This window comes from Pseudophryne corroboree, chromosome 1 (assembly GCF_028390025.1).
Source record: "Pseudophryne corroboree isolate aPseCor3 chromosome 1, aPseCor3.hap2, whole genome shotgun sequence".
In the NCBI taxonomy this organism is placed as follows: domain Eukaryota; kingdom Metazoa; phylum Chordata; class Amphibia; order Anura; family Myobatrachidae; genus Pseudophryne; species Pseudophryne corroboree.
The window spans coordinates 723897541-723969629 of NC_086444.1; the positions used below are offsets into that span (position 1 = coordinate 723897541).

At 43.2% G+C, this 72089-nt stretch overlaps 1 protein-coding gene across 1 annotated transcript; it reads left to right on the top strand.

Annotated features, from left to right (window-relative positions):
• Window positions 1-3066: 3066 nt before the first annotated feature.
• Window positions 3067-34778, top strand: ONECUT3 (one cut homeobox 3). The gene is made up of 2 exons (XM_063955397.1): window positions 3067-4096; window positions 34633-34778. Exons 1-2 carry the CDS (start codon window positions 3067-3069, stop codon window positions 34776-34778), a joined length of 1176 nt encoding a protein of 391 aa, XP_063811467.1.
• The last annotated feature ends 37311 nt before the right edge of the window (window positions 34779-72089 follow it).

A 72089-nucleotide genomic window follows, 5' to 3' on the forward strand; every position in this document is an offset into this window, starting at 1 on the left:
GAGATGTTTTATGAACAATTCAGTAATATTATGTGGACAGACCCATCAAGAATCGGGCTTTTAGATAATAACACTCTGTACCTTCGAGGATATGCACTTTTTAAATGTTTTTCAATACCAATCAAGCTTTCCTGATAAATACAGCAAACCCAAGGCAAGAGGACAGGGGGTGGTGTATGTTTATAGACAATGCATTAAAAAGGAAACAGATTATTTTATGGTGTACAGTAGGTATACAAAGTCGGACATTCTGTCCTAAAATAAACTCATATATTTATGTGTAATGTACTGTACTTTTTACACTGGTAAGTGGTGGGGACAGGAGCCTTTTGGTCGCAGCAATAAGTCTTACCTCCTTGCCGCAATATGGAAGTGCACTACTATAACAAAGCTTAAAATTAAGATTCATGCAAAATAATGGATCATGCTATAAACTCCAGAAAAAAATTATGGAAAATGCTATAAACTCCAGAAAAAAAGATCATAAGAAGGCATAGGAGAAGGAGGTCTTGTTCGGCAGTGGATTTATTTTGGCATTCGTATGAAATGTAAAAGTGTAAATATGTGCAGTTTTTGTTTTGTTTTGTTTTGTTTTTTTAATGTGATGCATCAGCGCATACTTGTTATAGATTACGTGTGTGACACACACACACACACACACACACACACACACACACACACACACACACACACACACACACACACACACACACACACAGTGGTACATCTGACTGTGACTGTAGACAAGTGGAGTCTATAGTTCGTGTTAATACATGGTTTTCATATTCATAACCAGCGGAGACAAAGGAGTCTTGTGAGAGCTGTCTGTTGCATTATACATTCAGTTTGTATTAGATCTCGTCTCTTCCATCTACTTTACCTAATACTGTTTAGGCAGAGATTGACCATATCAAATGTTGCAAAAATCCATTTCATTGTGGAAAATCAAATGTTTCCCTTTCCATTATAAATTACATTTTGTAATAGGAGAGACAGACTCAACTAATTCGATAACAATTTCAAATAATTCAAGCTTTCCACCTCCTCCCTCTTCGCATTGGAAAATTGCAATTATTTGATATAAATAAACTCTATGGATAGATTTAGTGGTATTTTGGGTATCCCAGTGATAGAGCCTTGTGGTATCGATGTATTCTTTACAGCTGGAGCTTCTGATGCTGTAAAATGGCGAGTTATAGATTTTAGTCTGCTCAATGTTACTCTTTAGCCTGCTTTCTATTGACCTTAAAGGAGTTAGGGGGAAAACACAAATTATTGGAACTTTTTCAATATCAATTTGAATATTAGTTGTAGTCTCAGAAGGAGGCAGATTGAGTTACAAAATATTATACAAATCCTGCTGCTGGGTAGGGAGAGAAAAGGAGGTTTGAATTGATTGTGCATACATCTTCCTGGCCGATGGAAGCATACTGTATTACAAGCCAATAATACCCTATACAGACATTTGTTATGGGCGGACTATAATTATTTGTTGAATTTTTACAGTTAAGTCACAGGTGGTTAAATAATTGGCCAAAATTGCTAAAGGATAGTTCATAGGATAAAGACTGAGATTTTTCTTTCTATGCATAGGTATTACCAGGAAATGCAAATTGCATATTGCTAAAGCTGCAATATAGATATATACATGCTAAACAGAGCTGACGGGGATAAAACAGTAGGGAGCACAGGAGCAGAAGGCCCTGCTTACAGGAACAGTGTGTCATATGATCGAGCTACAGTATAACTATAAGTGACAACCGCACACTACACAAATGTAACCCCGCATGCAGCCAATGAATCCGGCTATTGGATTATTGGGTTTCATGCAATAACAAAAGTGATCACTAATATGATCATAGAAAGATTAGGGTACTAGGTTAGGGAAATATACACCTGACACTTTAGCCGTGCTGTAATAATACTGAGGCAGTATGCAGGGTCACTTTTATATACCTCTCACACAAATACAGTGACAGATCTATTTATTTTCAAAAATTAGCCCCATCATATCGTCTGAAACCTGACACCCAGATGCACAACAGTTCTACAGAGGGACAAATGTCTGGCATGACAGCAGTCCGTTGAAAAGTTGCAGCTATGGGATAGTTTTCACCGCAGTCCATTAATATGGTGGTCTGGAGTCCTACAGCCCCTACGTTTAAAAATAAATAAATAAATAATAATAATAATAATAATAATAATAATAATATATTTTAATAACATGACGCTGTTAATATGCATGTGTAATATATATGTAAATCCTCATGTATGTGTAATATATATGTATATCCTAACAGAGTGTGTGTGTGTGTGTGTGTGTGTGTGTGTGTGTGTGTGTGTGTGTGTGTGTAGATATATAGCTATATACTGAAATCAGTTACGTTGCATATGTTTATGCGTCTAACATTTTATAAAATACTCCACGTGTCTTTCCAAGTATCTCGGTAGAGAATTAATTTGTGATAATGGTAATGGTGTGACTGGGTCAAGGCAATCAGCCAAGTGGAGATGCTATTATCATTCTCTGTTCCTAATTCTAGGAATGAAAGTTAGTCCCCAGTCATTGCACAACCACAGCACTTGTCTGGTACGTTGGTGCCCTGTCCTAGGTCCCTACACTGTGTGATGACCAGGAGTTGAAAAGAGAAAGGTACTTATCGATGTGCAGAGGGATGCTGACGTCAGGCTGTGCTGCTGTGAGACTGAGGCTGGCAGGAGGTCTGAGCCTGAGCTCCAATATTATCTGCAGCTTTTCAGCACTAGACACACCACAAAGCCAGGACCAGCACCATCAATTGGAGAGTGAGAGAGGACCTCCAGCCAGCAATCACACAGTCATTGTGTCCACAGGAAGGAGGGGAGAGGGAAAGAGAGAGAGAGAGAGAGAGAGAGAGAGAGAGAGAGAGAGAGGAGCAGGAGAGCTCATCAAGTCATGCAGGATTGACTGCAAAGGGGAAGGTAATCGATGGCAAAGCTTTGAATCTGAATTAGCCTGGAAAGCAAAAGGAGAAGAAAGGAGAGGAGGAGGAGGAGGGGGTAAATACGAGAAAACCTGCGAGGAAGATGGAACTTACAATGGAGAATTTAGGGAACATTCACAGTATGTCCCATTCCCAGGCTGGAGAGTTAATGAGCTCCACACACAGCAGACAGGTTTCCCACAGGAATCTGGTTTCTCACGGGCGACCTGCTATGGTGACTAGCATGGCTTCCATCCTGGACGGAGGGGAATATAGAGCAGAACACACCTTGGCTGGCCCGCTGCACCCTGCTATGAATATGTCATGTGAGTCCCCTTCGGGCATGAGCCTGAGCAGCACCTACACTACCCTTACCCCCCTTCAGCACCTGCCACCCATCTCCACGGTATCTGACAAGTTCCACCACCCGCACCACCACCACCACCATCATCACCACCATCAGAGATTGACTGGGAACGTGAGTGGTAGCTTTACCTTGATGAGGGACGAAAGGGGTTTAACATCAATGGGCAATATCTACAGCCACTATCCCAAAGACATGGCGACCATGGGCCAGTCGCTATCACCCCTGTCCAATGGCCTGGGCACTTTGCACAACTCACAGCAGTCACTGGGCCCATATGGCCCGGGTGGACATTTAAGCAACGACAAAATGTTACCACCAAACGGATTCGACTCCCATGCTGCCATGTTATCTAGGAGTGATGACCACCTGACAAGGAGCCTGGGTGCTCCGGGAGCTGGCATGATGCCCCCTCTGAATGGAATGCATCAACATGGGCACCACCACACTTCATCCAATGGCTCAATCCTTAGTGAAAGGGATAGACAAGCATCCACGTCTGGCTCTCAGGCTGGTGGCAATGGTCAAGTGGAGGAGATTAACACGAAAGAGGTTGCTCAAAGGATCACTGCAGAGCTGAAAAGATACAGCATACCCCAAGCCATCTTTGCTCAAAGGATCTTGTGCAGGTCTCAGGGAACCCTGTCTGACCTCCTCAGGAATCCCAAACCTTGGAGTAAGCTTAAGTCTGGACGAGAGACCTTCCGGAGGATGTGGAAGTGGCTACAAGAACCTGAGTTCCAGAGAATGTCTGCTCTGAGGCTGGCAGGTAAGAGCATACTGTAGTTACTACTTTGCACATAACAGCACAACTTCCTGCAGAAACAGTGTGTGTACACTATTCGGGGATAGGGTTCGCATTACTGCAAACGATACTGTTTGGCTGCAAATGTGTAGATCAGGTTTTAAATAGGGACCACATATATGCAGTGAAACTACAGCGCTACACATTCTTGATATCGCTTAAAATCATTTCAAGCGAATCTTTTCTGTAAATCGGGATTCGCGATCATACTATAAAATAATATTTTCACACCGTGTATACAAAGAGGTCTTTGCAAATACCATATACCCAGCATGACCAATGACATGATTCTCACACAATTCAATTCAGAGTTTTATACAAAATGGGATGCTACACCTGCCCAATGTGACCTGTTCATTTGATTATAAAACATTTCTGTACACAGCATACTACTACACTCAATACCCAACATAGTATCCATCTCATTGCACACGATCATAACACAATAACCTGACCAACATTACCTGGTCATAACAGAATTCTTCTACAGTATGTACAGACATAGGACATTACACTTACTCAGTATGGTCTTACCACTGGACATTCAAAATTCCATTTTATTATACCATTTACAGTCACAATGCACAAGTTAAATGCTATTACGCCCCAAAGAGATATTTTACTACAACTATGCAGGAATTTTACAGACTAGTAAAGCAGTACATATTTCTCCACATTAGCGAATCTGGATTTGCTTCCAATGTCCAACTAAAAAAAAATCGCCTTCCTTCGACATAGGCAGTGAATAAAGTTCTGCTAAACAGCCTTAAAGTTGGTATCTTTATCAAATCATCTACTATTTAAAGAAAACATAAATTACATTTTAGACCTTAACTGATAATAACACATATCAAGAACTTTGTGCAGGAGCCAACACAATACTGGAGAGCTGGTAAAAAACAAAACCCTGGGACTGATTCTGGACAATATGGTAATGGTAATTAATTTCCTGGTAACTCTGTAAACATTAGATAACACCTTGCTCATACTCATAAAATAAACACTTATCAAACTTGTTTTTGTCGGTAAGGACCTGGAAGTTGCATAGCTGCACAATATTGCAGTCTGCGTGTGATCCAGTGCTGTAGCTCGGCAAGGGTTAAATGATCAATTATCGTTTTATTATCATTCTGTTCACATCATTTCCCGAGCTGTCCACTCGCTTTGTTCTGTCAGCCTGGATGCAGCATCCAGGGTCACACTGCTATCCACTAAGCCTAACACGCGCAACATGCTTATTCTGTAACGGAAACTACAGGGCAGGACAGGACTCCTGGAGGGACACCACAGCAGGGAAGAGAACACATGCGGTTAGTTTGCAAAGAAAACAGACATCTTAAGATCTGCAACTGCTTATTACAATGCAGCATAAAGGGCAGCAATAAGGTGACGGTACAGTGCAAGGACCGGTGTATGAGCTGGGAAATAGAACGTTTCCAAACGTTAGTCTAATGTGGGGGAGCAGGCTATGGGGTCTCGAGTTTTTATAGAAAGTGGATTAGATCAGAGATGTAAGAATGTACCAGCTGATAAGTGTGAGAGTCTATGGACTCCTTTGTGGCGGGAGAATAGCCCTATTTTGAATTATTCAGTATATAAATGGGGTGACACACTAAATAGATTAATACTAAAATATGTAGGTTGGACAAGTAAAATCGAGGTGGGCAGTGAGTGACATACGGTGCCCTGGGCATACGGGTATAAAGCACGTGTGATACCCGAAAAAGAAAAGCTTTCACTGAGAAATAGCGGCCTGCTTGGGGAAACTGAGAGCAGTCAATGACATGGTCGGCAAATCCCTGTATATACCGGCATGGATGGTGTTGATAGAAGAGAATATACAGAGGTAATGTTAGAAAATTTTAGCATTTTAGAAAAAAAATGTCCTGGTGGGGTGTTACATAGGAAGAAATAAAAGTGGGGGTATCAGGAAAACAAAATCTCCTTCATAGATTCTCTTTCAGCTGCTCGCAGGCCTATCGATCCGTGCTAGGCCTCTTCATCTCACAAATGGCAGATCCAATCAATTATCTATAGCACACAGACAAGGCCACTAGGGATTCGTCCTCCTGTCCCACCGACTCTATCTCATCACAGCACTAGTCACAGTCCTGATCATTCCATCTCTCTCTCTCTCTCTCTCTCTCTCTCTCTCTCTCTCTCTCTCTCTCTCTCTCTCTCATATTTATTCACGTCTTGGTTTAACTATATATATATTTATATATATCTAGCTATCTGTCAGATAGATAGATATCACTACATGGATATCTATCTATCTATCTATCTATCTATCTATCTATCTATCTATCTATCTATCTATCTATCTATCTATCTATCTATCTATCTATCTATCTAATCTCACTGTCTCTTTTATACCCCTCCCTCTGACTTTCTATTGTATTACACATAATTTTGGGAAGATGAATTTACATACATGTATAACAGTGTGTGTTCTCAGCTATTTGTATGTAATGTCGCTATTGCGATGAATGCCACAGGTGAAACTTAAACGCAGGCCACAGAGAATAGCCGCATAAAAAATATAAATTTATAAAAATCTGCATCTATTTTACAAAACTAAACAAATATTTTCGATTTTCAAGAAGGTTGGTTCTCAGTGTATACAGTATATACTTATATGTTACAGTGTAAATAGCAAGTACGCGCATTTGCAGTTGCGTGACATAACTGCTTTCCCCAAGCTACTAGTATTGTTTACAAATAAAGAAGATTCTATCCCATGTGTTTACTTGTTGTTTTTTTGCTGTTTTTTTTTTTTTTTTTTTTTACATTTTTTGCATAACTGCATAAATAAAACAAGATACATATTATATTTTCATTTTATACACCCCAGACAAAATGTTATGTGTCCCATATGGAGGCCCAGAATGTCAAAGCAATGCTACTTACAATATATGGTTATTATATATGGTCGTTATTTGATATTAGGCAGCACAAATCCCTTACCTCAGAAGCAGCACAATGTAGTATTAAGCGATTTGGCAGTTTTCTGCTTTTCTCATTTTTCCTCTGACGTGACACTTTGCACAGATTTTCTTGTCGGTTAGTCCATCTTGTGTCCTATCTTTTTCTTCGTAGCTCCAGATTATGATCCGATTGCTCTTCATCTTTTAAATTGAGGCAACGTGTGTATTCTGTATTCATATGCATTTAGTGTAATTCAGATGGCTGTAATTAGGGCAGGATAGTGGCATCCTTTAGTTCCAGTCAATGCCCTATTGAAAAGCAGTTAATAGAATGCAAATTGTTCTGGCTTTACAAGGTTCTGGTAAATAAAGATTTAAACACTGCCACAATTGGCTGTTTAAGTACCTCTCTTGTTCAATCTAATTGAGCAGTTTTAGTTTTATATCTTGTTTACAAATATAAATAATAATCACCTGGAGACCACAGAAGTGATATCTGTACTCTATATTTAAATCTACACAACTACACGAAGCCATATCTATACTAAACATACCTAGAGGTACTTATATATTTTATACGCACGCACAATATGTAATGACATATGTACAGTGTAGTACACATACACACATCATTTGCTGGGATATTGAATGTGTGTAATCAGCTCTGGGGTTGCTGCCACAGAATTGACCAACATTTCCCTATGTACGTTTAATATGCCTTGCTAATATATTAATCAATGCTTCATAGAAACAAATGTATAAACCGCATATTAATAATTAACTATGGTTGTACGAGATTGCCTACGCTGCTCACAGTTGTGGACTCTGCCGTTTGGAAATATAAATCTGCAGCGTGAGCTGTGTAATCTGGTTATAGACAGACATCTGTTGCAATATTTTGTAACACTGTCGCTAATATTACTCCTTCCCCTCTACAAAATAACAGGACTCACCCGAAATGGATGAAAGTTTAGAAAATAGCACTTCTAAGTATCAGTTTTACAGAACCTACATACATGAAACTGAATATGTTATTTATGATTATATGCAATTGAAATAGTTTCTTTTACAGCGTAAAATGTGAGACTTTTGCGAGAATTTGAACAAATGTGGCATTAATTACGTTCACTAAATCCATTAACAACGCCATGCTAGAGAAAGCAATATAATACAGAGGCGGGTACTGTAAAAATGTTTTAATATGTGTTTATGCCGACATATTACAGATGGGATACGGTCGTTAGGGCGACACAGCTTAGGTTGACAGTCAGGTCGACCACTGAAGGTTGACATGCATTAGGTCGACATGGTCAATAGGTCGACAGGTCAAAAGGTTGCCTTACAGACCTATATTGCTACACACAAACATATATAGTTCTTATAAGTGTTTATTTTATAGTGGAATATTATTAAAACTGCACTATTGGGAAGGTATGGGGGAAAATCTGCATACTCTCTTGCATATACAATTCGCTGATCACATTTAAACTGGTAATTATATGGAAAGAGGAATTGGTTTGAGGTGGGAGAGGCATGCAACAAGAAGTGGATCAATAAATTCGAATTACTATCCTTAATTCATCACAGTCAAGAGAATCGATTTAATCTTTGGCTTCTTCAAATATTGTTTAGATTGCAAGTCTAAAGCGAAACTATATCCTAGGATACACACAAGCTTTTCATAGGTTCTATTTACATATTCACAAACAGACATGCTTACAGTATATATGAATAGCACATATTTATGTCTATATCTGTGTGTGTACATATGCCTCACTGTATCATGTGTATGTACACACACACACACACACACACACACACACACACACACACACACACACACACACACACACACACATATCTGTATAGTAACAATAAGTGTACTACAAGGGTGATCTTAATTACATCTCGTTAAAAGAACTCTGACACAGTCACAGCAGATAAAAGAGAAAAGAGACCGGGGAATTAGTTAAGGTTGTCAAATATAGATGCTCCATATCTCCTATTACTATAATTGTCTATTTTATTTATGGTTACAGATACTGTTCTCATTACATATACAAATATAACCTCATTCACTCCTACATATAATGCTTTTGTGTTTATCCCAAAATGACTAGGACAGGACAGGAAACTTGCTGACGTCACATGGTGTAATACAACCTTCGGGTAAGAACCTGTGGTGTGTGTTTGGGATTGCTTAACCTCTTCAACGTGAGTGACTGTCACAATAAATCCAGCCCATTCTAAGTAAACCTATATGTATACACTATTGATTGGAATTATTCCCCATTCGCCTTAATCTGTCAAAGCAGATCTGCATCTGAAAGCTTTTAGTTTTTAACAGGTGAGTCTGCCATTTTCGCTGTGGGGGATGGGCCGAGATCGCATAAACACAGTGTAACTTAACTTAAGCATGGATTTATTACATGGAATCCTGATATTATTGTATCATATTTTGTATCATATTTTTATACTGAGGTGTCAGTTATTTGTGTCGTAAAAATGCCACTGTTCATACATTTGGATTGGTTTTCTTTTATCACGCAGATCCCCTGGTTGTCACTATTGGTATTATGCATAAATACTGTCAAAGGTTATTTATTAGCATACTGAGAAATACATCAGCTCTGCAAGTCACACTGTGCAGAATACAGTACTGTACGTATTTTATATATTTACATGGCAGGTAGCATGCTTCTTACATGTGCATGATAAATCTATTTGCTCTAAGATAAACTAAGAATAACATGAATGGAATAGTGATAACTAAGACATGGTGACCTCTAGACTATGGACACATATTGTACACTTAAAAGCTGAGATCTCTTATATAATGTGTTTGTAGGAGAATTTGTAAATTAATTCAGAGTCAGGCCTTTTAGTCTGATATTCTCCTATCTTTTATTGTTAATCATTTTAATTTTTAGACAGTATCGAAGAATTTTGAAGACATTCTGGCCCTTGTACCATATCAAATTCAACAGCAATTGCTTATTTAACTGTGATATTGACATTATCAAAAATGTCATACAGTGTTTGAAATGCATAAAGATTTAATCAGCATTTCCAAAAACAATAGAAGAATGAGAATGATTAAGTCCTATGTGTTTATTGCAATATATGCACCGTCTGTGACAGTTATATCGTCATTATGTTTCTAGTACATTTTATTATGTACAGTGTATATGAAACTGCACCAAAGAGGGAAACAAAGCTTCATGCATGTAATCAATTAATTAAACATCAGTGAATAAGGATTTACCTGCAACATATTTAAACCTTGGTCTACAATACATTATGAGACTGATTGTGATTGTTGACTATATAGTTGTACTGCAGTACAGATCCCAGTAATGCTTTATTATGCCACCACTACATGTGTGTTTGTAGTGTTATGCCTGGATGTGCACCAAGATGGCATCTCTGCATCTATTTGTGAATCTGAGTTTTAAGGGTAACTGATAAGCAACTGTGAAGACATGACATATATGTACACAGGGCCACAGAAAATTTGCCAGAACACATATGTGCTTACATTTTATAGATGGCCCTAGTACTGTAGCTCAGAATGAGATTGCTCTTAAGAGGATTGGAAATGCTTGGCCCTTTCACAGTAATAATCACCATAATTGGCCAAAGAGGGCAACAGTATTGGTTGTGAGCTTCACATGATTAGTCATGCAAGACCATTCCCTTTAACATTCATGTTCAGTGTATGTGCATGTACCAAGATACAGACAGAGCACTTGGGGGCAGATGTATTAACCTGGAGAAGGCATAAGGAAGTGATAAAGCAGTGATATGTGCAAGGTGATAAAGGAACCAGCCAATCAGCTCCAATATGTAAATTAACAGTTAGGATCTGATTGGCTGGTACCTTTATCACCATGCACATATCACTGGTTTATCACTTCCTTATGCCTTCTCTAGGTTAATACATCTGCCCCTTGGTTCTCTACTGGGCGCACAGAAAAGCAAAGTCGTCTAAAACTGAGAAGCTGGATCAGTAATGTGACCCAGCTTTTTCTTCTCCTGTAAACCATTTGTCTATATTAGGGCATTATAGTGACACCAATAGTAAAAACATGAATACTTTGGAAAAGATTGTTTAATGATTAGGGCTGCCATGTACATTATACTAACTGTACCTTTCTACTTACAGTCTATGCATAGTACACAGGATCACATAGATATTTCAGCATGGTTAATACCAGGGGAAATACCTGTTTAGCTATATTAAACCAGTTTCTTTGCATCAGACATACAGGTTAGCATATAATCAGATGACAGTTCTCTCTCAGGTTAGCATTCTGTGGGAAAAATATTTTAACTATGGATGTCCACATTTTTTGGCTCCAAAATAATGGGAGCCAAGACACTGGCCAACTAGGATAGCATACAATTATATTACTATTTACAGCCAAGCAAGCTGATTAAGACTTATGAGGTTTGATGGTCACAGTTGTTCTTTGAGCTATCAAGGTGATATTACATGGAAGCACTTTGTGATGCCATAGATATCTGACATATACTGTACATGCTCTATTTGCATGCTAGGTCAGGTCATGAAATTTGGGTGAGATCTAGAAAACTCTGCTCACCGGTAAAGTGTGCAATGGTGCAGAGGTGTGTGTGTGTGTGTGTGTGTGTGTGTGTGTGTGTGTGTGTGGGGGGGGGGGGGGGGGGGGAGGGGGTACTAATTACCCAGGTCTGATGGAGGGGCTTATTGAGGGCCCAGCTCCATTCCCCCCTTACCTCACAGCAGCAACTGCAACCCTTCTCCTCAGCCTAGCACATGCTAAGGTGTGCTGGGCTGCAGTGTGGCCATGGAGGCACTTAAAGTGTATCAAAGAGAATGGGCCATGTCTATAGGTCTATAGAAAATCACAAGTAGATTTCTGTATGAGGAAAAGACAACTAATGAGCTGGGTTGCAGGACAGAACAGAGCATTTTTTTTATTTTTTTTTACCATGCACATTTTATTACTACTGGCTTTCAGGTGTTATTATTTAGCAACTTATTGTGGAACTGTAATACTCTTTACAAAATAGTTATTTTTTATTTTTTTTAATGAAATATGAGCACTAACTTGGACTCTAACAATTCCGGAAGTTACGGAACCCTGTATAGTTATACACATGTATAAGTGGCATAACAAGTATCTATCGCAACATCTTATCAAAGAAAAACATATTCCTGATTGCAAAATATAAAAAAAAATATACTCAAGTAAAATCATTTAAAAATAAATCTTACATAAGCAAATAACTTAGAACTGTTATTTCCCATTCATTTAGTATTCAGTATTTAATATCAAATCAGAGGCCTAAATTCATTAATTCCAATCAATTAGTAACATAGTAACATAGTTTCTGAGGTTGAAAAAAAGATAATTTGTCCATCGAGTTTAATCTATTTGTAGTCTCCTACGCTGTATTTTTTTAGCACTAATTTTATCTGATGTTAATGCATTTATTCCTCTATTTTTAATAACTATAGTGCCTGACTACGCACCATAACCCTGTATATCCTCATCCATTAGGAATTTACCTAGCCCATTCTTAAAAGTGCTGACTGAGTTCGCCATTGTTACTCTCTCAGGCAGGGAATTCCAAACATGTGTTGTCCTTACTGTGAAAAAACCTTTTCGCCTCTGTGTGCGAAATCTCCTCTCCTCCAACCTAAATGGGTGTCCATGTGTCCTCTGTGTTGATCTTACCAAAAACAGATCCCCAACAAGCTCTGCGTATTGTCCCCTTATATATTTGTAGATGTTGATCATGTCCCCTCTTAGTCTCCTCTTTTCCAATGTAAACATGCCTAGTCTTGCAAGCATTTCCTCGTATTCCAGGATCTCCATCCTCTTAATTAGTTTGGTCGCCCGCCTCTGAACCTTATCTAGTTCCAGGATATCCTTTTTGTAGTATGGTGCACAAAATTGTGCACAGTATTCAAGATGTGGCCTCACTAATGATTTATATAATGGGAGTATAACACTCTCATCACTTGCATCAATTCCCCGCTTTATGCATGCTAATACCTTGTTAGTCTTCTTTGCTGCAATCCTACTTTGGGTACGGCTACTCAGTTTGCTATCTATGTGGACTCCTAAGTCTTTTTCCAGTACAGAATCCCCTATTTTTATCCCATGTAGTATGTAGGTGATATTTTTGTTCTTGCTATCAAAGTGCATTACCTTACACTTGTCTTTATTGAAGCCTATTCTCTATTTTGCTGCCCATGCTTCCAGTTTAACTAAGTTGTTCTGAAGAGACTCAGCCCCCCCCCCCCCCCCTCAGTATTTATAATCTTACACAATTTGGTATCTTCTGCAAAAATTGACACCATGCTCTCTAGATCTACTGCTAAATCATTAATGAAAATGTTGAACAATAGTGGTCAAAGTACAGACTCTTGTGGCACACCACTCAGTACTTCAGTCCAATTTGAAAAAGTTCCATTTACCACAATGCGCTGCTCCCTATTATCTAACCAATTTCTGACCCTAGTGCATATTGTGCTCCCTAGCCATAGTTCTTGTAACGTATAGCTAAGTCTCATGTGCGGTATTGTGTCAAGAGCTTTAGCAAAGTCTAAAAAGATTACATCCACCTCCTTACCCTGATCAAGGTTTGCACTAACTGTTTCATAAAAGCCTAGTAAGTTTGTTTGACATAATCTATCCTTCACAAATCCATGTTGGTTCCTATTAATAACCTTATTGGTTCCAAGAAACTTGTGTATACTATCCCTTAGAATACCTTCCAGTACTTTCCTCACTATAGATGTAAGACTAACTGGTCTATAATTACACGGTTCAGCTTTACTTCCCTTTTTGAATATCAGCACTATTTCTGCTATAAGCCAGTCTCTGGGAACCATATTTGAATATAAAGAGAGCGTTACCAAATTTAAATATATACATTTAATAAATACAAATTACCACAATTGGTTCATAGACACATTTAAAAATTACAAACAGTTATATAGATAAAAGTCCCATATAAAAGTCACTTTGGGAACCATACATGATGTAAGTGAGTCATTGAAGATCAAAAATAGCGGTCTTGCTAGTTCAGAGTGAAGCTCCATGAGAACCCTTGGGTGAATTCCGTCGGGACCAGGTAACTTATTAATCTTAGTTGTTTCATAAGAATAATTGAATCACTAGGAACTGTCCTCATGATGGCATAGTCTGTTTTGTTGAAAGTGTTGTTTTTTAATGTGCTTAAAAGTAGAGATGTGCACCGGAAATTTTTCGGGTTTTGTGTTTTGGTTTTGGATTCGGTTCCGCGACCGTGTTTTGGATTCGGACGCGTTTTGGCAAAACCTCCCTGAAAATTTTTTGTCGGATTCGGGTGTGTTTTGGATTCAGGTGTTTTTTTTTCAAAAACCCCTCAAAAACAGCTTAAATCATAGAATTTGGGGGTAATTTTGATCCTATGGTATTATTAACCTCAATAACAATAATTTCCACTCATTTCCAGTCTATTCTGAACACCTCCCAATATTATTTTTAGTCCTAAAATTTGCACCAAGGTCGCTGGATGACTAAGCTAAGCAACCCAAGTGGGCGGCACAAATACCTGGCCCATCTAGGAGTGGCACTGCAGTGTCAGACAGGATGGCACTTAAAGAAATTGGCCCCAAACAGCACATGATGCAAAGAAAAGAGAAAAAGAGGTGCACTGTGGTCGCTGGACGGCTAAGCTAAGCGACACAAACACCTCAATATCACAGGAATTATTTGTTCTAATCAATGGTATTATTGGTCCAAATCACTGGAAGAAAATGACAAAATCACTGGAATTAAATGGCAGTAATGTCGGGAATTATATCAAATGGCAGTACCACTGGACATATACGGAAATGTCAGACAGGATGGCACTTAAAAAAATAGTCCCCATACAGCACATGATGCAAAGAAAAGAGAAAAAGAGGTGCACTGTGGTCGCTGGACGGCTAAGCTAAGCGACACAAATACCTCAATATCACAGGAATTATTCATTCTAAATAATGGTATTATTGGTCCAAATTACTGGAAGAAAATGACAAAATCACAGCAATTATTCATTCTAATCAATGGTATTATTGGTCCAAATCACTGGAAGAAAAAGACAAAAACACAGGTATTATTCATTCTAATCAATGGTATTATTGGTCCAAATCACTGGAAGAAAATGACAAAATCACTGGAATTATTCGTTCTAATCAATGGTATTATTGGTCCAAATCACTGGAAGAAAATGACAAAATCACTGGAATTAAATGGCAGTAATGTCGGGAATTATATCAAATGGCAGTACCACTGGACATATACGGAAATGTCAGACAGGATGGCACTTAAAAAAATAGTCCCCAAACAGCACATGATGCAAAGAAAAGAGAAAAAGAGGTGCACTGCGGTCGCTGGATGGCTAAGCTAAGCGACACAAACACCTCAATATCACAGGAATTATTCGTTCTAAATAATCAATGGTATTATTGGTCCAAATCACTGGAAGAAAATGACAAAATTACAGGAATTATTCGTTCTAATCAATGGTATTATTGGTCCAAATCACTGGAAGAAAATGACAAAATCACAGGAATTATGGAGACATAATGTTTTTGAATATAAATCCTAAAGCAGGTGGTGTATTAGAGCAAAAGAGTGCAAGAGACCAGCCATGCAGTTTCTGAAATATTATGACAAAATGTTACTGTATTTCATAAGCACTCATTCCTAACTCTGCTAAGTACTGTTTGGTATACTGTATCTGGCTTCCATGAGGTAGTTGTCCATTATTTCAGCTTCCATTGACGTTTTTGAAAGCGGTAGAAGTTATCGATTCTTTTTTTAAATTTTTATTTTCCCCTATTTTTAATTTTCTCCTGCATAGCCCAGTAAAATGTTGCAATGTTAAGTATTGACTTGTGCCTTCTGGGGGTACACTTCTTCACCAAACCCAGCCAAATCTCATCCTGATTCCTAACCCTTTGTTCCACGTTCTCTATGTACCCCATCTGTGTCACCCATGTCTGTCTACCCCTCCCCTTTAGATTGTAAGCTCTCACGAGCAGGGCCCTCTTCCCTCATGTGCTTATATACTGTTGGTCACCAAAATGCTGCACTGTAATACTATATATACTGCTCACAAAAATGCCGCACAGATATGGAATGGATACTTGCAGTGACACAGAGCTGCAAGATACAGCAATGGCCTACTGTACTGTACTGTACTATAATTATTATATACTGGTGGTCCCCAGTCCCCACAATGCAGCACACTGATCAGATATTTGCAGCACACTGAGCAGAGATATGGAGCGTTTTCAGGCAGAGAACGTAGATATTTTCAGCACACTGAGCACAGATATTTGCAGCACACTGAGCACAGATATTTGCATCACACTGAGCACAGATTATGGAGCTTTTCAGGGAGAGAACGCTGCCACGTCCTCTCCGATCAATCTCCAATGCACAAGTGAAAATGGCGGCGACGCGCGGCTCCTTATATAGAATACGAATCTCACGAGAATCCGACAGCGGGGTGATGACGTTCGGGCGCGTTCTGGTTAACCGAGCAAGGCGGGAAGATCCGAGGCTGCCTCGGAACCGTGTAAAATAGGTGAAGTTCGGGGGGGTTCGGATCCCGAGGAACCAATTCAACCAAACCCGCTCATTTCTACTTAAAAGTGCTACCAAAAATGTAGTTAGTTGTGTTATTTCACATATTGTCACTGGCGCTGTTCTCTGCTCAGCCCTCACCTTGACCCTGCACACTGTTTTGTTTAATTGTAGAAATACAGGTTGAGTATCCCCTATCCAAAATTAAAAATACCACATTTTTGAGTCCCCTACTGAGATAATGACATATATATTATATATTATGTGTATATATAGATATATAATATAACATATATGTATATGTGTCATTATCTCAGTAGGGGAACCAAAAATGTGTGATTTAGGATTTTGGATAAGGGATACACAACCTGTATATATATTTTTGGCTGCTGAATTGTTTCTTTTTTTTCTCTTCGGAGTTTGTATATCAGTAGTAGCAATGTTTACTTGCTGCTGCTGTGTACTTAGTAGTTATAACGAGCTCTCAAGACCCACTTCTTCACCAAACCCAGCCAACTCTCACCTTATCCTTCTGTCCCACACTTTGTCTGCCCCACTCCTTTATAATGTAAGCTCTCACGAGCAGGGCCCTCTTCCCTCATGTGCCTTTCCTTCCCTTACTTAACCCATCTTCTACTCCAAGCTCCCTTCCCTCGGTTTTCTGCCACCCTGATACTTGTTTCAGCATCGTCTACTGATACAGCTATGTTTATATACCCTGTACTTTTCCTATATTGTCTTGAATTGTAAGTCATTGTTTTGCTTATTTATTTATGTATACTAATTTGGGTGCTGTGGATCCCTTGTGAAGCCATATAAATAAAGGATAATAATAATAATAATAATAATAATAATAATAATAATAACCACTGTCATCTATTTTTTTTATTCCTTCTTCATAATTGCTCCATTTTCTCTTTATTTAGCCCCAGTTTTGCAAAACTTTTAAGTGGCCCACAGTTTTTAAATTCGTACAAAAATCTTGGGACTTACTGAAGCATTTTATTCATCTCTACATATTACTTTGATTCCTGCCTCTTATAAATTGATCTAAATGCTGTATGATTTCTGCACAGATGATGGGCCAAGGGGATAATTCAGAGATGTATGCAAACCCAATGGTTTACATACATATCCAGTATTTGTCGATCTGAGCATGTGAGCATGTGCCCCTTAACCTGTAGCATGATTGTCCATGTAGGGGCAGGGAAGGGACGGCCAGTGTTACTTGAAAGGGAATTACACGGACATCCTCGGTAACCAGAAGATTACTCAGATGTCTGATCGTCGGATGCAGTAGCAGATCACAGAAGCCGACAGGAGGTGTCATTTTACACAAAACAACTCCTGCAGAATTGGCATATTTTCGCATAGCAGTTGCTTCCAAAGACACAGCTGCTGTCTGAACTTTCTCCAACTCTGAATCAGGCCCCAAGTTTGTACAAATGAAGAATGCATGTGAGCACAAACTGTGTCTGATTCATCCACATGGCATGTTGAAAAGGCAAATTGTCTGAAATAGAGAGGTTTATGGACTAACTCATAACTATTTATAAACTTACTGTACCCACTCATTAAATGAAAATATAAAATTGGTCTTAGTAAGTAATGCCTTTGGTTAAGGAAAGCTATAGAAATCTAGTGTATATTTTAAGTCATGAAAATGTAATGCAGAACTTTCCACAAGCTTACTAACAGAAACTCTGTTGTGTATATGTGGTGGGGTATGTAATGCCGACAGTTGGAATATTGACATGATCAAAATGTCAATAGTATGTGTGTCGACAGTTGGCATGTTGATAAAGTGTTTTTCCAGTGTGTGACAGTCGACAGTGTTAGACAGATGGAATATCAACATAATAACTACATACCGTCTATAGGAAGTAAGCTATACATCAAGGTCTGATCCTTTTCTAAAAAATCATGTGCTCCTGAAACTGAACACACACACACACACACACACACACACACACACACACACACACACACACACACACACACACACACACACACACACTTCAATGCTTTTAGCAAGTGTTTAGACAGAATCATTTCAATTTTAGGTTTATTTGTTTTAAGTAAGCAATCAATTCTCAAATTTGCCAATGCAACCTCTTTACATAGTGAATTCAATATTTTAAGTGGTGCTTATTATAAAGGGTAAATTCTTTTACTGAAGAGAAAATCTCCTCTTTCACTAATATCAATGGATGACCATGTGTCCTTTGTATATACCCAAATCCCAATAGACTTATTTGTATTGATTGTGAATATATTTGTATATAGTTAAGCATTACAGCCTCTTATCATTGTATATACATCCAATCTAAATCTTCTATCCTCTTAAAATATTTTTTGTATAGTACATTGGACATTTGAACACTTTTTCTCATGTTATTCAATTTTAATGTCTATGCCCAAAAATGTGTGTATATTTTTTTAATTTCACCATCTATAATAGGCACATAAAATTCTGAGTTATCAATATTGAAATATAAAATATATTTTTTATGAAATGCTTTGGATACTGTAGAAAAACATTGCTACTAATTTAAGGTTTTGAGTGACAGCTTCTCTGCTATTATTCTAAGTTAAAATTTGGAGTGATAAGATGTTGCGCTTTAAATGTAGAGTAAAAGGCGCCTGTATGGCACCATCCTGCACCAAGTGTATGTGACCTGTCATCATTAACGGCATTAAAACTACATTGGTAGATATTATCCAGATGGTTAAAGAACACAATAAAACAAAACGGTATAATGGTTTTAAAAAAATATATATTTTTTTTAATAACTAAAAGTCAGTGTAAATATACTAAAATACAGGATATTATTTTCTCACACACATAGACTAATGTTCTGACTTTCTGCCGCAAGAACATCGTTATGCCGGGTGTACATAGTACCAGTCTCCATCCCCCACGCTTCCACCACTTTTTCTTTTTTTTAGTAACCTTCAGCTGTCTTTTATAGCTATTCCCTGGGCAGAAAGTTCTACAGTATTTCCAGAAAGCATATTCACCTTAGAGCATAACTTCCATACCACTCTTCCCCCTGCGGGATTCTATTCCCATCATTTCATTTGCATTTTCCATGCAAGACGCTAAATGTATCACTCAGTCTCTGCACACATGAAATGATCTAGCCTTTCTTTTTCTTTGTGGTTTCGTGTAAATTGTATCTTGTATATGCCCTCTACTGCATCTCTGAAAGGTATTTCTACAATGCAGGGAATTCTAAATATTGTATGATAAACAGAGCAAATTTATATATTTTACATACAATCATTTTATATTTGTTAGATTTCTTTTTCATCCTCCATTCTCTTCTGTACAATTTACATACGTAAGGATGAAAAAGAAATCTAACAATGTTAGATTAACGTATGTATATTGTACAGAAGAGAATGGAAGATGCATATAAGAATGTCATGTACAGCTAAGTATTTATTTAGCAATGAAGCACTTGTACAGCAGTATTTAGCAAAATGTCGGTCATTTTTAATTTCTTATGACGCAGACTTTTGGCGCACCTTACAAGTAAATGATAATGACTTCCCACCAGTGATGAAAAAATAAATAAAACAAATACAGATGACATAGGAGCCTCATATAAGGATAGGGGAAGAACTCAGAACAATGGGGGTAATTCCAAGTTGATCGCAGCAGGATTTTTTTTAGCAGTTGGGCAAACCATGTGCACTGCAGTGGAGGCAAATATAACATGTGCAGAAAGAGTTAGATTTGGGTGTGGTGTGTTCAATCTGAAATCTAATTTGCAGTGTAAAAATAAAGCAGCCAGTATTTACCCTGCACAGAAATAAAATAACCCACCCAAATCTAACTCTATCTGCACATGTTATATCTGCCTCCCCTGCAGTGCACATGGTTTTGCCCAACTGCTAAAAAAATCCTGCTGCGATCAACTTGGAATTACCCCCGCTATTGCTGTATTTCATAGTCACAATTACAAGCTCAGGGTTTGAAAGTTTATCATTTGAATACATAGAATAGTGCGTACATGCATCTTTCCTAAACTAACACCACATGGCAACTCACTAAAACAGTGATAGATAACCTGATACACTTCATGCGCCACATTAGATTGCCCTCTAACATTTAAAATGTCTGTACATAAGTTAAATCAATTAATTTAATAAATGAGACACCTATCTGTAATGTCAAGCGTTACAACAAACTATACCAAACAAATATAACAAAATATCGCGAAGGAGCTTGAGGCAGCAAGGAAAGGCTCGTAGAGCATTGTGTGACCCTTGGGCCTCTAGTTGCCCATCAGTTGCCCATCAGTGTAGCTGTCATGTGCACCTGTGGCAACGGGGCTTGGTCTTGGGGCACTGCCAGTCCCGGTCTCTATGTAAGCCGTGCAGCCAAACCGGCCCATAAGGCCATCGGCCCCTCTGGCATTAGCAGTCCGGGCCTGGTCACTTGAAATAAAGGCAACCCAGACCTCCACTTACTATCAGAAGTTACTTAACACATATATGAAGATGAAAGAATCAGAATATTAAAAGAAAAATGAAAAGTAAAAGCAAGCCAAACAAAAACAGTGAAACAGTATGCCATGCATTTTGGAGGTGTTTTTACTTTTTTCAGGATGCATAGATTGGTTGAGCATATTGGCTCTGATTCTGATTCGCACACAAGTTACATGCAGCCGCAACTAGCAATGTATTTTCAGCATACTGAACATGTATTGTGGGCTACTGCATGCAAGAGAAGGTTTTGTTGGTGTGGCAGGGTGTGTTATGGGCATGTGACTACTCTCACAGACAGAAGAGTGAGGCAGATGCATAGGCAGCTTCTGCTTTCTTAGCAGTGTGCTGCTGCAGGCACATCTGCTGTCCCAGCTGGCTCTTTCTCTCCTCACTGATGCTAAGTGGAGGAGTGGTCGTGCTATGCCTGCTGGGACATCCACGTACCTAGGTCATACCTCCTGGATACCCCCTGCCCCCCTTCTCAACACATAGGGGGAGATGTATTAAGCTGTGAATAGAGTGGAGATGTGAGCCATTGGAGAAGTTGCCCATGGCAACCAATCAGCATTGAAGTAACATTTATAATTTGCACACTATAAAATTATACAGAGCAGATGATTGGTTGCCAGGGCAACTTCTCCACTGGCTCACTTCTCCACTCTTTTCACTGCTTAGTACATCCCATTCATATCACTTTTTGAAAAATTAAATTGGGTAGAGAGTGTGGGCCCCTCAAACTTATCATGTTTCTTGTTGGAAACTTAAGCCACTTAAGAGTTACATGTGATTAAGAGTAAGCTACATGGAAGACTTTTAGTGGTTGATACAGAGTTGGAAACAAATCAAAGGAAAAATTTGAACCTCAACAAAACCATGTTGCACTGCAGATGGGACAGATTTAAAATGTGCAGAGAGATCCGAATTGAGAAGGGCATATCCAAACCCTGATTTATTCAGTTGCCTGGCATTGTTGCATCATATGTGACCAGGGGTGTATTAAGAGAGGGGGACCTGTGTGCCTTTCTAGGGGCCAGTGCTGGTTTGTAGACTTTAGCACTGTTCCAGAGTCTACTGCGCATGCGCAGGCATCCAGGAACTCAGCAGCTGTGGTTGTGATCCTCAAAGGATTTTCAGCCCTACCTCCCACTGCTCTTTTCCAGCCAGCAGCACCCTCTGCTGCTGGCTGCTCCTCTTGCATTAATGGCAAGTCCTGGAAAGTCAAAAAGTTTTATACAGTTAAAAAAAGGACTTTACAGTGTGCAATATAAATTATTTTACAATGTAAAGCTTTTTTTTCAACTGCATAAAACTAATTTTTACACAAATGTCACCAAAATTATGGATTTTTAAAAAGATCAAATTACGGAAATTACAGATATATAATCTTGATACAAAATACTTTTATTAATAAATCTGCATATTTGTTAAATAATTATACTGAATGGGGCTTAAAAAAACTATTATTAATTATGTAATGTGATAATAAATCAAATGAAAATTTTGGGAACATTGTGGAACAAATATTAGCCAGTTTATTGGTTAAATCACAGTGTAAAAATAAAGCTTTTCAATGTTTGTGTGCTACAAGCAAAGGCAGCCTGCATAGTGTGCTCCTTACATGCAACAAAAGAGAAATTAATTATGGTTTGACCAGGAGCAAAGTTGGTCCTTTTCTTTTTATATATGCTCCTTTATTTAACTTTGTGGCTGACTTTTCGTTATAATCTTAGTCGCTAAACACCAATTTCCTGTTTGGATCACTCCTCAGTGAGCCACACAAGAGATTTTTGCAATGCGCGTATAGTCCCACAATTGTGTTGCATAAAGAAAATTCTTGCCACAGCAATTAATCACAGTGTATCATTAGAAAATACATGATTGCTGATATTTTTAGCTACGTAGGTTTTCCACAGGAAGTTGTAACAGACCAAAGGATCCCGTTTCAGAGGGAGGTACTTCAAAATATGTGGGACAAGCTTTAGGGTACACCCCTTTCACGCCACTCCATACCATCCCCAGACCAACAGACTGTGGGGGTGATTCAGACCTGATCGTAGATGTGCTAAATTTAGCACATCTACAATCAGTTTCTCAGACATGTGGGGGGACGTCCAGCACAGGGCTAGTGCACCACGCATGTCACGCCCTAACTCCCCGCACGGATGCGAAAGTATTGCATGGTGGCGATGCTTTCGCACCCGCCAAGTAGCTCTCTACCTGCGCAGCCTAGCTGCACTGGCAGGCAGCTTACCCACCACTTTCTGGGTCGCAGCAGCTGAGTGTGACATCACGTAGCCGCTATGGACCGCCCCCGCAATGGTTTGGACATGCCTGCGTTGTCCAGACAGCACCCCACCAATGGCATTTTGATGCTGTTGGCACGCCTTCTCCTTCCCCACGACCTCAGAGGCTATCGCAGCAGTGAGATGCTTTCTCATCTCACTGGGTCTTACTGGGTGCGCACGCGCAGTGCAGCTGCTGCTCATGCGAGCTCCAGAAAGGGCTTCAGGCTGAGATCGCTGTTGTTCCAGCGATCGGCTCTGAATGTGTGAGAGATTTAATGGGACCCTTATGTGATTGCTGCAAACTTTTTTTCTTCAGTAATGTGTATATATAGCATTGCTATAATAGGGACTTATAAAAGGGAAACCACCTAAGAGATATTGGTCCTGTTTCAGAGAAGTATGCAATATTAATGTTTATGCAGTTGAGCATATATCGTCTGACTGCGTATATGAGGAGTGGCGCCAAAAATGCAGGTGTGTCATGATCATTTTTTGAGTAGTATCTTAGCTTACATCTCATATGCACACATGGTGCCAGTATCTCAGTTCCCGCTGCCATTCTGAGTGGCCACAGGGCTATTCATTTGATTGCTTTTCAGAGTATCTGTGACCACCACTGCGGGTGTGTACACAGATGCTGATATCTGCAAGGCCGACGATGGGAATCTCAATCTACTGCCACGTGGATACAGCTTTAGCATATTTTTGCACATCCACTGCATACAAAATCGCAGCTGCAAATGCCCATTCTGAATCAGGCCCATTCCGAAGATTTAGCAAACATCACATTCTGTGAACCAAAAATATTCAAGAAGCAAAGTCAAGCAACGTCTGTGAACAATAGAAATCAGCAATAGACAAGGAAATTGCAACCTTAAATGACAACAGTACATGGACTGTCGTATATAGAACAAGTCACAGAAAAACAGTCAATAACAAAAGTATCTTCTGTAAATACATAGCTGAATGCACACCAGGGCCGGACTGGCCATCTGGCACTTCTAGCACATGCCAGAAGGGCCGATGGGCAGGTTGACCGGTACGGTCCCACAGAGAGCCGGGAAGTCTCTTTTCTTTTTCAACAAAGTAATTCTGCAGTATTTGCTTGTCACTTTTGTATGACAGCAGTTGATTTCAAGATTATCTATCCAAAAAAATAGCACTCTGCTGTGTGATGGTGTGTAAAAAGCACAACCAGTCTTCTTTTATAATTGAATTAAAATATGTGTGTATTTTACAGTGACAGAGACTCTGGGGGTCATTCAGACCTGATCGCATGCTAGCTTTTTGTGCAGCGCTGCGATCAGGTCAGAACTGCGCATGCACCACAATGCGCAGGCGCGTCGTTCCACGGCGAAGGGGATCGCCGGACAGCGTAGGAGCGAACAAAGAACAAAGAAAGAAGATTGACAGGAAGAGGCCGTTTGTGTGTGTCACCTGACCATTTCCAGGGAGTGTCCGGAAAAATGCAGGCGTGTCTAGCCGTTTGAAGGGAGGGTTCCTGACGTTAGCTCCTGACCGGATCATCACACTCGAAGAGTAAGACCTGAGCTGTGCAGAGACTACACATGAGATCGCACCCCTGCACAGCGACTACCCCCTCCCCCTGTAGGCGATGACTACCTGATTGCAGGGATGCCTAGCAATCAGGTCTGTATTAGGCCCTTGTGCAGTCGTAATCCTCCCATAATTTGCATCCCAAAACAATTACTGCAAGTAGACCTTTCTGTTCCTGCAATGTAAAGAAAAATAAGATTTTACTTACCGATAAATCTATTTCTCGTAGTCCGTAGTGGATGCTGGGACTCCGTAAGGACCATGGGGAATAGCGGCTCCGCAGGAGACAGGGCACAATAATAAAAGCTTAAGGATCAGGTGGTGTGCACTGGCTCCTCCCCCTATGACCCTCCTCCAAGCCTCAGTTAGGATACTGTGCCCGGACGAGCGTACATAATAAGGAAGGATATTGAATCCCGGGTAAGACTCATACCAGCCACACCAATCACACCGTACAACTCGTGATCTGAACCCAGTTAACAGTATGATAAACGCAAAGGAGCCTCTGAAAAGATGGCTCACAACAATAATAACCCGAATTTTTGTAACAATAACTATATACAAGTATTGCAGACAATCCGCACTAGGGATGGGCGCCCAGCATCCACTACGGACTACGAGAAATAGATTTATCGGTAAGTAAAATCTTATTTTCTCTGACGTCCTAGTGGATGCTGGGACTCCGTAAGGACCATGGGGATTATACCAAAGCTCCCAAACGGGCGGGAGAGTGCGGATGACTCTGCAGCACCGAATGAGAGAACTCCAGATCCTCCTCAGCCAGGGTATCAAATTTGTAGAATTTAGCAAACGTGTTTGCCCCTGACCAAGTAGCTGCTCGGCAAAGTTGTAAAGCCGAGACCCCTCGGGCAGCCGCCCAAGATGAGCCCACTTTCCTTGTGGAATGGGCTTTTACTGATTTTGGCTGTGGCAATCCTGCCACAGAATGTGCAAGCTGAATTGTACTACAAATCCAACGAGCAATAGTCTGCTTAGAAGCAGGAGCACCCAGCTTGTTGGGTGCATACAGGATAAACAGCGAGTCAGATTTTCTGACTCCAGCCGTCCTGGAAACATATATTTTCAAGGCCCTGACAACGTCAAGCAACTTAGAGTCCTCTAAGTCCCTAGTAGCCGCAGGTACCACAATAGGTTGGTTCATGTGAAATGCAGAAACCACCTTAGGTAGAAATTGAGGACGAGTCCTCAATTCCGCCCTGTCAGAATGAAAAATTAAGTAAGGGCTTTTATATGATAAAGCCGCCAATTCTGACACATGCCTGGCTGAAGCCAAGGCTAACAGCATCGACACCTTCCATGTGAGATATTTTAAGTCCACAGTGGAAAGTGGTTCAAACCAATGTGACTTTAGAAAACTCAACACAACATTGAGATCCCAAGGTGCCACTGGAGGCACAAAAGGAGGCTGTATGTGCAGCACCCCTTTTACAAATGTCTGAACTTCAGGTACTGAAGCCAGTTCTTTCTGGAAGAAAATCGACAGGGCCGAAATTTGAACCTTAATGGATCCTAATTTTAGGCCCATAGACAGTCCTGTTTGCAGGAAATGAAGGAAACGACCCAGTTGAAATTCCTCTGTAGGGGCCTTCTTGGCCTCACACCACGCAACATATTTACGCCAAATGCGGTGATAATGTTTTGCGGTTACGTCCTTCCTGGCTTTGACCAGAGTAGGGATGACTTCTTCTGGAATGCCTTTTTCCTTCAGGATCCGGCGTTCAACCGCCATGCCGTCAAACGCAGCCGCGGTAAGTCTTGGAACAGACAAGGCCCCTGCAGTAGCAGGTCCTTTCTTAGAGGTAGAGGCCACGGTTCGTCCGTGAGCATCTCTTGAAGTTCCGGGTACCAAGTCCTTCTTGGCCAATCCGGAACCACGAGTATAGTTCTTACTCCTCTCCTTCTTATGATTCTCAGTACTTTTGGTATGAGAGGCAGAGGAGGGAACACATACACTGACTGGTACACCCACGGCGTTACCAGAGCGTCCACCGCTATTGCCTGAGGGTCCCTTGACCTGGCGCAATATCTGTCCAGTTTTTTGTTTAGACGTGACGCCATCATGTCCACCTTTGGTTTTTCCCAACGGTTTACAATCAGGTGGAAGACTTCTGGGTGAAGTCCCCACTCTCCCGGGTGAAGGTCGTGTCTGCTGAGGAAGTCTGCTTCCCAGTTGTCCACTCCCGGAATGAACACTGCTGACAGTGCTATCACATGATTTTCCGCCCAGCGAAGAATCCTTGCAGCTTCTGCCATTGCCCTCCTGCTTCTCGTGCCGCCCTGTCTGTTTACGTGGGCGACTGACGTGATGTTGTCCGATTGGATCAACACCGCCTGACCCTGAAGCAGAGGTTTTGCTTGACTTAGGGCATTGTAAATGGCCCTTAGTTCCAGAATGTTTATATGAAGGGATGTTTCCATGCTTGACCACAAGCCCTGGAAATTCCTTCCCTGTGTGACTGCTCCCCAGCCTCTCAGGCTGGCATCCGTGGTTACCAGGATCCAATCCTGAATGCCAAATCTGCGGCCCTCTAGTAGATGAGCACTCTGCAGCCACCACAGGAGAGACACCCTTGTCCTTGGCGACAGGGTTATCCGCTGATGCATCTGAAGATGCGATCCGGACCATTTGTCCAGTAGATCCCACTGAAACGTTCTTGCATGGAATCTTCCGAATGGAATCGCTTCGTAAGAAGCCACCATTTTTCCCAGGACCCTCGTGCACTGATGCACTGAGACCTGGCCCGGTTTTAGGAGGTTCCTGACTAGCTCGGATAACTCCCTGGCCTTCTCCTCCGGGAGAAACACCTTCTTCTGGACTGTGTCCAGAATCATTCCTAGGAACAGTAGACGTGTCGTTGGAATCAGCTGCGATTTTGGAATATTTAGAATCCACCCGTGCTGACGTAACACTACCTGAGATAGTGCCACTCCGACTTCTAACTGTTCCCTGGACCTTGCCCTTATCAGGAGATCGTCCAAGTAAGGGATAATTAAGATGCCTTTTCTTCGTAGAAGAATCATCATTTCGGCCATTACCTTGGTAAAGACCCGAGGTGCCGTGGACAATCCAAACGGCAGCGTCTGAAACTGATAATGACAGTTTTGTACTACAAACCTGAGGTACCCTTGGTGAGAAGGGTATATTGGGACGTGGAGATAAGCATCTTTGATGTCCAGAGACACCATATAGTCCCCTTCTTCCAGGTTCGCTATCACTGCTCTGAGTGACTCCATCTTGAATTTGAACCTTTTTATGTAAGTGTTCAAGGATTTCAGATTTAAAATTGGTCTCACCGAGCCGTCCGGCTTCGGTACCACAAACAGCGTGGAATAATACCCCTTTCCCTGTTGTAGGAGGGGTACCTTGATTATCACCTGCTGGGAATACAGCTTGTGAATGGCTTCCAAAACTGCCTCCCTGTCGGAGGGAGACTTTGGTAAAGCAGACTTCAGGAACCGACGAGGGGGAAACGCCTCGAATTCCAGTTTGTACCCCTGCGATACTACCTGTAGAATCCAGGGATCCACTTGCGAGTGAGCCCACTGCGCGTTGAAATTCTTGAGACGGGCCCCCACCATGTCTGAGTCTGCTTGTAAAGCCCCAGCATCATGCTGAAGACTTGGCAGAAGCAGGGGAGGGCTTCTGCTCCTGGGAAGCGGCTGCATGGTGCAGTCTTTTTCCTCTTCCTCTGCCCCGGGGCAGAAAAGAGTGGCCTTTTGCTCGCTTGTACTTATGGGAACGAAAGGACTGAGTTTGAAAAGACGGTGTCTTTTTCTGCTGATGTGAAGTGACCTGGGGTAAAAAAGGTGGATTTTCCAGCCGTTGCCGTGGCCACCAGGTCCGATAGACCAGCCCCAAATAACTCCTCCCCTTTATACGGCAATACTTCCATGTGCCGTTTGGAATCCGCATCCCCTGACCACTGTCGCGTCCATAATGCTCTTCTGGCAGAGATGGACATAGCACTTACTCTTGATGCCAGGGTGCAAATATCCCTCTGTGCATCACGCATATATAGCAATGCATCCTTTAAATGTTCTATAGTTAACAAAATATTGTCCCTATCCAGGGTATCAATATTCTCAATCAGGGAATCCGACCATGCGACTCCAGCACTGCACATCCAGGCTGAGGCGATTGCTGGTCGCAGTATAATACCAGTATGTGTGTATATACTTTTTAGGATATTTTCCAGCCTTCTATCAGCTGGTTCTTTGAGGGTGGCCGTATCAGGAGACGGTAACGCTACTTGTTTAGATAAACGTGTGAGCGCCTTATCTACCCTAGGGGGTGTTTCCCAACGCGCCCTAACCTCTGGCGGGAAAGGATATAGTGCTAATAATTTATTAGAAATTAGCAGTTTTTTATCGGGGGAAACCCACGCTTTATCACACATCATTGCCGTGATCATGTAACGTGTGGCCCTACTGGACATTACGTTTGTCTCGTCACCGTCGACACTAGACTCAGTATCTGTGTCTGGGTCTGTGTCGACCCACTGAGGTAACGGGCGTTTTAGGGCCCCTGACGGTGTCTGAGACGCCTGGACAGGCACTAATTGATTTGTCTCATGTCGTCAACAGTTTTTTGCAAAGTGCTGACATTATCACTTAATTGTTTAAATACAATCATCCAGTCAGGTGTCGACTCCCTAGGGGGTGACATCACTAACACAGGCAACTGCTCCGCCTCCACATCATTTTCCTCCTCATACATGTCGACACACGCGTACCGACACACAGCACACACACCGGGAATGCTCTGATAGAGGACAGGACCCCACTTAGCCCTTTGGAGAGACAGAGGGAGAGTCTGCCAGCACACACCCAGCGCTATATATATATACAGGGATAACCTTATATAAGTGTTACTCCCTTATAGCTGCTGTTTATATCGTTATTTGCTGCCAAAAGTGCCCCCCCTTCTCTTTTTTACCCTGATTCTGAAGCAGGACTGCAGGGGAGAGTCAGGGAGCCGTCCTTCCAGCGGAGCTGTGAGGGAAAATGGCGCTTGTGTGCTGAGGAGATAGGCTCCGCCCCTTCACGACGTCCTTATCTCCCGCTTTTTTGTGTAAAAATGGCAGGGGTTAAAATACATCCATATAGCCCAGGAGCTATATGTGATGTATTCTTTTTGCCACCTAAGGTATATTCTGTTATATTGCGTCTCAGGGCGCTCCCCCCCCAGTGCCCTGCACCCTCAGTGACCGGAGTGTGAAGTGTGCTGAGAGCAATGGCGCACAGCTGCGGTGCTGTGCGCTACCTTAGTCTGAAGACAGGATGTCTTCTGCCGCCGATTTCACCGGACCTCTTCGTCTTTTCTGGCTCTGTAAGGGGGACGGCGGCGCGGCTCCGGTGACCCATCCAGGCTGTACCTGTGATCGTCCCTCTGGAGCTAATGTCCAGTAGCCTAAGAAGCCCAATCCACTCTGCACGCAGGTGAGTTCGCTTCTTCTCCCCTTAGTCCCACGATGCAGTGAGCCTGTTGCCAGCAGGACTCACTGAAAATAAAAAACCTAAACTAAACTTTTATTCTAAGCAGCTCAGGAGAGCCACCTAGATTGCACCCTTCTCGGCCGGGCACAAAAATCTAACTGAGGCTTGGAGGAGGGTCATAGGGGGAGGAGCCAGTGCACACCACCTGATCCTTAAGCTTTTATTATTGTGCCCTGTCTCCTGCGGAGCCGCTATTCCCCATGGTCCTTACGGAGTCCCAGCATCCACTAGGACGTCAGAGAAATACTTTTATAATCTAATTAAAAAATTAGCATAGTGTGTTTTTACTGTTCATCTTACTGAGTACATAGTATTCCCACCATCTTTACTACAAAATAATTATTGCAAAGGTGACCTTTTTTGTTACTGTTGTGTAAAAATAAAGCCTGTCTTACTTTTTTATAATCAAATTTAAAAAAATAGATTTAGTGTCCGGTGGTATCCCCCAGTGGCGTAACAACTGCCCCCGCAGCCCTCGCGGTGGCTTGGAGGCGCAGGGCTGTGGGGGGCGCCGCCACTGATTTAGCGCAGATTGACATGCGGACAACCTGTCCGCATGTCATTCTGCTGTCTCCCTCCTTCCCTAGCCGCTGCTGTGAAGGAGGGACACGGAGGGCACAGCGCGCGCCTCTCCTGTGTCCCTCCTGCGTCTCCGGTGTGTCTATTGAATGAAGTGCCCATTCATGAGCTCTGATTGGCTCACTAACCGGCACTTCATTTAACAGACACGCCGGAGACGCAGGAGGGACACAGGAGAGGCGCGCGTTGTGCCCTCCGTGTCCCTCCTTCACAAAACAGCGGGGGAGCGGAGGGAGCTGTAGCTGGCACTGGGAGGGGGGAGCATATTTGGCACTTGGGGGGGCATATGTGGCACTAAGGGGGCATATGTGACACTGGGGGGTATATGTGTACCTGGCACTTGGGGGGGCATATTTGGCATTGGGGGCATGTGTTTACCTGGCACTGTGGGGGAATATCTGGCACTGGGGGCATATGTGGCACTGGGAACCCAGCCCTAGCAACAAGCATTACCCCCTAGCAACAAACATGACACCCAGGGCATGAAACCCCTGGCAATGAACATGACACCCAGTGCATGAAACCCCTGGCAACGAGCATGTCACCCTGAGCATGAAAACCCCTGGCACCGTGCATGGAACCAAGAGCATGAAACCCCTGGCAATGAGCAGGTAATTTAAAAGTAATTAGAAGCCTTACTGTAGGACTAAATGTGTAATGGGCATTGCGGTGTGTGGCATAATGTGTCACGGACATTGCAGTGTGTGTCATAATGTGTCATAAGCATTACAGTGTGTGGCATACTATATCACGGGCATTGTGGTATGTGGTATAATGTCTCAGGGGCATTGCAGTGGGGCATAATGTATAATGGGCATTACGGTGTGTGGTATACTATATCATGGGCATTGTGGTATGTGGTATAATGTCTCAGGGTCATTGCAGCGTGTGGCATAATGTATCACGATCACGGACATTGCGATGTGTGTCATAATGTGTCAGGCATTACGGTGTGTGGTATACTATATCACGGGCATTGTGGTATGTGGTATAATGTCTCAGGGTCATTGCGGTGTGTGTCATAATGTGTCACAGGCATTGTATGTGCTATAATGTATCAGGGGCATTGCAGTGTGTAGCATAATGTATAACGGGCATTGCGATTCCTGTCATAATGTGTCACAGGCATTACGGTGTGTGGCATAATGTGTCGGGGGCATTATGGTGTGTGGCACATTGTATCATGGGCATTATGGTGTGTAGCATAATGTGTCGGGGGCATTATGGTGTGTGGCATATTGTGTAATGGGCATTATTGTGTGTGGCATAATATCTAAGGGCCATTGCAGTATGTGGCATAATGTATACTGGGCATTACTATAAGGAGGAAAAATTACAAATAATGTAAGGGGCATGAATCAGGATTATTTTTCTTTCCTGTGGTGGCCAACGTCTGGGCGTGCAGGTTGCAAAACTGGGGTATAAGGTAGTCTTTTCCTGCAATGCCACACCCCTTTATGTGAAGCCACACCCATTTCAACAAAACCACGCCCCCTTTTTGCGGCAGGTTCATTCCTTTACTAGTGCCACTTATGGGGATGGGGGGGGCGCTGGAGATTTTTTGGCTTGGGGGAAAAAAAATTCTAGTTACGCCACTGGTATCCCGCATTATTTTCACGCCAAAAAAGTGGATTCCCCCCCCACCCCCCCAGGTGTCAAATTTTTTCTTTTTCTAGTTATTTAATAAAATTGCATGGTAAAGGTAACAATTGTCCCTCCTTTCCCTATATCATTGTACATGCACTTGTTATGGTGGCAGTTCAGTTCAACTACAGTGTTTTTACTCCTGTACTGGAATAATCTTTTAAGAAAATAAAACCAGTCATGGATCAGTTGATAGAAGAGCAGGTGCACAGGCTGCTGCCAGTCAAAGTACTTCTTCAGCATCTACTACAGGTGGTCAAGGTGAAAAGAGGTGTAATGAATTCTTCAAATATAAACATTTTCTGATCTTAAAGAGTCACCTCTAACGACAAAGAGAAATCTGACTCCTGATAAACATAAAATTACCAACATGCCATACACCAAATGCAGTGCCAAGGAAAGGCTAAGGCAATGGCCTTTCTTTGCAAGTTATGGTTCTGCTACTGCTGTTTCATGCACTAGAATGCCTATTGCAAAGCCAGGGCAAACACAGTCAGGCATCATCTGTAACCTTGCATTCAACACCTGCTTGCCCTGAGTCTAGATGTGTCACCTTTAAAACAGGCAAATCAGTACACAAAAGGAACACTAAGGCTGGAAAAAAAAAGGTGTACACAAAATTCACAAATCTAAGAGTGTCTACAAGTGCTATGTGTGATTTTAACACTGTAATCTTAGAGAAGCCGCCTTCCACCATTTCTGAACCCTCTGAAAATGTGAGGATGAGTAGTACTAAAAATAAAGATGGTGATGGTTTAGACAGAAATTGGCAATTCCTCTGTGGAAGTGCAACAGGATGAGGGGAATATGTATGCATCAGACACTACTGAGGATGTTGATGATGAATGAGTTGGACAAGAAGAAGTGGATCAAATTTGTCATGAAGAGAGCGCACACAGCGCTGCCCTGACAGTTGCTCTCTCACCTCTCCTGCTCAGCCAGATGCGTCCATGGCTCCACGCTGCTGGTTGCGTCCTGATGTCAGTCACTCACAGAGGTAGTCCCAGTAATTTGCATCACACGTGGAACCAGCGATGGGGACTGCCATCATACATTGTGACATAGGACTACTGTCCACCGATGGTAGGGGTACAAGAGGTGATACAGCAATGTCTGGACCAATAACCAGAGACCCAGGGGTATAAGTATCCTGGGAAAGCACTCCTGGTTGTCAGTGCTGAAACCCATGCTGTGTATCTCTCCAGCAAACAATCAGCTGTTAGACCCCAGTGCGTTTTCCATCTGTAGCACTCACTGACTCACTTCAGTAACTTTGCTAAACTGGTACTGCATATCCCAGTGCTCTAGCTTAGCTTATACTGCTTCAACCGAGCCATCCAGACCTTCTGGTTCTGCATATCCCAGTGCTCTAGCTTAGCTTATACTGCTTCAACCGAGCCATCCAGACCTTCTGGTTCTGCATATACCAGTGCTCTAGCTTATCTAGTACTGTGACAATATTGACAACCTGCCTAGCTGGTACTGCAGTATCCCAGTGCTCCTGCTAATCTGGTACTGCATCATCCCAGTGATCCTGCATAGCTGGTGCTGCAACATACTGGATAGAGATGCAGGAATCTCAGGATACTGGTAGATAGGGTCTGTGCTACAGAGTGCTGGTGCTGTGGCAGGCAGCAATGGAAAGTGCTCACAGAATCATATGCAGCTTGCCAGAGACTCATGGGTTAATAGCAAACCAAGGTTCAGGATATCTGCAGCAGAATGAGGAGTGCATTGAACCAACAACTGGTTAACAGGTCTGTGACTATCACAGTGCAACCTAGAAAACAGCAGACTGGAGGCTCAGGTGAAACTCAGAGATAGCTGTCTGTACAGAGCTGTGAGTCTGGAAACAGGTATGCTGTAACTTGACTTGACAGACCCTGAGCTTGGTGGAACACTGAAGTTTGTGGCAAAAGGCTTGACAGACAGGAAACCAGAAATTCAGAAAACTGTGGAAACTGAGAACTGTAGTCTTCAATTTTTTGGAGGAAGTTTTAGCAATAAAGCTTGCGGCAAACATTAGCCAAGTAGTCAAAATGTGGCTTAGCCTACAAGTCTGGATGTGATTTATTGTTTTGGCCATCACATGACCTTCAGGGAAGGCTTACTTAGGAATTACAGGTCTCTTATTGGCTGTTAGGATAAGCTGAGGCAAGGAGAACTCTGACTGGAGGAAATGCAATCTTCTGGCATGATCTAGTATGATGATGTCCAGGCATCAGCTCACAGAATATGTATGCCCAGAAAACCTGACCTGCAGAACAGGTAGGTGCTGGAACACTTAGAACAAGGTAAAAAAAAAATCTGATTCCTGACAGCTGCCAGTAGTAGCAGTTATTGCCAGTGATGATAAGAACAAGGACATTGTCATTCATGGTCATAAGACTAAAAATCCTCATCTTCATGTGGAATCACTTTTTCCCAAATCCTGACAACCATTTGTGATGCCAAAGTAAACAGAGATATGGACATTAACCATCTAGGCATTTCCTCCCTGTTATGCTATTTCCAAAATCTGATAATTTCTATAATATACTAACAAACAGTCCAGTATCAGCTACCAGCAGTTTGGACAATCAATATTCACCAATAAAACCCTCAACAACCTTCTCATTAATGATTGGAGATAGTCATCCTGCAGCCAGTTTGCAAAGGCTAACTGACTCATCCACTATCCAGGATTCCCCAGAGGAATCCTTGCATGCTAGGACGTCTGCTGCTGGAAGCGAATCCTCACCATAGAAAGGAACCAAGAAGACTATTAATTTCAAACAATTGAAATTAATAATTGTTAATGTGTAACAAGCATTTGCAGAGGGGCTAAGTGTTTCAAGCATTTGTAACAAGCATTTGCAAGAGGAGCTAAGAATGACAGCCATTTAGTGTTCCACAGCAGATCACTGAAGCCATGATGGCTATGGTAGCATTAGATCTGCATACAATATCAGCCATCAATGTATCTGGTTTTAGATAATTAGTTGAGGTCATGTGTCCCGGTTACCAGATTCCATCTTGATTCCATTTTAACAGAACAGAAATTCCTCAGCTGTACTAAGACATTAACAAAAAGTTATTCTTGTCCTAGAAAATGCTGTTGTACCGACCATCCACTTAACTACAGATATGTGGACAAGCGGTATTGGTCAAACTAAAAATTACATAACTGTAACAGCCCACTGGGTGTGTGTGTATAATTATGCACACCAGTGCCAGCAGGAATGTACTGGTGTCTGAACGGAGAGGGATGCAAAACAAATGAACTCACAGACAGACTGGGGAATATGACATTACATACATAGAAGGTGATAGGGTAACAAAATAAACACAAAGTGAACAGAGAAGCCCAAAGGCTAAGAAACTGGGTGTATCCCTAGTATTAGGAATGCTCAGATGGAAAGAAGCGAGATGTTGTGATTTAATACGTAGAGAACCCGAAATGCTGTTGCTAAGGGCAACAGCAAAACCCTAAAGGGTTACCAACGGGTGTGGCAGTAAACTCCTTGGTCAGAGATGGAGTAATAGACACAAAGAGAGTCTCCACAATCCTAGTCCTCACTTGCAGTGCACTGGTTCAGCTTACTGCCACTAAACTGACACCTGAACACCTTGCACAGTGAGAAAGGATTTTGGCAGGCAAGTCTGAGAATACAGCCGCAAACCTGCTAGGTTCACAGAGTAGCAAAAGAACCCCAGCAGGTTAAACGACTGACTCCAGTCTTACTGCTAGGTCTGGATTGGCAGAGTGTAATACCAAATCCCAAGGCCTATTTGCAGTAAGCAACAAACAAATACAAAGTTTACACAGTACTAGCTAGCTTTCAGGAACTGACTAACCAACAAAGATTCAGCAGCATCTGCCTAACCTGAGAAGAGGGTCTTATATAGCAGGTGCTGTCCACGCCCCACTCAGACCTCACAGACTGTGAGCACAAAAACCAGCACCGGATCCCCTGCCGTGCACAGAGCCTGTAATCACTGCACAGCAAAAGACCCGAACCGGAGTATCAGCTACGCTCAGGTTACTCCGCTAGCACTTGTCTCCCGGTTGCCATGACGACGTGGCAGCACAGAGCAGGAGACCCTAACAGTCTCCTGACGAGGGGTCAAAGAACCCCTACTACCGGGTTTATCGGGGAACTGCGAGAAGAAAGAGCGTAACAGTCTGGGGGCATGAAGATCACAACTGCGCACCCACGACCGCTCCTCCGGGCCATACCCCTTCCAGTGCACCAAAAATGACAGCCGACCCCGAACCATCTTGGAGTCAAGAATCCTTTCAACAACAAACTCCCTCTGGCCACGTATCAGAAGAGGGGAAGGTCTTCCACTGGAAGAAGGATTACAAATCGCCCGTTTTAAAAGGGAACAATGAAATGTTTTATTGATACCCAAAGAACGGGGTAGATCTAACTGAAATGCCACCGGATTGATAACCCTAGTGATCTTATAAGGACCGATGAACCGGGGGCCTAACTTATGAGATGGCTGTCTCAACTTCAAATTCTTGGTAGACAACCAGACGAAGTCTCCTAATTTGAAGCTGCAGGGTCTTTTCCGCTTATCAAAAACCCTTTTGGTTACTAATGACACAGACACAAGGGCTTTCTTCACTTTCCTCCAAATACCTCTAAGGACCGAAACCACAGAGGAACCACCAGGCGTGGAGTCCTGGGGGTCAAAAGAATTGGCCTTAGGATGATGCCCATACACACAAAGGAAGGGAGAGATCCCTGTAGCAGAGTGAGCCGCGTTGTTATAGGCAAACTCCGCCATGGACAGATGAGCAACCCAGTCAGTCTGACACTTGGAGACATAACACCTGAGGAACTGCTCCAAGGACTGGTTCACCCTTTCAGTCTGCCCATTAGACTGCGGATGGTAGCCTGAGGACAAGCTGACAGAAATCTGGAGATCAGAACAAAATGCCCTCCAGAATTTGGCCACAAACTGGGATCCGCGGTCAGAGACCACATCAAGTGGCAACCCGTGGAGGCGCACAACATGCAGCATAAATAATTCAGACAGGCGTCTGGCCGATGGCAGCCCAACCAATGGAACGATGTGCGCCATCTTCGAAAACCTGTCAACGACAACCCAGATGGCTGTCATCCCCGAGGATTTGGGCAAGTCCACCACAAAATCCATTGAAATGTGGGTCCATGGCTTAGATGGAATAGAGAGTGGATGTAATGGGCCAACAGGAACCCCTCTAGGAGTCTTATTTCGGGCACAGATGTCACATGCCCGAACCCACTGATCCACATCCCTAGCCACCGAGGGCCACCACACCGCCCTAGATAGCAACTCCCGAGTTATGGCAATACCCGGGTGACCTGCCGACTTCTTGGCATGGAATTCCAGGAACACTCGCTGTCTTAACCTAGGAGGCACAAACAAAAGACCTACCGGAAGGTCTGGAGGAGCCTGCTCCTGTGCTCTAAGGACTAATGACAAGAGGTCCTGGGTAATGCCCACTTTAATACATGATGGGGACACAATGGGCAATGGCTCCTCGGTGGTCTCCTGGATTGGAGCAAAACTCTGCGGGAGCGCATCAGCCTTGATGTTTTTTGACCCAGGGCGATATGTTATCAAAAAATTAAAACGAGCAAAAAACAAAGCCCATCGTGCCTGCCTGGCATTGAGGCGCTTCGCTGACTCTAAATATGCCAAATTCTTATGGTCGGTGAGAATTGAGACCACAAACTTAGCCCCCTCAAGCCAGTGTCTCCACTCCTCGAGTGCATCCTTAATAGCCAACAATTCCCGGTTACCCACGTCATAATTTATCTCGGCAGGCGAAAATTTACGGGAAAAGTAAGCACAGGGATGAAGGCGATTATCAGACACCCCCATCTGAGAGAGCACTGCCCCAATACCCATCTCAGAGGCATCCACCTCCACCACAAAAGGACGCTCTGGATCTGGGTGTCGCAGCACCTTGGCCGAGACAAAAGCCGCTTTGGCCTCACAAGACCAGTGAGCAACATCCGCCCCTTTCTTAGTGAGTGCCACCAAGGGCGCCACTATAGACGAAAATCCAGCGATAAATCGTCTATAAAAATTTGCAAAGCCCAGAAAACGCTGAAGCGTCTTCAAACTAGTGGGCTGCACCCAATCCAGGACTGCCTGTACCTTGGAACCCTCCATTTGGAAACCTTCTGGGGAGATAATATATCCTAGAAATGCGATTTGCTGAACTTCAAATTCGCACTTCTCCAGCTTCGCCCCAAGCCGGTGGTCTCTGAGTTTCTGGAGGACTAAGCATACATGCTTCCGATGTTCCTCCAGGGAATGGGAGAAGATTAGGATGTCATCTAAGTATACAACTAAGAATCTATCCAAATATTCCCTGAGCACATCGTTCATGAAGTCCTGGAAGACTGCCGGGGCATTACAGAGCCCAAAAGGCATCACCAAATATTCATAATGCCCTGAGTGGGTATTAAAGGCAGTCTTCCATTCATCCCCCTCTCTTATTTGGATTAGATTGTACGCACCGCGTAGGTCAATCTTAGAAAAAATGGTGGCAGTACGAAGCTGGTCAAACAAGACCGAAATGAGAGGCAGTGGGTATGAGTTTTTAATCGTGATACGGTTCAATTCCCTGAAGTCGATGCAGGGTCGCAACGAACCGTCCTTTTTACCCACGAAGAAGAACCCCGACCCAACTGGAGACTGTGAAGGTCTGATAAATCCCTTAGCCAAGTTCTCCTGAATGTACTCTGCCATAGCCTGAGTCTCAGGACGTGACAGGGAGTACAACCTGTTCTTGGGAAGCTTAGCATTCGGCAACAAATCAATGGCACAGTCATAGGGGCGATGGGGAGGTAGTACCTCTGCAACTCTTTTGGAGAACACGTCCGCAAAATCTGCATAACATCCTGGCAATCCTGGCAAACTTAGCTGCGAAAGCCTGACTGGAAGGCTCAAGCAACTCCTGAAACAATCAGTACCCCAACTAAGAATCTCCCCAGAGACCCAGTCAAATTGAGGATTGTGGGCCCTTAACCAGGGTAACCCTAACACCAATGGGGCAAAAGTACAGACAGTCACATAAAAGGACAATTTTTCAGAGTGTGTGGCTCCAATAAACAAAGAAATCTTAAAACACAGTAGTGTAAATTCCTGGCGCAAAAAGTTGTCAGCCCAATCTAAATCCTCTGCATATCAGTCCAAATAACAGATCAAAACAATATTCAATGAAAAACAGATGAGAGGATAGATCAAAGGCGATAACAAATAAATACTTTTGATATACGTCACATAATATGGTGTCCTTTTGGATATTCAATCTCTCAATTTTCCCATGATATCCAGATGTCAAACATGCAAAAAAGAGAGATAATACACATGCATGGGTGGTATTGCTTTCAACAATTAATATAAGCAACCAATGAGTGTCCAGAAAATGAAGCCTGAAGTGCTGGACCCAACTTGATAGTAGATGAGAATAGTATCTCGCCACCAATTTATCAATATTTTGTGGACGTACCGAAACTCACATTAAAATGTGTAGGAACAGGTGTATAAAGGTATCTTTAAACTGCTATTTACCACGTGATGTAACACAGAAAAAGAGCTATTTTAAGAGGGCGTACCCCACTCACTTTGGAGGGGGATTAATTCCACATATAAAGGTATCTTTCAAGCCAGGATCAGGAATGACATCAAAAAATTAATCAAAGGGTTTTTATTAAAAGTTCATAAAACAGCAATCTGATGTTTTTCTAAGTAGTTTCCACTCTCTGGTACAAAACATGCAGGTCAGATGTAGTAGACAAAAAAACTGATGTAATCCGGTTTTACACCAGTACTGTCACGTTGAATATACTCCAAAAGTGGTATCTCATAAAAACAAAAGGTAAAAAATATAACTAAAAAGAATGAAAAACTCACTACCTGGTTTTCACCAACGACGTTTCGACCTCCTGGGTCTTTTTCAAGGTGCATATCCAGGTAGTGACGGCCTCTATATTTATGCTCCCAAACAGGAAGTACTAATTATCCCATTGCATGGTGGGAAGGAAACATTTCTTTTGTAGTGTGCAGATAATTCAAAAGAAACCCAATAGTACAATACATTTAATAGTAAAACATCCTTTTATCATTCCTAAAAGTTATTTGTAAAGTATGCGTGGTGGGAACTTATAAAACGATATCTGAGAACCGCTATGACGGACGCCATGCGTTCCGTCATGCGTTCCACCTAACCGGAAGTGGAACGCCGTGCGTTCCACGTTGCGTTCCATTTACCGGAAGTCCCCTTGGCGGCACTTCCGCACTGATCGAGCAGATGGTGGATAAAGAGTTGTTCTATGCTGAGCTAATATAAATCTTCTTCTGCTGATATATATAAGTTAAATGTGAGGAATATCATAATGTATTTAAACTGGGAACTGCAAGTGCGGGATCACGTGTTTCCGCCTTGCGTTCCACCTGGCAGGAAGTGAGGCGCTTATGCGTTCCACACAGCGCCTGACTTTCCATGAAGTTGTTTAAAATTGATTTCATCAAGCAATACAAGGAATACAAGATATTAATTTCTTCTCTGTTGAAAACCAAAAAAACTCCACAGACCATTTAAAAGATCAGGATAAATGTATTAAATGGAAGGATAATCTGTGTACCTCCTCTGTGTCAATAATTAATCAAAGGGGTCTCAGATGACAATAAGCTGAATTTATGGCAAATGGTTCTATTGTCTTAATTATTCCAAAAGAGAAACACTTTATTTAAATGAACCATTTTAGTTCGAAATCAGAGTTTAGACCCTGAGGAATTAGGGTATTTAATTTGAACATCCAATGCATTTCTGCCTTGGCCAAATTACCTTCCGTATCCCTATCCCTCCAGTTTGGTCTAACTTGTTGAATTCCCAGAAAGGAGGATATTTTCGATGTAGAGCATTTATGTATCTTTAGAAAATGCTCCGATAGAGTGTGTGTAGTTACGCCTTTTTTAATATTGCGTATATGCTCTGATACACGAGTTTTTAATGCTCTTCCTGTGCGTCCTACATATAACAGACCACATTCACATTTGATCAAATAAACAACGTTCGTAGTATGACACGTTATGAAATCATGAATTTCATACTTAATATTATTTACTGTGAAGGAAGTAATCTTGGATGTTTCAGATGGTATGGTTCTGCAAGGTATGCAGATTCCACACCTGTGAAAACCTTTTGTGCGTATGGGATTAAACGAATCAAAAGGTAGAGAACTTCTGACTAAATGGTTTTTCAGATTGTTGCTCTTTCTATAAATAAACCTTGGTTCCTTTGGGATTATCTCCTTCAAGATTGGGTCTCTTAACAGGAGATGCCAATGGTTTTTGATGATGTTTTCTTGTTTTTTATAATCAGCCCCAAAACCTGATATAAAGGCCCAATCGGTAGTGCTCGTTTTGATCTCCAATTTATTCTGGGTTTTTTGTAGCAGTTGTTTCCGTTCTATTCTGGATACCTCAACCTCTGCTTTCTCTATCGTTTCTTTCTTATATCCTTTGGATAAGAATTTGCTTTTCATGATTTCTTTTTGTTCTTCATAATTATGGTGTTCACTGCAGTTTCTTTTGAGTCTAAGAAACTGCCCTTTTGGTATTCCTTTTAACCAAAGGGGGTGATGTTGACTTGCAAAGGGAATTAAACCGTTGCAATCGGTGGGTTTATTGTAACTTTTGGTGTGTATTACATTATCCTTAATGTAGATGGTGAGATCTAAAAAGTTAATCTGTTCTTGACTGATCGTAAAAGTGAGTTTGATATTTAACTCATTGGAATTCAAGTTAGTGCAGAATGTATCTAGATCATGACGATCACCCTTCCATATGAAGATGATATCGTCGATATAATGGTGCCATGTCACCAAGTTCGCGCCGGCCCTTGTGTTGTTCCAAATTGCATCAGCCTCCCACCATGACATAAAGAGGTTAGCATAGCTCGGCGCGAACTTGGTGCCCATGGCTGTTCCTACTTTCTGAAGAAAGTAGTCCCCGTTAAAGAAAAAATAATTATTCTCCAAAATGAATTGAATGCTATCCAAAATGAAATCAATCTTATCCGGAATCATATTTGATCTTTCTAAGTGCCATTTTATGGCCTTCAGACCATCCTGATGGTTAATGATTGTATAGAGGGAAGTGACGTCAGCCGTTATCATGAAGAAACCACTTTCCCATCTTATCTTTTCTAATCTCTGGATGGTATCTGTGGTATCCTTTAGATGTGATTTTCCTTCTGTTACAAGAGGTTGAAGATAATGGTCTATCATTTCTGATAGATTGGTCGTCAGACTCCCTGATCCCGAAATTATGGGACGTCCGGGTGGTTTGTCTGGGTTCTTATGAATTTTTGGGAGCGTATAAATGGTGGGTGTTTTGGGGTGTTCGATATTAAGAAAACCATACTCCTTTTTAGTTAGGGTGCCTTTCTCTAGGTACTTATTGATAAGTTTGACATAATTGTTTTTAATCCTGATAGATGGATCTGATTTTAATTTTTGATACGTTCCATTGGAGTTGAGCTGTGAGGTTATTTCCCTAACGTAGTCTTCCTTATCCTGTATTGTAATTCCCCCACCCTTATCGCAGGGTTTGATTACAATATCAGTATCATCTTTCAGTGATTTGATAGCAGTTCTCTCTTTCCTTGTTACATTTTGATGATAACTATGTCTCCTCTTCTTGGTTGACTTCATTTTACGCACATCTTCTAAGACTGACTTTGTGAAACTTTCAAATCAATTTTAAACAACTTCATGGAAAGTCAGGCGCTGTGTGGAACGCATAAGCGCCTCACTTCCTGCCAGGTGGAACGCAAGGCGGAAACACGTGATCCCGCACTTGCAGTTCCCAGTTTAAATACATTATGATATTCCTCACATTTAACTTATATATATCAGCAGAAGAAGATTTATATTAGCTCAGCATAGAACAACTCTTTATCCACCATCTGCTCGATCAGTGCGGAAGTGCCGCCAAGGGGACTTCCGGTAAATGGAACGCAACGTGGAACGCACGGCGTTCCACTTCCGGTTAGGTGGAACGCATGACGGAACGCATGACGGAACGCATGGCGTCCGTCATAGCGGTTCTCAGATATCGTTTTATAAGTTCCCACCACGCATACTTTACAAATAACTTTTAGGAATGATAAAAGGATGTTTTACTATTAAATGTATTGTACTATTGGGTTTCTTTTGAATTATCTGCACACTACAAAAGAAATGTTTCCTTCCCACCATGCAATGGGATAATTAGTACTTCCTGTTTGGGAGCATAAATATAGAGGCCATCACTACCTGGATATGCACCTTGAAAAAGACCCAGGAGGTCGAAACGTCGTTGGTGTAAACCAGGTAGTGAGTTTTTCATTCTTTTTAGTTATATTTTTTACCTTTTGTTTTTATGAGATACCACTTTTGGAGTATATTCAACGTGACAGTACTGGTGTAAAACCGGATTACATCAGTTTTTTTGTCTACTACATCTGACCTGCATGTTTTGTACCAGAGAGTGGAAACTACTTAGAAAAACATCAGATTGCTGTTTTATGAACTTTTAATAAAAACCCTTTGATTAATTTTTTGATGTCATTCCTGATCCTGGCTTGAAAGATACCTTTATATGTGGAATTAATCCCCCTCCAAAGTGAGTGGGGTACGACCTCTTAAAATAGCTCTTTTTCTGTGTTACATCACGTGGTAAATAGCAGTTTAAAGATACCTTTATACACCTGTTCCTACACATTTTAATGTGAGTTTCGGTACGTCCACAAAATATTGATAAATTGGTGGCGAGATACTATTCTCATCTACTATCAAGTTGGGTCCAGCACTTCAGGCTTCATTTTCTGGACACTCATTGGTTGCTTATATTAATTGTTGAAAGCAATACCACCCATGCATGTGTATTATCTCTCTTTTTTGCATGTTTGACATCTGGATATCATGGGAAAATTGAGAGATTGAATATCCAAAAGGACACCATATTATGTGACGTATATCAAAAGTATTTATTTGTTATCGCCTTTGATCTATCCTCTCATCTGTTTTTCATCAAACAAAGAAATCTGGCTAGTGCAAGAGGTAATTTTACCCTGGGATAATGGTTCCCCGTTTAACCCACAAATCTCAATCTCCGATGCCAAGGGTACTAAGGGAACAGAGTGTTTCAGGGCGAATTGGCGGTCCATAAAAACCCCGTCGGCCCCACTGTACACAAAGGCCTCAGTTTTGACAGTTTGACCGAGGATCTTCAAGGTCACCGGAATGATAAAAGTCTTCTTGGGAAATTCTGACTTCTGGCCTGACAGGATATTTCCCATCACCCTCAGGCCCTGAAGTTTTTCGGCTTTTCTGGGCATGATACTACCACATGACCTTTATTCCCACAGTACAAACATAACCCCTGCTGTCTCCTCCGCGTCTTCTCACGCGAGGAGAGGCGGGTAGCCCCAATCTGCATAGGCTCCTCGGAAAATTCCTCAGAGTCTGAGGTTCCCTTGGGAAAGAAGGAAACCTCGGTCTCCCTTTCAAGCCTGCGCTCTCTCAGCCGTCTATCCACCCGAATGGATAACTGCATGAGCTGATCCAAGCTATCAGGCAAGGGATATTGTACCAGTTGGTCTTTTAACTGGTTAGAAAGACCTCTTTGGCACTGGTGTCTCAGGGCTGGGTCATTCCACTGGGTATCATGGGCCAACCTCCGAAACTCCGTACAATAAACCTCAACTGGCCTTCGCCCTTGCTTAAGGATCGAAATCTGAGCCTCGGCTGAGGCCGTCTTGTCAGGGTCATCATACAACATGCCCAGTGCCGTAAAAAAAGCATCAACACTTTTAAGCGACGGACAGTCAGGCTGCAACCCATATGCCCAGACCTGTGGGTCTCCTTGTAGCAAGGAAATCACTATGCCCACCCGCTGAATCTCCGACCCAGAAGACTGAGGCCTAAGCTGGAAATATAGCTTGCAGCTCTCCTTGAAACAAAAGAACTGCGAGCGATCTCCAGAAAAACGATCCGGGAGATTTACTTTCGGCTCCTTAACCCCTGAAGGCACTGCTGCTGCGGGAGCTCCGCCAGCGGCTTGCGAGGTGTGCATTTTAATGGACAAATCATTAAATTGTCGAGTCAGGACCTGCACCTGATCGACCACCTGTTGCAAAGTATTTTGAGGGGTATGCTCCATATTCCCACAAAATTTCAACAGGAGTATTTGGCTGCTGATTATGTTATGCACACCAGTGCCAGCAGGAAAGTACTGGTGTCTGAACGGAGAGGGATGCAAAACAAATGAACTCACAGACAGACTGGGGAATATGACATTACATACATAGAAGGTGATAGGGTAACAAAATAAACACAAAGTGAACAGAGAAGCCCAAAGGCTAAGAAACTGGGTGTCACCCTAGTATTAGGAATGCTCAGATGGAAAGAAGCGAGATGTTGTGGTTTAATACGTAGAGAACCCGAAATGCTGTTGCTAAGGGCAACAGCAAAACCCTAAAGGGTTACCAACGGGTGTGGCAGTAAACTCCTTGGTCAGAGATGGAGTAATAGACACATGGAGAGTCTCCACAATCCTAGTCCTCACTTGCAGTGCACTGGTTCAGCTTACTGCCACTAAACTGACACCTGAACACCTTGCACAGTGAGAAAGGATTTTGGCAGGCAAGTCTGAGAAAACAGCCGCAAACCTGCTAGGTTCATAGAGTAGCAAAAGAACCCCAGCAGGTTAAACGACTGACTCCAGTCTTACTGCTAGGTCTGGATTGGCAGAGTGTAATACCAAATCCCAAGGCCTATTTGCAGTAAGCAACAAACAAATACAAAGTTTACACAGTACTAGCTAGCTTTCAGGAACTGACTAACCAACAAAGATTCAGCAGCATCTGCCTAACCTGAGAAGAGGGTTTATATAGCAGGTGCTGTCCACGCCCCACTCAGACCTCACAGACTGTGAGCACAAAAACCAGCACCGGATCCCCTGCCATGCACAGAGCCTGTAACCACTGCACAGCAAAAGACCCAAACCGGAGTATCAGCTACGCTCAGGTTACTCCGCTAGCACTTGTCTCCCGGTTGCCATGACGACGTGGCAGCACAGAGCAGGAGACCCTAACAGTACACCCCCCCCCTCTGACGAGGGGTCAAAGAACCCCTACTACCGGGTTTATCGGGGAACTGCGAGAAGAAAGAGCGTAACAGTCTGGGGGCATGAAGATCACAACTGCGCACCCACGACCGCTCCTCCGGGTCATACCCCTTCCACTGCACCAAAAATGACAGCCGACCCCGAACCATCTTGGAGTCAAGAATCCTTTCAACAACAAACTCCCTCTGGCCACGTATCAGAAGAGGGGAAGGTCTTCCACTGGAAGAAGGATTACAAATCACCCGTTTTAAAAGGGAACAATGAAATGTTTTATTGATACCCAAAGAACGGGGTAGATCTAACTGAAATGCCACCGGATTGATAACCCTAGTGATCTTATAAGGACCGATGAACCGGGGGCCTAACTTATGAGATGGCTGTCTCAACTTCAAATTCTTGGTAGACAACCAGACGAAGTCTCCTAATTTGAAGCTGCAGGGTCTTTTCCGCTTAACAAAAACCCTTTTGGTCACTAATGACACAGACACAAGGGCTTTCTTCACTTTCCTCCAAATACCTCTAAGGACCGAAACCACAGAGGAACCACCAGGCGTGGAGTCCTGGGGGTCAAAAGAATTGGCCTTAGGATGATGCCCATACACACAAAGGAAGGGAGAGATCCCTGTAGCAGAGTGAGCCGCGTTGTTATAGGCAAACTCCGCCATGGACAGATGAGCAACCCAGTCAGTCTGACACTTGGAGACATAACACCTGAGGAACTGCTCCAAGGACTGGTTCACCCTTTCAGTCTGCCCATTAGACTGCGGATGGTAGCCTGACGACAAGCTGACAGAAATCTGGAGATCGGAACAAAATGCCCTCCAGAATTTGGCCACAAACTGGATCCAATGGAACGAAGTGCGCCATCTTCGAAAACCTGTCAACGAGAACCCAGATGGCTTTCATCCCCGAGGATTTGGGCAAGTCCACCACAAAATCCATTGAAATGTGGGTCCATGGCTTAGATGGAATAGAGAGTGGATGTAATGGGCCAACAGGAACCCCTCTAGGAGTCATATTTCGGGCACAGATGTCACATGCCCGAACCCACTGATCCACATCCCTAGCCACCGAGGGCCACCACACCGCCCTAGATAGCAACTCCCGAGTTATGGCAATACCCGGGTGACCTGCCGACTTCTTGGCATGGAATTCCAGGAACACTCGCTGTCTTAACCTAGGAGGCACAAACAAAAGACCTACCGGAAGGTCTGGAGGAGCCTGCTCCTGTGCTCTAAGGACTAATGACAAGAGGTCCTGGGTAATGCCCACTTTAATACATGATGGGGACACAATGGGCAATGGCTCCTCGGTGGTCTCCTGGATTGGAGCAAAACTCTGCGAGAGCGCATTAGCCTTGATGTTTTTTGACCCAGGGCGATATGTTATCAAAAAATTAAAGCGAGCAAAAAACAAAGCCCATCGTGCCTGCCTGGCATTGAGGCGCTTTGCTGACTCTAAATATGCCAAATTCTTATGGTCGGTGAGAATTGAGACCACAAACTTAGCCCCCTCAAGCCAGTGTCTCCACTCCTCGAGTGCATCCTTAATAGCCAACAATTCACGGTTACCCACGTCATAATTCATCTCGGCAGGCGAAAATTTACGGGAAAAGTTAGCACAGGGATGAAGGCGATTATCAGACACCCCCATCTGAGAGAGCATTGCCCTAATAACCATCTCAGAGGCATCCACCTCCACCACAAAAGGACGCTCTGGATCTGGGTGTCGCAGCACCTTGGCCGAGACAAAAGCCGCTTTGGCCTCACAAGACCAGTGAGCAACATCCGCCCCTTTCTTAGTGAGTGCCACCAAGGGCGCCACTATAGACGAAAATCCAGCGATAAATCGTCTATAAAAATTCGCAAAGCCCTGAAAACGCAGAAGCGCCTTCAAACTAGTGGGCTGCACCCAATCCAGGACTGCCTGTACCTTGGAACCCTCCATTTGGAAACCTTCTGGGGAGATAATATATCCTAGAAATGCGATTTGCTGAACTTCAAATTCGCACTTCTCCAGCTTTGCCCCAAGCCGGTGGTCTCTGAGTTTCTGGAGGACTAAGCGTACATGCTTCCGATGTTCCTCCAGGGAATGGGAGAAGATTAGGATGTCATCTAAGTATACAACTAAGAATCTATCCAAATATTCCCTGAGCACATCGTTCATGAAGTCCTGGAAGACTGCCGGGGCATTACAGAGCCCAAAAGGCATCACCAAATATTCATAATGCCCTGAGTGGGTATTAAAGGCAGTCTTCCATTCATCCCCCTCTCTTATTCGGATTAGATTGTACGCACCGCGTAGGTCAATCTTAGAAAAAATGGTGGCAGTACGAAGCTGGTCAAACAAGACCGAAATGAGAGGCAGTGGGTATGAGTTTTTAATCGTGATACGGTTCAATTCCCTGAAGTCGATGCAGGGTCGCAACGAACCGTCCTTTTTACCCACGAAGAAGAACCCCGACCCAACTGGAGACTGTGAAGGTCTGATAAATCCCTTAGCCAAGTTCTCCTGAATGTACTCTGCCATAGCCTGAGTTTCAGGACGTGACAGGGAGTACAACCTGCTCTTGGGAAGCTTACCATTCGGCAACAAATCAATGGCACAGTCATAGGGGCGATGGGGAGGTAGTACCTCTGCAACTCTTTTGGAGAACACGTCCGCAAAATCTGCATAACATCCTGGCAATCCTGGCAAATTTAGCTGCGAAAGCCTGACTGGAAGGCTCAAGCAACTCCTGAAACAATCAGTACCCCAACTAAGAATCTCCCCAGAGACCCAGTCAAATTGAGGATTGTGGGCCCTTAACCAGGGTAACCGCAACACCAATGGGGCAAAAGTACAGACAGTCACATAAAAGGACAATTTTTCAGAGTGTGTGGCTCCAATAAACAAAGAAATCTGGCTAGTGCAAGAGGTAATTTTACCCTGGGATAATGGTTCCCCGTTTAACCCACAAATCTCAATCTCCGATGCCAAGGGTACTAAGGGAACAGAGTGTTTCAGGGCGAATTGGCGGTCCAAAGACCTCTTTGGCACTGGTGTCTCAGGGCTGGGTCATTCCACTGGGTATCATGGGCCAACCTCCGAAACTCCGTACAATAAACCTCAACTGGCCTTTGCCCTTGCTTAAGGATCGAAATCTGAGCCTCGGCTGAGGCCGTCTTGTCAGGGTCATCATACAACATGCCCAGTGCCGTAAAAAAAGCATCAACACTTTTAAGCGACGGACAGTCAGGCTGCAACCCATATGCCCAGACCTGTGGGTCTCCTTGTAGCAAGGAAATCACTATACCCACCCGCTGAATCTCCGACCCAGAAGACTGAGGCCTAAGCTGGAAATATAGCTTGCAGCTCTCCTTGAAACAAAAGAACTGCGAGCGATCTCCAGAAAAACGATCCGGGAGATTTACCTTCGGCTCCTTAACCCCTGAAGGCACTGCTGCTGCGGGAGCTCCGCCAGCGGCCTGCGAGGTGTGCATTTTAATGGACAAATCATTAAATTGTCGAGTCAGGACCTGCACCTGATCGACCACCTGTTGCAATTTATTTTGAGGGGTATGCTCCATATTCCCACAAAATTTCAACAGGAGTATTAGGCTGCTGAATATGTTATGCACACCAGTGCCAGCAGGAATGTACTGGTGTCTGAACGGAGAGGGATGCAAAACAAATGAACTCACAGACAGACTGGGGAATATGACATTACATACATAGAACAAAATAAACACAAAGTGAACAGAGAAGCCCAAAGGCTAAGAAACTGGGTGTCTCCCTAGTATTAGGAATGCTCAGATGGAAAGAAACGAGATGTTGTGATTTAATACGTAGAGAACCCGAAATGCTGTTGCTAAGGGCAACAGCAAAAACCTAAAGGGATACCAACGGGTGTGGCAGTAAACTCCTTGGTCAGAGATGGAGTAATAGACACAAGGACAGTCTCCACAATCCTAGTCCTCACTTGCAGTGCACTGGTTCAGCTTACTGCCACTAAACTGACACCTGAACACCTTGCACAGTGAGAAAGGATTTTGGCAGGCAAGTCTGAGAATACAGCCGCAAACCTGCTAGGTTCACAGAGTAGCAAAAGAACCCCAGCAGGTTAAACGACTGACTCCAGTCTTACTGCTAGGTCTGGATTGGCAGAGTGTAATACCAAATCCCAAGGCCTATTTGCAGTAAGCAACAAACAAATACAAAGTTTACACAGTACTAGCTAGCTTTCAGGAACTGACTAACCAACAAAGATTCAACAGCATCTGCCTAACCTGAGAAGAGGGTTTATATAGCAGGTGCTGTCCACGCCCCACTCAGACCTCACAGACTGTGAGCACAAAAACCAGCACCGGATACCCTGCCGTGCACAGAGCCTGTAACCACTGCACAGCAAAAGACCCGAACCGGAGTATCAGCTACGCTCAGGTTACTCCGCTAGCACTTGTCTCCCGGTTGCCATGACGACGTGGCAGCACAGAGCAGGAGACCCTAACAGTATTGCAGCAGTATCTGACACACAATGTCAGCTCATTCACAGGCAGGCTACTCTCTGTATCACTGGCTTCACTAAGAGGCATACTGGTGAAAAATTTCCGATGTGATAACAAAATGACTTACCACACTAAGACTTTCCTTAGGATTTATCATTTCTGTTAATGCAAGTACCATAGTACGAGCATTATGAACAGGTGAATTTCAACACATACTATATTTTGTACACTCAATAAACTTGGTGGTTCAGAATTTCCTAAAAAACATGACAGGTGCATTCAATACATGCTGACTGTGGTCCAAAAAGTTTTCAGCATTAAGCAACCATATGTAAAAGCGTGAAGTGGCTACAACAACAGTTACAGTTGTGATGCCATCAACTAAAGAAAGAGGTAGGAAATCCACCATTTATATGCTTCAGCCACAAGAGGAACAGCAACAAGCCATCCAAGCATACATATCAAAACCATGAAATAGAGAGAGGGTGAGCATGTTTCCAGTGGAGAATATTCATTGTTTTATGCAAGTTACTGAAACCATTTGAAATTTAACCAACGAAGTGAGTTCATACAATGCCAGCATGACTCAGGTGATTCCTTTAATTAAATTACTAGAAAAGCAGCTAGAAACTCTGAAGGAAGAGATGAAACAAAGTGATTCTGCTAGGTATATTCTTTATTTGCTTCACCAGGACCAAAGGTTTTGCAACATCTTGCAACTGAATCACTACATTTTGACAACCATACTAGGTTTAAGTCATATGTAATATCAATTTTTCAATTAGGGGATGAAAACAGCTCCTTGCAAGCAAGATGCCAGCTCAAGTAGCACATGACATGATGCCGTCTGCTTCAGTTTCTCCTGCAAATGCTGCTGTTGACTTTTTTAAAGAGACCCACTGGTAATGATCAGTCAACTCAGCATACCATAGAGAAACCACAACAACATTAGGATATCTAGTCAGGCTGAAAATAATTCCCAAACACATATATTGACACTTCCACCATGACTCAATCTGATACAGTAAACATCATTAGAATGGTGGAGGATTACTTTAATGATAATGTACAAATTAGCATCTCACACAATCCCTTTTTAATAGTGGGAGGAGAAAAAAAAGTAAATTTGAAGCCCCTTGTTTGAACTTGCTTTAGTGTACTTAAGCTGTCCACCCTCCAGTGTATATCAGGGATGTGCAGTGAGCTAAATGGCTCAGGAGGCACTTGTTAACACCAGAGCCAGATTTACATGCAATATATGAGCCAAAGGGAACATCTGGGCATTATACACAGGTGCAGCAGTATAAATCCCCGGATATTTAGTGAGCTGTGATCAGAGATGTATGGAAAATATAGGCGTGCCATAGACTTTTTACTTGAGAGTTGTGACTATAAAAATGATTAGAATAATGCAAAGAAGATATTTCAAACATATTCTTTGTATTTTTCATATACTTTATTCAGTCAAACCTCTTGCCTAAATGTTAGTATGAGAGGAAAGGCTCTGCCTCACCTGCCTCACCGCATGTAACTGGTGTGTACTTGGAAAGAGTGTTTAGCTCAGCCGGGAACCTTGTGAGCAATCGGCGTAGGAGGCTTCTTCCAAATACATGTGGAAAAACTAATGTTCATAAAAATGAACTACAATGTGTCACAAACGCAGAGCGGCCGCCGACGTGCTTGTCCCTCCGCACTCGCTGGGTGTCCTGGGCAGCTTCCACCTCTGGTGGGCTCTCGGGCTTAGTGTGCGGGCGCGCTGTGCCCGGCAGTCTCCGGCTTGTGGGTGCCACCATTGCGCCCAGCGTCCACGAAGGTGCAGAGACCCAGTGACGCAATCGGCTCCCCCTGCCAATCATAGAAAGGCGGGAGATTCAAAAGGAGACGCCGGCACCTGAGTATCGTTGCTACAGAGCTACCCCCAGGCTCACACTGCAGAACTGTAAGGAGTAACTCTAAGTTCCAGTCTCTCCAGCGATCTGTTGTTCCCCAGCATTGCAAATGTGCTCCTGTCTCCCTGCATTGCAAGTGTGTTCCAATCTCCCAACATTGCAAGTGTGCTCCTGTCTTCCAGCATTGCAGGGATTTGTGAGCAAGATCTTTCATGACATGCTGTATCAGAGCGTAGTGGTTTACTTGGATGACATTCTGATCTTCTCAAGGAATCTCACAGAACATAGGTTACAGGTCAAAGAAGTGCTTTACCATCTGCGTAAGAACCGTCTATATGGCAAGATATCTAAGTGCACCTTTGCGGTACCATCAATCCCTTTCCCCGGATATTTTATCTCAGCACAGAACTTTGTATGGATCCGGAGAAGGTTAAAGCCAATCGGGACTGGACTCAACCACTTTCCTTGAAGGCAGTGCAAAGATTTCTGGGATTTGCAAACTATTATAGGAAATTCATAAAGGGGTTCTCCACCATTGTAGCACCCATTACTGCTCTGACCAAGAAGGGGTCCAATCCAAATCTGTGGCCTCCTGAAGCCATGGAAGCTTTTTCTCTATTGAAATCAGCCTTTATGTCTGCTCTGGTGCTTCAGCAGCCCAAACCTTGAGAAGCCATTTTTCTTAGAAACCGATGCATCCTCAATTGGTGTCGGAGCTGTCCTTTCGCAGTACTCTAGCGATGGGAAATTGTATCCGTGTGGTTATTACTCCCGAAAGTTTACCCCTGCAGAACATAACTATTCTATAGGAGACCAGGAGCTTTTGGCAATAAAATCTGCCTTAGAGGAGGGGAGAGACTTATTGGAGGGTGCTAAACATCTAATTACCATCTATACCGATCACAAGAACCTCCCCTACATCAAGACCGCTCAAAGTCCGAATCCCCGCCAAGTTAGATGGGCACTCTTTTTCACTCGATTTTCATTTATTATTAAATACCGGGCCGAGACTCTCAATGCTAAAGCTGACGCCTTGTCTCACTCCCTAACCACCTCTGACGAACAGAGTTCAGTTGAAAAGAGTCTAATTCTCAGTCCAGTCTCCATCTCTGCAGCTCCCACCTCCCTAGGTCCTCCCCCAGGAGTGTCATCCATTCCAGTGGAGCTTCGCCCAAAATTGTTACAGTGGGCTCATAACTCTAAGTTCTCTGGATACCCAGGAGTACAAAAAAAGTTTACATTTCTGCAAAGGAGTTACTGGTGGCACACCATGAGGAAGGATATACAGGATTTCGTCAGCTCATGCTTGCAATGTACCCAACAAAAAATTCCACGTCTACCTCCTGCCGGGTTGCTCCATCCTTTATCCATTCGTAGAAGGCCCTGGACCCATATCTCTATGGACTTAGTCACTAAGTTACCTCTTTCAAAAGGATATAACACCATCTGGGTGATCGTTGATCGATTTTTGAAAATGGCACATTTCTTTCCCTTGACAGGTCTACCCAGGGCACCCAAATTGGCTATACTGTTCATTCGAGAACATTTTCGATTGCATGGATTACCACAGGAGGTGGTCTCCGATCGAGGAGTGCAATTCACCGCAAGATTTTGGAGAGCTCTCTGTTCCGCTCTACAAATTAAACTCAAGTTTTCTTCTGCCTACCACCCACAAACCAACGGACAAACCAAAAGAGTCAACCAGGACCTTAAGACTTTCCTTCGCATTTAACTCTCTCTGTCACAAGATGATTGGGTGGAGTTATCGCCCTGGACAGAATTCAACCACAACTATCAGTACCATACTTCTACTGGCGAGACTCCATTTTACATCAATTATGGATTCCATACGCGTGTTCTAGAATCACCGTATTCCCCTTCAAAAGATGTTCCAGCCGTAACCACCACACTACAGCATTTCTGTCACATCTGGAATAAAACCCATGCTAACCTCAAGAGTATCTCCTCCAGATATAAACTCTCTGTGGACAAAAGACGGCAGGCAGCTCCTCAATACAAGGTTGGTGATAGGGTATGGCTCTCTACCCACAACCTTCGTCTAAAGGTTCCTACTATGAAATACGCTCTGAGATTCATCAGTTCTTACCCTGTTCTGCAAGTCCTGAATCCCGTTGTCTGCAAGTTGGGTTTGCCTTCTCACTTTCGAATACTGAATTCATTCCATGTCTCTCTTCTACGGCCTCTTGTTCTGAATCATTTCTATTCGGATTCTCCTAAATCAACCCCAGTGGAGACCGAAGCTGGAATGGAGTTTAAGGTCAAGTCTATTCTCGATTCTCGTTACTATCGCAAGAACCTGCAGTGCCTGGTGGAGTGGAAAGGTTATGGACCTGAAGAAAGAAGTTGGGTGAACGCTTCCAATGTCTCGGCTCCTCGACTAATTCGGATCTTTCATTCCAAGCACCCAACAAAACCAGGAAAGTGTCCAGGGGCCACTCTCTAGAGGAGGGGGTACTGTCACAAACCCAGAGCGGCGGGCGCTGTGCTTGTCACTCCGCGCTCGCTGGGTGTCCTGGGCGGCTACCTCCTCTGGTGGGCTCCGTGGCTTGGAGTGCGGGCGCGCTGTGTCTGGCGGTCTCCCGGCTTGTGGGTGCCACCACTGCGCCCAGCGTCCACGAGGGTGTAGAGACCCGGTGACACAATCAGCTCCCCCACCAATCAGAGGGAGGCGGGAGATTCAAAAGGAGATGCCGGGCAAAGCCCGGCACCTGAGTATCATCGCTACAGAGCTACCCCCAGGCTCACTCTGCAGGACTTTAAGGAGTGTTCCCAGCCCTCTGAGTTCCAGTCTCTCCAGCGATCTACTGTTCCCCAGCATTGCAAGTGTGCTCCTGTCTCCCTGCATTGCAAGTGTGTTCAAAACTCCAAGCATTGCAAGTGTGCTCCTGTCTCCCAGCATTGCAAGTGTGCTCCTGTCTCCCAGCATTGCAAGTGTGTTCCAGTCTCCCAGCATTGCCGGTGTGCTCCAAGTCTCCTAGCATGGCAAGCGTATTCCAGCTTCCTGGCATTGCAAGTATGACTTCAGTTCTCACAATCATTCAGAGTTCTTCAGCGTCGTTCTCAAATCATCATTCATTTCTTCATTCAGAGTTCTTCAGCATCGTTCTCAAATCATCATTCATTTCTTCATTCAGAGTTCTTCAACATTGTTCATTCGTTATCACCCACTTCCCTCCGTACTTTCTGGCATTGCTCTCAAGCATCTGTTATTAATAAAGCTGCATGAGGAAAACCTACATCCGTCCGTCTTTATTGCGACCAAGCTACGGTTCCTCTTCCCAACCATTGGCAGAATCTCCGAGTATCCAACTCTCTCAGCCCAGGTCTGTGATACAATGTTGATGGTCTTATCACTGCAGGTGTGGCAAATATAACATGTGCAGAGAGAGTTAGATTTGGGTGGGTTATTTTGTTTCTGTGCAGGGTAAATACTGGCTGCTTTATTTTTACACTGCAATTTAGATTGCAGATTGAACACACCACACCCAAATCTAACTCTCTCTGCACATGTTATATCTGCCTCCCCTGCAGTGTACATGATGTTGCCCAACTGCTAACAAAGTTCCTGCTGCGATCAACTCAAAATTACCCCCCAAAACAAGTCCAAATTACATGAATTTAGCTGGTTTTAGCAGTTTTAAAGCGATCTAAAAACAAAACAGAACTGGAGATGTGCGCCGGACCATTTTTGTTGGTTTTGGTTTTAATTCATCGTCGTTTTTTGGTTTTGCCAAAACGCACTCACTAGTTTTGATTTTGTATTTTTTTAATTTGGGAATTGTTTTTGTTCCTACAGTATTTTAATCTCAATAACATTCATTTCCAGTCAATTTTGACTACCTCACAGCTAGAGATGAGCGGGTTCGGTTTCTCTGAATCCGAACCCGCCCGAACTTCATGTTTTTTTACACGGGTCCGAGCGACTCGGATCTTCCCGCCTTGCTCGGTTAACCCGAGCGCGCCCGAACGTCATCATCACGCTGTCGGATTCTCGCGAGGCTCGGATTCTATCGCGAGACTCGGATTCTATATAAGGAGCCGCGCGTCGCGGCCATTTTCACACGTGCATTGAGATTGATAGGGAGAGGACGTGGCTGGCGTCCTCTCCGTTTAGAAATTAAAATAGATAGGAGAGTGAGAGTGAGACACTTCATTTACTTACTGGAGCTTAGGAGGAGTTATACTAGTGACTGATGACCAGTGACCTGACCACCAGTGCAGTTTTATAATTTATTATTATTTAATAATCCGTTCTGTTCTTGTTCTCTGCCTGAAAAAAACGATACACAGTGACTCAGTCACACTCACATACCATATCTGTGCTCAGCCCAGTGTGCTGCATCATCTATGTATAATATCTGACTGTGCTCACACAGCTTAATTGTGGGGGAGACTGGGGAGCAGTTATAGGTTATAGCAGGAGCCAGGAGTACATATTAAACAGTGCACACTTTTGCTGCCAGAGTGCCACTGCCAGTGTGACTGACCACTGACCACTGTGACCAGTGACCTGACCACACTGACCACCAGTATAGTATATTGTGATTGAATGTCTGCCTGAAAAAGTACACTCGTCGTGTGACTTGTGTGGTGTTTTTTTATTCTATAAAAATTAAAAAACTCATTCTGCTGACAGACAGTGTCCAGCAGGTCCGTCATTATATAATATATACCTGTCCGGCTGCAATAGTGATATATATATATTTTTTATATCATTATTTATCATCCAGTCTATACTAGCAGCAGACACAGTACGGTAGTTCACGGCTGTAGCTACCTCTGTGTCGGCACTCGGCAGTCCATCCATAATTGTATACCACCTACCCGTGGTTTTTTTTTTCTTTCTTCTTTATACATACTACATCTCATTATCATCCAGTCTATATTAGCAGCAGACACAGTACAGTACGGTAGTCCACGGCTGTAGCTACCTCTGTGTCGGCACTCGGCAGTCCATCCATAATTGTATACCACCTACCCGTGGTTTTTTTTTTCTTTCTTCTTTATACATACTACATCTCATTATCAACCAGTCTATATTAGCAGCAGACACAGTACGGTAGTTCACGGCTGTAGCTACCTCTGTGTCGGCACTCGGCAGTCCATCCATAATTGTATACCACCTACCCGTGGTTTTTTTTTTCTTTCTTCTTTATACATACATACTACATCTCATTATCAACCAGTCTATATTAGCAGCAGACACAGTACAGTACGGTAGTCCACGGCTGTAGCTACCTCTGTTTCGGCACTCGGCAGTCCATACATAATTGTATACCACCTACCCGTGGTTTTTTTTTTCTTTCTTCTTTATACATACTACATCTCATTATCATCCAGTCTATATTAGCAGCAGACACAGTACAGTACGGTAGTCCACGGCTGTAGCTACCACTGTGTCGGCACTCGGCACTCGGCAGTCCATCCATAATTGTATACCACCTACCCGTGTTTTTTTTTTCTTTCTTCTTTATACATACTACATCTCATTATCAACCAGTCTATATTAGCAGCAGACACAGTACAGTACGGTAGTCCACGGCTGTAGCTACCTCTGTTTCGGCACTCGGCAGTCCATCCATAATTGTATACCACCTACCCGTGGTTTTTTTTTCTTTCTTCTTTATAAATACTACATCTCATTATCATCCAGTCTATATTAGCAGCAGACACAGTACAGTACGGTAGTCCACGGCTGTAGCTACCTCTGTGTCGGCACTCGGCAGTCCATCCATAATTGTATACCACCTACCCGTGGTTTTTTTTTTCTTTCTTCTTTATACATACTACATCTCATTATCAACCAGTCTATATTAGCAGCAGACACAGTACAGTACGGTAGTCCACGGCTGTAGCTACCTCTGTGTCGGCACTCGGCAGTCCATCCATAATTGTATACCACCTACCCGTGGTTTTTTCTTTTTCTTCTTTATACATACTACATCTCATTATCATCCAGTCTATATTAGCAGCAGACACAGTACAGTACGGTAGTCCACGGCTGTAGCTACCTCTGTGTCGGCACTCGGCAGTCCATCCATAATTGTATACCACCTACCCGTGTTTTTTTTTTTCTTTCTTCTTTATACATACTACATCTCATTATCATCCAGTCTATATTAGCAGCAGACACAGTACAGTACGGTAGTCCACGGCTGTAGCTACCTCTGTGTCGGCACTCGGCACTCGGCAGTCCATCCATAATTGTATACCACCTACCCGTGTTTTTTTTTTTCTTTCTTCTTTATACATACTACATCTCATTATCAACCAGTCTATATTAGCAGCAGACACAGTACAGTATGGTAGTCCACGGCTGTAGCTACCTCTGTGTCGGCACTCGGCAGTCCATCCATAATTGTATACCACCTACCCGTGTTTTTTTTTTCTTTCTTCTTTATACATACTACATCTCATTATCATCCAGTCTATATTAGCAGCAGACACAGTACAGTACGGTAGTCCACGGCTGTAGCTACCTCTGTGTCGGCACTCGGCAGTCCATCCATAATTGTATACCACCTACCCGTGGTTTTTTTTTTCTTTCTTCTTTATACATACTACATCTCATTATCAACCAGTCTATATTAGCAGCAGACACAGTACAGTACGGTAGTCCACGGCTGTAGCTACCTCTGTGTCGGCACTCGGCAGTCCATCCATAATTGTATACCACCTACCCGTGGTTTTTTTTTTCTTTCTTCTTTATACATACTACATCTCATTATCATCCAGTCTATATTAGCAGCAGACACAGTACAGTACGGTAGTCCACGGCTGTAGCTACCTCTGTGTCGGCACTCGGCAGTCCATCCATAATTGTATACCACCTACCCGTGGTTTTTTTTTTCTTTCTTCTTTATACATACTACATCTCATTATCATCCAGTCTATATTAGCAGCAGACACAGTACAGTACGGTAGTCCACGGCTGTAGCTACCTCTGTGTCGGCACTCGGCAGTCCATCCATAATTGTATACCACCTACCCGTGGTTTTCTTTTTCTTTCTTCTTTATACATACTACATCTCATTATCAACCAGTCTATATTAGCAGCAGACACAGTACAGTACGGTAGTCCACGGCTGTAGCTACCTCTGTGTCGGCACTCGGCAGTCCATCCATAATTGTATACCACCTACCCGTGGTTTTTTTTTTCTTTCTTCTTTATACATACTACATCTCATTATCATCCAGTCTATATTAGCAGCAGACACAGTACAGTACGGTAGTCCACGGCTGTAGCTACCTCTGTGTCGGCACTCGGCAGTCCATCCATAATTGTATACCACCTACCCGTGGTTTTTTTTTTCTTTCTTCTTTATACATACTACATCTCATTATCAACCAGTCTATATTAGCAGCAGACACAGTACAGTACGGTAGTCCACGGCTGTAGCTACCTCTGTGTCGGCACTCGGCAGTCCATCCATAAGTATACTAGTATCCATCCATCTCCATTGTTTACCTGAGGTGCCTTTTAGTTGTGCCTATTAAAATATGGAGAACAAAAATGTTGAGGTTCCAAAATTAGGGAAAGATCAAGATCCACTTCCACCTCGTGCTGAAGCTGCTGCCACTAGTCATGGCCGAGACGATGAAATGCCAGCAACGTCGTCTGCCAAGGCCGATGCCCAATGTCATAGTACAGAGCATGTCAAATCCAAAACACCAAATATCAGTAAAAAAAAGGACTCCAAAACCTAAAATAAAATTGTCGGAGGAGAAGCGTAAACTTGCCAATATGCCATTTACCACACGGAGTGGCAAGGAACGGCTGAGGCCCTGGCCTATGTTCATGGCTAGTGGTTCAGCTTCACATGAGGATGGAAGCACTCAGCCTCTCGCTAGAAAACTGAAAAGACTCAAGCTGGCAAAAGCACCGCAAAGAACTGTGCGTTCTTCGAAATCCCAAATCCACAAGGAGAGTCCAATTGTGTCGGTTGCGATGCCTGACCTTCCCAACACTGGACGTGAAGAGCATGCGCCTTCCACCATTTGCACGCCCCCTGCAAGTGCTGGAAGGAGCACCCGCAGTCCAGTTCCTGATAGTCAGATTGAAGATGTCAGTGTTGAAGTACACCAGGATGAGGAGGATATGGGTGTTGCTGGCGCTGGGGAGGAAATTGACCAGGAGGATTCTGATGGTGAGGTGGTTTGTTTAAGTCAGGCACCCGGGGAGACACCTGTTGTCCGTGGGAGGAATATGGCCGTTGACATGCCTGGTGAAAATACCAAAAAAATCAGCTCTTCAGTGTGGAGGTATTTCAACAGAAAAGCGGACAACAGGTGTCAAGCCGTGTGTTGCCTTTGTCAAGCTGTAATAAGTAGGGGTAAGGACGTTAACCACCTCGGAACATCCTCCCTTATACGTCACCTGCAGCGCATTCATAATAAGTCAGTGACAAGTTCAAAAACTTTGGGCGACAGCGGAAGCAGTCCACTGACCAGTAAATCCCTTCCTCTTGTAACCAAGCTCACGCAAACCACCCCACCAACTCCCTCAGTGTCAATTTCCTCCTTCCCCAGGAATGCCAATAGTCCTGCAGGCCATGTCACTGGCAATTCTGACGAGTCCTCTCCTGCCTGGGATTCCTCCGATGCATCCTTGCGTGTAACGCCTACTGCTGCTGGCGCTGCTGTTGTTGCTGCTGGGAGTCGATGGTCATCCCAGAGGGGAAGTCGTAAGCCCACTTGTACTACTTCCAGTAAGCAATTGACTGTCCAACAGTCCTTTGCGAGGAAGATGAAATATCACAGCAGTCATCCTGCTGCAAAGCGGATAACTGAGGCCTTGACAACTATGTTGGTGTTAGACGTGCGTCCGGTATCCGCCGTTAGTTCACAGGGAACTAGACAATTTATTGAGGCAGTGTGCCCCCGTTACCAAATACCATCTAGGTTCCACTTCTCTAGGCAGGCGATACCGAGAATGTACACGGACGTCAGAAAAAGACTCACCAGTGTCCTAAAAAATGCAGTTGTACCCAATGTCCACTTAACCACGGACATGTGGACAAGTGGAGCAGGGCAGGGTCAGGACTATATGACTGTGACAGCCCACTGGGTAGATGTATGGAATCCCGCCGCAAGAACAGCAGCGGCGGCACCAGTAGCAGCATCTCGCAAACGCCAACTCTTTCCTAGGCAGGCTACGCTTTGTATCACCGCTTTCCAGAATACGCACACAGCTGAAAACCTCTTACGGCAACTGAGGAAGATCATCGCGGAATGGCTTACCCCAATTGGACTCTCCTGTGGATTTGTGGCATCGGACAACGCCAGCAATATTGTGTGTGCATTAAATATGGGCAAATTCCAGCACGTCCCATGTTTTGCACATACCTTGAATTTGGTGGTGCAGAATTTTTAAAAAAACGACAGGGGCGTGCAAGAGATGCTGTCGGTGGCCAGAAGAATTGCGGGACACTTTCGGCGTACAGGCACCACGTACAGAAGACTGGAGCACCACCAAAAACTACTGAACCTGCCCTGCCATCATCTGAAGCAAGAAGTGGTAACGAGGTGGAATTCAACCCTCTATATGCTTCAGATGTTGGAGGAGCAGCAAAAGGCCATTCAAGCCTATACAATTGAGCACGATATAGGAGGTGGAATGCACCTGTCTCAAGTGCAGTGGAGAATGATTTCAACGTTGTGCAAGGTTCTGATGCCCTTTGAACTTGCCACACGTGAAGTCAGTTCAGACACTGCCAGCCTGAGTCAGGTCATTCCCCTCATCAGGCTTTTGCAGAAGAAGCTGGAGACATTGAAGGAGGAGCTAACACGGAGCGATTCCGCTAGGCATGTGGGACTTGTGGATGGAGCCCTTAATTCGCTTAACAAGGATTCACGGGTGGTCAATCTGTTGAAATCAGAGCACTACATTTTGGCCACCGTGCTCGATCCTAGATTTAAAGCCTACCTTGGATCTCTCTTTCCGGCAGACACAAGTCTGCTGGGGTTGAAAGACCTGCTGGTGAGAAAATTGTCAAGTCAAGCGGAACGCGACCTGTCAACATCTCCTCCTTCACATTCTCCCGCAACTGGGGGTGCGAGGAAAAGGCTCAGAATTCCGAGCCCACCCGCTGGCGGTGATGCAGGGCAGTCTGGAGCGACTGCTGATGCTGACATCTGGTCCGGACTGAAGGACCTGACAACGATTACGGACATGTCGTCTACTGTCACTGCATATGATTCTCTCACCATTGAAAGAATGGTGGAGGATTATATGAGTGACCGCATCCAAGTAGGCACGTCACACAGTCCGTACTTATACTGGCAGGAAAAAGAGGCAATTTGGAGGCCCTTGCACAAACTGTCTTTATTCTACCTAAGTTGCCCTCCCACAAGTGTGTACTCCGAAAGAGTGTTTAGTGCCGCCGCTCACCTTGTCAGCAATCGGCGTACGAGGTTACATCCAGAAAATGTGGAGAAGATGATGTTCATTAAAATGAATTATAATCAATTCCTCCGTGGAGACATTGACCAGCAGCAATTGCCTCCACAAAGTACACAGGGAGCTGAGATGGTGGATTCCAGTGGGGACGAATTGATAATCTGTGAGGAGGGGGATGTACACGGTGATATATCGGAGGATGATGATGAGGTGGACATCTTGCCTCTGTAGAGCCAGTTTGTGCAAGGAGAGATTAATTGCTTCTTTTTTGGTGGGGGTCCAAACCAACCCGTCATTTCAGTCACAGTCGTGTGGCAGACCCTGTCACTGAAATGATGGGTTGGTTAAAGTGTGCATGTCCTGTTTATACAACATAAGGGTGAGTGGGAGGGCCCAAGGACAATTCCATCTTGCACCTCTTTTTTCTTTAATTTTTCTTTGCGTCATGTGCAGTTTGGGGAGGGTTTTTTGGAAGGGACATCCTGCGTGACACTGCAGTGCCACTCCTAGATGGGCCCGGTGTTTGTGTCGGCCACAAGGGTCGCTTATCTTACTCACACAGCTACCTCATTGCGCCTCTTTTTTTCTTTGCGTCATGTGCTGTTTGGGGAGGGTTTTTTGGAAGGGACATCCTGTGTGACACTGCAGTGACACTCCTAGATGGGCCCGGTGTTTGTGTCGGCCACTAGGGTCGCTTATCTTACTCACACAGCTACCTCATTGCGCCTCTTTTTTTCTTTGCGTCATGTGCTGTTTGGGGAGGGTTTTTTGGAAGGGACATCCTGCGTGACACTGCAGTGACACTCCTAGATGGGCCCGGTGTTTGTGTCGGCCACTAGGGTCGCTTATCTTACTCACACAGCTACCTCATTGCGCCTCTTTTTTTCTTTGCGTCATGTGCTGTTTGGGGAGGGTTTTTTGGAAGGGACATCCTGCGTGACACTGCAGTGACACTCCTAGATGGGCCCGGTGTTTGTGTCGGCCACTAGGGTCGCTTATCTTACTCACACAGCTACCTCATTGCGCCTCTTTTTTTCTTTGCGTCATGTGCTGTTTGGGGAGGGTTTTTTGGAAGGGACATCCTGCGTGACACTGCAGTGACACTCCTAGATGGGCCCGGTGTTTGTGTCGGCCACTAGGGTCGCTTATCTTACTCACACAGCTACCTCATTGCGCCTCTTTTTTTCTTTGCGTCATGTGCTGTTTGGGGAGGGTTTTTTGGAAGGGACATCCTGCGTGACACTGCAGTGACACTCCTAGATGGGCCCGGTGTTTGTGTCGGCCACTAGGGTCGCTTATCTTACTCACACAGCTACCTCATTGTGCCTCTTTTTTTCTTTGCGTCATGTGCTGTTTGGGGAGGGTTTTTTGGAAGGGACATCCTGCGTGACACTGCAGTGACACTCCTAGATGGGCCCGGTGTTTGTGTCGGCCACTAGGGTCGCTTATCTTACTCACACAGCTACCTCATTGCGCCTCTTTTTTTCTTTGCGTCATGTGCTGTTTGGGGAGGGTTTTTTGGAAGGGACATCCTGCGTGACACTGCAGTGACACTCCTAGATGGGCCCGGTGTTTGTGTCGGCCACTAGGGTCGCTTATCTTACTCACACAGCTACCTCATTGCGCCTCTTTTTTTCTTTGCGTCATGTGCTGTTTGGGGAGGGTTTTTTGGAAGGGACATCCTGCGTGACACTGCAGTGCCACTCCTAGATGGGCCCGGTGTTTGTGTCGGCCACTAGGGTCGCTTATCTTACTCACACAGCTACCTCATTGCGCCTCTTTTTTTCTTTGCGTCATGTGCTGTTTGGGGAGGGTTTTTTGGAAGGGACATCCTGCGTGACACTGCAGTGACACTCCTAGATGGGCCCGGTGTTTGTGTCGGCCACTAGGGTCGCTTATCTTACTCACACAGCTACCTCATTGCGCCTCTTTTTTTCTTTGCGTCATGTGCTGTTTGGGGAGGGTTTTTTGGAAGGGACATCCTGCGTGACACTGCAGTGACACTCCTAGATGGGCCCGGTGTTTGTGTCGGCCACTAGGGTCGCTTATCTTACTCACACAGCTACCTTATTGCGCCTCTTTTTTTCTTTGCGTCATGTGCTGTTTGGGGAGGGTTTTTTGGAAGGGACATCCTGCGTGACACTGCAGTGACACTCCTAGATGGGCCCGGTGTTTGTGTCGGCCACTAGGGTCGCTTATCTTACTCACACAGCTACCTCATTGCGCCTCTTTTTTTCTTTGCGTCATGTGCTGTTTGGGGAGGGTTTTTTGGAAGGGACATCCTGCGTGACACTGCAGTGACACTCCTAGATGGGCCCGGTGTTTGTGTCGGCCATTAGGGTCGCTTATCTTACTCACACAGCTACCTCATTGCGCCTCTTTTTTTCTTTGCGTCATGTGCTGTTTGGGGAGGGGTTTTTGGAAGGGACATCCTGCGTGACACTGCAGTGACACTCCTAGATGGGCCCGGTGTTTGTGTCGGCCACTAGGGTCGCTTAGCTTAGTCATCCAGCGACCTAGGTGCAAATTTTAGGACTAAAAATAATATTGTGAGGTGTGAGGTATTCAGAATAGACTGAAAATGAGTGTAAATTATGGTTTTTGAGGTTAATAATACTTTGGGATCAAAATGACCCCCAAATTCTATGATTTAAGCTGTTTTTTAATGTTTTTTGAAAAAAACACCCGAATCCAAAACACACCCGAATCCGACAAAAAAAATTCGGTGAGGTTTTGCCAAAACGCGGTCGAACCCAAAACACGGCCGCGGAACCGAACCCAAAACCAAAACACAAAACCCGAAAAATTTCCGGCGCTCATCTCTACTCACAGCTCACATTATTGTTTTCCCCAATATTGGCCAAAGTCTGGGTGGCTAAACAAAGCATCAGGGCAGCGGAACAAACACACAACAGTTTAAAAGAATGTAGTACATCTACAGCAGTGTTCATTACATTACTCCACACAGTAGTGCCACTTATTCACAATGCAGTACATAGTAGTGTCCATTATTGACATTACTCCACACAGTAGTGTCTGTTACTCATATTACACCACACAGTAGTGTCCATTATTCATATTACACTGAAGAGTAGTGTCTGTTATTCACATTACACCACACAGTAGTGCCCATTATTCACACGACAATGAAGAGTAGTGTCCATTATTCACATTACACTGAAGAGTAGTGTCTGTTATTCACATTGCACCTCACAGTAGTGTCCCTTATTCACATAACACTGCTCAGCAGAGCCCCTTATACACATTACTCCAGATAGCAGTGCACCTTATGCATGTTATGCCACACAGTAGAACTCCTTATACATGTTATGCCACATAGTAGAACCCCTTATACATGTTAAACACATTATGTGCTTTAAATCTTGTCAGCACCTGAATTAGATATGTGTTAATTATGGGTGCAGCACAAACATTTGAATATTAGGAAAATTCAAGTATGAGGTATGAGGATTGCACAGAGAGGAGGACTTGACACAGGAGAGTCTGGGATTACCTAAATCTAGTCTGGGAGACTCTGTGGCCAGTGTATTTTGGGATAGGACTGTGTTTCCCAAGCTCCTTCTCCCTACGGTGTCTCTTCCCTGTCGACTGCTTCCTCCTCCACACACCGAGAGCGAGACCTCCAGTAATGCACTTGGTTCTGTGTTTGATCCAATCAGTGGCCTGTTACCATGGTAACAGGCTGCTGGATGGCGACAGACAACCATTCTCAGCCAATCAGCGGCCTGTTACCATAGCAGCAGCCGCTGATTGGATCCGACAGGCAGCAGTGAGACACAGCTTTCCGGGACAAAACACGGGGATCCGACGCTGGGTTCTCTATGTTTTGCCTGTTTTTCAGATCCGAGTCCAGCAGGAAGATCAGATCCAGGACTCGGATCTGCTTGGAACCCCTATGTTTGGATGTGTTCGGCTTTTGTAAAAACTGAACAGCTCATCTTTAAACAGAACCAAAACACTTTGAGAGTGGTTTGCCAAAACCAAAACACAGAAGTCCGCTGAAATCTGTAATCTGAAGTAATCCTGGAGGGGTGCCTCAGGTGAATACATCGGGTTTTCAGCAGGTACCCTAACATATTTCTTTGCCGCAGCAATTTTGGGGGGGGGGGGAAATCTAGTAATGTCAGGTGAATGAAAAGAGCACAAATTAAATTAATTTAAGAGCACATCTGATGTTTACAGGACTCAAGCAGATTTTGAAATGTAAAAATGGATATATAAAAAAACAAACATGGCTATATATTAATACATTAAATAAAATAAAAAAACACTAATCAAATAAATATCTAAAACCTCAACAATAAAATTTAAGTGATTGTATAGTAATCAAAGCAACAGTAATTCTAAAAAAAAATGGACCTTGTTTAAAAATTAACATACTTTGAAAAACGTTACACACGTGTTATCAATCATAAATAAATGTGATGAATAATAAAAAATAAAAAAGGGGATTTGCTTTAATCTTATGTTCACATTGAACATTAAAGTGTCAACAACACTACAGTGGTGACTGATTACACACCCAATATATGATAATTCTTAGTTTATATTCCTTGCAGTTAGAGATGCAAATTTTGATACCCACTAAGTGACAATGGAAATACACTAAATAGTAATATGTATTTATGATAAAGTAAACACATCGTGACCCCTCAATTTGTGTTTAACCAATGTATAGGGGATAGGATAAGGGAACTGTTCTCTAACCAGCACAATGAAATGAACCACAAAACAGGACTAAACAACAAAAAATAATTATAATACAAAATTTATGAGAGCTAACTAAAAAATCTTAATGTGGACTTCAGACAATAGACTAGACTGCAGAATAAACTCAAATTTACAGCTAGTCAGTATAAATGAGTAATCTAAACTATAATACAACCTAAACACGAAAAATAATTATTTGTATGAAGATACGAAGATGTACACAAAAAACAAAAGAGGATAGTGTCCTAGGCTTAGATGATATTATTACGATCCAATGACTTACTGAGGCCTATCGGGCTCAAACTATAAAGATGGCAAATCCATGAAATTTCTTGACTGCATAAGTGAAATAAGACACCTCTTCTAGGGGTTTGTGGTTCTTCCTACATATGAAAGATTACAACTACAGCAAATGAGATAAACAATAAAATCGGGATTGAAAGTAATGATATATTTAACAAAATAATTATTTTCACTCATTGCTTGGCTGTGAGACTATTTGAAATAAAGTTTTGCATTTGGACTTGTTACATCTAAAGTGGTATCTGGACTATAGATCTAAACTAAAAAGGTCTACAGTCAATGGGTCTACCACTAATGGTAGACATGCATTAGGTCGACAGGGTCAAAAGGTTGACATGTAAAAGGTCGACATGACAATGGTAGACACACATATGGAAGACACAAGGTTTTTCATTATTTTCAACTTTTTCATTCTTTACCATCCACGTGTACTACGATTGGGAATATAGTAACCTGTGCCGAGTGCATGGATGTGGTACACTAATGGGGCTTGTTTGTGGCAGAAAAGTGTCAAACCCCCCCCCCCCCCAAAAAAAAAAATAAATGGTGTCTACATTTTTTGTATTGACCATTTACATCTCGACCTTTTCACCCTGCCGGCCTAATGCATGTCTAACATTAGTAGTAGACCTATTGACTGTAGACCTTTTTAGTATAGATCTAATATTCCACACCCATCTAAAGTTACCCTGAGGTCTAGGTTACATAGTTACATAGTATCTGAGGTTGAAAAAAAGACAATTTGTCCATCGAGTTCAACCTATTTGTGATCTCCTGAGCAGGTTTATTTGGTCTAAAGTTTTGACTGATGCTGATGTCAGCCGTTGCGTTGTACCCTCTTTTTGTAGTATCTATAGTGCGTGACTATGCACCATAACCCTGGATATCCTTATTCGATAGTAATTTATCTAACCCATTCTTAAAGGTGTTGACTGAGTCTGCCATTACAACTACCTCAGGCAGGGAGTTCCACACACGTATTGTCCTTACCGTGAAAAAGCCTTTGCGCCGTGAAGTGCGGAATCTCCTCTCCTCTAACCTAAGCAAATGTCCCCGAGTCCTCTGTGTTGATCTAACAAAAAACAGGTCCCGCACCAGCTCTGTGTATTGTCCCCTTATATATTTGGAGATGTTGATCATGTCCCCTCTCAGTCTCCTCTTTTCCAGTGTAAACATGCCTAGCTTTGCAAGCCTTTCCTCGTATTCCAGTGTCTCCATGCCCTTAATTAGTTTGGTCACCCTCCTCTGAACCTTTCAAGCTCCATGATATCCTTTTTGTAGTATGGTGCCCAGAGTTGTACACAGTATTCAAGGTGTGGCCTCACTAGTGATTTATATAACGGGAGTATAACACTCTCATCCCTTGCATCAATTCCCCTTTTTATGCATGCTAATATCTTATTAGCCTTCTTTGCTGCAATCCTACATTGGGTAATGCTGCTTAGTTTGCTATCTATGAGAACACCTAAGTCCTTTTCCAGTACAGAATCCCCTAATTTTACCCCATTTAGTATGTAGGTGTTATTTTTGTTCTTGCTACCACAGTGCATTACCTTACACTTGTCTGTATTGAAGCGCATTCTCCATTTGACTGCCCATGCTTCTAATTTAACTAATTCTTTCTGAAGAGACTCAGCATTCTCCTCCATATTTATAGCCTTACACAATTTGGTATCATCTGCACAAATTGACACCATGCTCTCTAGACCTTCTGTTAGGTCGTTAATGAAAATGTTGAACAATAGCGGTCCTAGTACCGAGCCTTGAGGCACACCACTTAGTACTTTAGTCCAATTTGAAAAGGACCCATTAACCACAACGCGCTGCTCCCTATTATCTAACCAATTCTTGACCCAAATGGATATTGTGCTCCCTAGCCCTATTTCTTGTAGCTTGTAGATAAGTCACATGTGTGGTACTGTGTCGAAAGCTTTGGCAAAGCCTAAAAAGACTACATCCACCTCCTTACCCTGATCGAGGTTTGCATTTACTGTTTCGTAAAAGCCAAGTAAATTGGTTTGACAGGATCTGTCCTTCACAAATCCATGTTGATTCCTTTTAATGACCTTATTGGCTTCAAGTAACTTCTGAATACTATCCCTCAGAATACCTTCCAATACTTTCCCCGCTATAGATGTAAGACTAACTGGTCTATAATTACCCGGTTCCGCTTTACTTCCCTTTTTGAATATAGGCACTACTTCCGCTATACGCCAGTCTTTGGGAACCATACCAGATATAACTGAATCTTTATAGATCAAAAATAGCGGTTTTGCAAGTTCAGAGTGAAGCTCCATTAGAACCCTTGGGTGAATTCTATCAGGACTTGGTGATTTATTAATCTTTAAATGTTTTAATCGGTCACAGAGTACCTCCTCACTTAAATAAGTACCTATCAGTGGGATATTCTCAATATTGAGATTGTGATTTAGTCCCTGAATTGGGTCCTCTCTTGTAAATACTGTTGAAAAAAACGCTATGTCATTATCATTTTTGATTAAGACTCCCAACTTGTCTTTTAAAGGGCCTATATTCTCCTTCTTTAATCTCTTGCTATTGATATATTTAAATAATTTTTTGGGATTCTCTTTGCTATCCTTTGCTACTAGTTTTTCAGTTTCTACTTTAGCCGCTCTTATTTCTTTTTTGCATATTTTGTTACATTCCTTATAGTGCTGAAATGACTCCGCGTTCCCATCAGATTTGTATTTTTTAAATGCTAGCCTTTTCTTGCCCATAAGTACCTTCATCTGTTTGTTAAGCCACATCGGTTTATGATTTTTATTCTTTTTTCTGCTGCTCGTAGGGATAAGATTGAGAGTATTTTTAGCTAGTAGGGATTTTAATACATCCCATTTCTCTGTAGTATTTAATCCTAGAAACAAACCTTCCCATTCAATTACCCTTAAAGCTTCTCTCATCATTTCAAAGTTTGCTTTGCTAAAGTTTAGAGTCCTAGTTGAGCCAGTATAGGACTGTTTATGAAAACTGATATTGAAAGTGACCATATTGTGGTCACTGTTTCCTATGGGTTCCCCTACTGTAATACCTGATACCAATTCCCCATTGTTTGTTAATACCAGGTCTAAGACTGGATTGTACCAGGTAGGTTCTTCAATTAGTTGAAATAAGTAGTTATCATTTAGTGAGTTTAAAAACATATTATCCATAGCAGTGTCACATGAATCATTACTCCAGTTAATCTCTGGGTAGTTAAAATCTCCCATCACTACTATGTCACCTACTCCTGCTGATCTTTCAATTTGCTTTAGTAACAATTCCTCATCAGATACGTTGATACCAGGCGGCCTATAGCATACACCCAATACTAACGTTTTTATTCC

What these genes read in the sequence shown, in the direction of transcription:
- ONECUT3 (XM_063955397.1), top strand. Translation starts at nt 3,067, where the DNA reads ATGGAACTTACAATGGAGAATTTAGGGAACATTCACAGTATGTCCCAT. An exon ending in GTCTGCTCTGAGGCTGGCAG is followed by an intron (nt 4,097 to 34,632) that starts GTAAGAGCATAC and finishes TTGACTTGACAG; the next exon opens with ACCCTGAGCTTGGTGGAACA.